Below are 70,611 nucleotides of genomic sequence, written 5' to 3' on the forward strand. Positions count from 1 at the left end.
AGGATACTTTGATTTTTATACGCATCATGATTCATGACGTCAAAACATAATTATTAATCATGGGGTAAATATAATTTTACTTGAAATCACTGAATTGTTATTGACTCAGGGCCTGTTCACATTTACTGAACTAAGATGAACTGAACTGAACCGAACTAAGCTGAAATGAATATTTTATGAGAGATGGAAATTAAGAGCTGAACTGAACTGAACTGATTGGAGCTGAACTGAACTAAACTGAACTGATATTAAGTAAATATGAACAGGCCCTCAATCCAATAATCTGAGTGTGTTCTATTTACCTGATTTTTAGTTTTCTAAACTTATCAGATCTTACTTTTTATGTTTTTTATACTTGCAACACACTTTTTATCCCGCTATTTTAGGAGGTGATTAAAGTAGGTAAACAAATGAATTAAACTATGAAATTTAAACCGTAGCAACTTATCCCTTTCTTCTTATAGGTGGTAAAATTTTGTAAATTGTTTACCCGTTTATCTAGTCTATTATCTTCCTTAAAATGTATGCCGAAAAAGTGTGTTGCAACTAAATAAAAACAAAGGAAGTATATGAATATAACATACGCTAAATATGTTTTATAAAGGACCTTACTCGAATTTTAAAGCATCCCAATTGCCACATATAAGTTGAGGGCCCGGAAGGAAATAACTCATGTGAACTTCAAGCAATAGAGAGGAAAGGGAGAATAGAGTGAATAGGGCTTGGGAGGCGTAAAAAACGCGATGTAGTTAGGTTGTGAATCTGCGAGTGAGTGGGAGGGGAGTTAAAATACAGTAAGGAGGGTGATAACTGATAAGAGTGGCCCAAAACCCTAATTCATCTTCTCCTTCCTCTCACAACAAACAATACAATAATACCCAGTTTCTTAGAATGCCTTGTAGATTTTCATTGCCCTTTTCGGATCTATAATCTTTGGGTTTACTCAGATACAATCATTGTATATAGATATATCAAAAACAAACATAAATTTTGAAGAGATAGAAGAGCAAGTGCAGGAGTGAGACGAAGACGATAAGGCGCACGGGGCCTCGATCTTGACGACGGAGGGCGTGTGATTGATTGATTGATTGGTTGATTGATTTGATTTGATTGAGGGATGGAGAATAACTCAGGAGGAGGTGGCGGTGGCGGTGGCGGTGGCGGGAATGACGTAGAGCTCCTGTGCAAGACGCTGCAGGTGGAGCACAAGCTATTCTACTTCGATCTAAAGGAGAATCCAAGAGGTCGATACCTTAAGATTTCTGAGAAAACCTCTGCTACTAGGTCTACCATCATCGTCCCTTCTAATGGAATTTCCTGGTTTTTGGATCTCTTTAATTACTATGTTAATTCTGAGGAGCAGGATATTTTTAGCAAGGAGTTGCAGCTTGATGCTAAGGTACTTTCTTGTCTTCCTCCATGACCTCGAACCTCAACACCCTCTACCTTTACCTCCCTATCATTCTAATTCTTATTCTATTTTCCTGCAGGTCTTTTACTTCGATGTTGGCGAAAACCGAAGGGGCCGCTTTTTGAAGGTATTTTTACCTTTCTACTTCTCTCTTCTCATCTTGCTCCTTTCTGCCAACTTATGTTTACTACTCCATTGTTAATTACTTGCTCCTCCACAAGTATACTGTCGTTTTTCATGATATACTCATTTTTAGACTAAAATGCAATCCACTGTCGATTTCATATTATAAACATTTTATCCTTATTACAACCATCAAACTCATCACTACATTTACCCCAATTCCTATCCTATTAAACATAAAATACCACCTCTGCACTGACTGCCCTTTCATCTCCTCCTTTTAAAACTGATTACATCATTTCCACCCACTTTCGGCCTCATCACCATGCCTGGTTATTCTCTATTGTTGTTGGTGCATCGCTTATACTTTCTTAGAGGTTCCATTTCTTGCTGTCTTGAACCTTGAAAACAACACCTCTGCAATTGAGGTTGTTTCAGATGCTGACCCTGACAACACCTCCCTATGGACTGCCAGAGCACTGTGGCTCCCCATAAATGATCATTTCTGCCACTATTTATTTCAAGCCCGGCTAAGAGCATTTTCCACGCAGAGAATCGGAATCCCTTATAAAACAGGGCAATATATTGGGTTAAAAAAATAAGCTTTCCATTCTCATATTCTGTTTTTTTTTTTTTTTATTTATTTATTTTTTTATTTTTTTATTTTTATTTTTTTTAAAAAAATTCTTTTATTACAATTTTTATTGTTTGAAAAAAGTCCGCGCTAAATCAAACAATGGAAATTGAGAAATCTGTTTTTCTGACATCTTACATCCAACCAAGCAAAGCCTTAATCATACTCCCTTCGGTTCTCAATACATGCAATTTTTTTTTTTTTACTTTTTTACACTTTATATACTAACTTTGACTGCATATAATTACTAATATACTTCGTTTAACAATTGTCATTACTTGGTTGTTATTGAGTTATTCTCAATGTATACAAAATAATCAGCCTATAATAAATTTTCTTGTACAGTATGTAGTTATAAATATTCATGTTCAAGTGTGTGTTGCCAATCGTTAAAGTCAAAATGATTCATGTACTAAAAATGGAGGAAGTAGTTAACTTTACCGTTTACATTTACTTAGAATTTTCAGCATTTTTTGTTCCATTTTTAGTGTGGTTATGTCTAATTTATTAGCAAATTTGTAGGGCATGCCTATGGCGTTGTTTCCACTCAGCATATTTGCTTGGCACCTAATGGAATATATAAGCCATATCAGCATGGGTCATGTGTATTTTGATTAGTCACCTTTTGGTTTGACTTAAAATAATTTTTAATGAAAAAAATTATGAATGGAAAAGGACAATTGTAGTTAGTTTTTCTTCATCTAGTTCTTTGCAAGAAATGTAAAAGAGAAGAAAAATGAAGTTGGAAGGGGGAGTATAAGTTGAGAGTGGAAAAGAGGAAGGTATGGAGGATAATTGCTGTCCTTTCCTTAGTTGAAAAAGGAAATTATTTTCCACCTTTTGGAAAAGTGAAAAACAAATTGCCTTCTTTGTTTTCCACCCTTTACAACCCAAACAAAAGAAATGAAACGTCACTTTTCTTGTAAACTAAAGTTATTTTTGTTTTCCCAACCAAACACTCTTAAGGTCTCATTTACATCTCCACTTTTGTATTATGTGTAATCTAATGGTGTCCAAGATGAAAACTTGTTATGTTTTAGGGAAATTCTACATGTGGCCTTCTAGAGTAGGAATTTCTATTTGGTGGAAACGTGTTTAGGCTATTATTTCTAGTGACCCTCTACATTTGATAAACTCTATGTAGTGAGAAAACTATCATTAAAATGGCTAACCCATTGGTTTATGCGTTAATTTATTTACCTTAATCAATTTAATTACTATCCTACCCTTAGTTAACACCATACCACACCACCACTTAGCTACCACCATTTTTGACCCTATAGTACAACCCCCTGGCCGCCCCAACCACCATGAGAACGACCCAGCTAGTAACACCACCCAAAGATCCATCTACTAGCCAAAAATCCAGCCAACTCCACCAATCAAATCCTCATATTTCACCCAAATCCACCCTTTCTCTAGAAACCAAGCCCACTACCCCAAAAAAGCCACCACAAGTCCACAACCACCTAAACCGTCGTACCCCTTCCCCCAAAATGACCCAAAAACCTACCCCACCACTCGAAATCCATCCTTTTCGCCCGAAAGCCATTCAATTACAGTATTGCCTGCCGTTAAACCACCTCTGCCATTTGAAAACCACCCACACCAAATCAAAAACCACTTTGTGGAGATATTTTAGAAAAAGGTTATGAGGAGAGACCGAGAGAGAATAGGGCAATGGCGAGGGAGGTTAGAGAAAAAAGGGCAATGAGAGGGTAGGAGAGAGAGAAAGCTGTCGGTGGTTTTTAAGGAGGGAGGAGAGAGAAAGACTAGGATGGTGGCTTGAGGGAGGAGAAAGAGGGATTCGTTAAGGGCAGATTAGTCTTTTTAATCATTAAGGTTAGAAAATGAGCCATTGAAGCATTGGTTAGCCTTTTTAATGAGAATTTGCACACTATTTAGAATTTTTCAAATGTATAGGGTCACTAGAAACTATGGCAAAAAAAAGTTTCCACCAAATAGAATTTACCAATCTAGGTGGCCACCATGTAGAATTATTCTATGTTTTATGCACCAAAATTTTAAACAGTGTGTTAGTATTTGATTGGATTCTTTCTTCAAGTTGGTTTATTACAGCTTGGATTGGTAATGAAAGGAAAAGACAGGAAGGAAAATAAAAGAAGAAAGCAGAAACAAAAGTCTGGGGAGTAGAGTTCTGAGGGCTTTCAATTCTTATTGCTTATGAACTGTTTTTGCATATATCGGAGACAGTATGGGGAATTGGGGGTGATTGGGAAAAGTAGGAGCATGGAAAAAAAACTCGGTTGCGGTCGCGTTTGCGGTAACGGTCGCGTTGTCGCGGAAACAGCTTGTAACGGTTAAATAGAAAGGATCGCGGATTTCGCGGTGTGAATTTTTTTAAAAAAAACACCAGTAGAATTTTAGCTTTGTTTACTAATTATTTATACCATATTATGCTAAAGCTATGACAATTACACGTAGTATTAATTTTTTTTTTGAAGAACTTATTTATTTGGTTTTGATTTCTTACTAATTTGGGTTTTTTTTTTAAAAAAAAAGAAAAAGGGTAAAGATGACTACTTAATAAGTAAGTTAGTAACTTACCAGTTACCACAAAGGATAAGTAAAAGGGGTAAAAAAGTGATGGGACACAACTGTTACTATAAAAAGGATTTAAAAAAAAGAACCAGTAAAAGGGGGAAAAGGGAGACAACTATAAAGCATCATGTGACTTTTATTACTTTCAGTTTCTTTTTGTACTTCCTTCTTCAACCTCCCGTCAAAAAAAAAATTCTGACTTCTCCATAGCCATGGCAACACTGGTTCACAGAGATGATTCCGAGCATCTCAGCATGCCCAAAACAATTACTCGCGAATGTAACGGATACAGAACGGCGTTCTACCGTTACGTAACGGCCAACTCGGCGATTTGGGTGTGAATTTCAATTCGGCGTTATATAACGGCCTTTTTCGGATCGGCAACTTAGAAACCCGTTACAAAGCGGCTGTTATACAACGGAACGGCCGAGTTTTTTTTTCCATGAGTAGGAGGGTGTTTTGGGAAATTTCTATTCTACTGTTTAAATATTTTATTTTTCAAATCTGATATAAATCTGGACTTACTCGTATTCCCCGTTGCTTGGATTATTGGTAGGTCTCCTTTGTTTTAATTAGCCAATTATAGAGGAACTAGAAGTCATCAAAATCCAGCTACTTTGGTCTTTGGGAGAGAAGGAAAGTAAAATTTTTTAAGTCTTTTCTGTCGTTCCTTTCCTACCTTGACGGCTAATTATTGAAACATAGCTGTTTATCTGTTTCTTTTCTTTTTACATCCAATTTGTATACCAAACAAACTGAAAGTGTTTGGTTTGTAAAATTAAGTATTATTATTGTTGCAGGTTTCTGAAGCTTCTATGAGCAGAAACCGTAGTACTATCATCATTCCTGCTGGAAGCACCAGAGATGAAGGCTGGGCTGCATTTCGTAACATCTTGGCTGAGATTAATGAAGCTCTTAGGCTATTCGTCATGTCTAATCAGGTTTTTTTTCTACTTAAATTAATATCTTCTATTCTCTTGAGTATTTTATTCTCTCGTGCTAATTTATTTGTCCGACTACAGCAAAATTCTGAAGCTTCTGAACGTCTTGTTGGGCTCTCTGATGATGTTGGTGCTGGCTTTATTGCGGGCCACAGCACTCAATCTACACCTGCAACAGAAATAGCAGTGGACAGGTCTGCTGACCTGCCTGTTCAGGACGAAATTAGCGGCAACCTGGGAGCTTCTAAAGTTATCAGAGTTGACCAGAAGAGGTTTTTCTTTGACCTTGGTAGCAACAACAGGGGACACTTTTTGAGGATATCTGAGGTAATGTAAAGCTTAGTTTCTGTCTTAATCACGTGTCATGTATCATCCTGAAGTCTGAACCCTTTGAATTGGTAATTTAATGCAGGTAGCTGGTCCTGACCGTTCATCAATCATTCTTCCTTTGTCTGGACTAAAACAGTTTTATGAAATGGTGGCACATTTTATGGAGATCAGTAAAGACAGAATTGAAGGAATGGCAAGTGCTAACGTCCGGACGGTAGATCCTCCTCAAAGATAATTGCTCGTCTCAAGTGTGTTTATTTGATTGGGTCTCAGATTGTCAATGCTCCTTAGCACTCTCGATTGCAATAAGTGATCAAGTAGTGGTGACTTTATATTCAGATGTTCTGTTACGTTTTAATCTTTGTTTTCACTGCTGTATTTGTTCAACTGCTGGCATCTCCTGCACTAAGTGAAGAAAGTTGTTTTTATTGGCAAGGTAAATTTATACTCGTATTCGGAACAATAAACATGCGTGTACTTCATGTATGTGAGCGCCTGTAATTTACATTTGCAAGTATGGAACTTTCCAATAAAGCTCTATTTGACTTCTGTTGTGTGTACTGTGTTGTCTGTATAGTGAATTAGTGATAATTTGAAGTATAGGTGTTGGCTGTGAGTTAAGAATTTTAGACCTTTGGGCTTTGGTCTCATGTCTGTAGATTGTTTGCAAGGGAGTTGACTGATGTGTATTTTTTCTTTTATAAATATTTCCCGATGTGGGCTAAATTTTTCCCTGAGAATGTCTTCACGATATACACACATCATTTTTGATGCTGCAAATAAACATAATTTTATTACGACTTTTTTGGAGTAGGGGGAGCTGCATTTTGTGGTCAAGGCATCGGTCTTACTTGGAAGTCTCCCTGATGAGGGTGGTTAGGTGGGGTAGTGGTGATGGGGGAAATTAGAGATTCCCCTTGCTAGGGGTGAGAATTGAATCCATCTCACAAGTGTGGAAAGAGAGCCTCAACTCACTAGGTCCAATGTGATTCTTGTTGTGGTGGTAGCTATAGGTTAAGTTACGGTATAATCTGTAATTACACTAATGGCTTTTTTTTTTTGTTAAAAAAAAAGTAAAGCTTAGTTAGGCTACCAATTTATTACTCCCTCGTCACTTATATAAACATTCCATGTTAATATGGCATATTCGTATGTTAATTTACCATTTTATATTCCCAACTTCTTAATTCCCCTTTCCAACTTCATCTGCTCAACTTCAACTTCCCCCATCCTTCATTTGCAAATTAAACATCCCCATATCAGTTTATCACTCCTTCATCACTTATAAAATTGAAACCTTCAATGGTCAGCTACAATGGAGATATCGAAGATGAGGCAAATCCCTACCCTTTGGGGTTAAACATACCCTTTGTTTCACCCTTTATTCTTAGGATTTTTGTTAACGGAAATATGGTGGTGGTGGATATGATTGAGCAATTGCAATGGAGGACGAAAGCTTAAGCATCTTTAATGGAGGATGAAAGCTTGTGAAGATGAAAGCTGAGTTTTTGATTCCCAAATTTCAGACCAAACGTGATTGTGACACCTTGTAAAAATAAAAAGCATTATAATTATACAAACTCCCTCTCATATTTACGAAAATGCCACCATATTAACCGGGACTCACTCTTAAAATACCCACCATTTTATAACAATCTTTGTGCAAAATGAGATTTTCCCGTATAAATTTTGTTTTACCATGTATTTTTACTCTCTTTCTACTTTTTATTGCAAACCCCACGTAAATTAACCTTTTCAATGTACTTTTACTATTAACTTATTTGACTTTCTTAATACCCGTGAGAATTGCCCATAAGGGGGTCAAAATTTTGGAGACGAAGAGAGTATTAAATTTCAGCCACTCCTTTCATACATCAACAGCCAGTTTCAAATATACTGTTATAGAGGTTAGTGCCTGCAAGGATTTCCTGTACTACACTCTTGCACAGCTTAACTTAGCAAGGGGTATTATTCGCAAATATCAGACTTTTCAGTTCACAAAATAGATGCCAGTTTTTCCCTCTCTCTCTCTCTCTCTCGATATATATACTGCATGTACTACATACATAGTACATAATTTTTTTCTTTATCTTTTTCTTTTTTTAAATGAGAAAGACGCCGATTATTCAATTAATCTTAGATGATAAAGTACATTGTACATGACATTTGGTGTCCATATCCTCTACGAAATGTCACACAAATTGGGCAGTACTACTGCTGTTATCGATTTTGAACATATAATAACAAAATTTATAGATCTAAGAATTAAAACTCCATGTGAAGTTTAATTGGTTACATGATGCATCAAATTTGGATGAGCCCTGCAGGATGACATAATTGACATCCCAATTTAGTACTTCACTGTGGACTTGATTGCATCCAATATCTGCAACAGCCACATGACCAGCCAGTGTTAGTATTTCTTCAAATTTTCAGCACAAATACATGGAAAAAGGAGGATTAAATAGCAAATGTAAATATCTCCATTTTTCTTATGTATTCTTGCCAATCCCTCCCCTGCTTTTGAAGAATGGAGACTACTAACAAATATTAATTGGAATCTAAATCATAAAAGTAGAATCACAACTTATAGACATATAGTCCCTCCAACTTCTATAAGTGACCCAAGCAATTTTCATGAGATACATAAATTTAATAGTAGTGGAATTACTTCAAAAAGATGTCTAAAACTACATTGATATTGAGCATATGGATTGTGTAGGCCATGGGAGTGTTGGGGAAAAATGGCATTCTCAGATGACTCTTGACCCAAGTCTTTGTTTACTTTCAACCAATCAGCTGGATATGAAGCTATCTAATGTAAGTAGCGCAGCCACTTGAAAGAAGAGCATAAAACTAAAATAAGGCAGGCAATCTTAAAGGACCCCAGACGAAAACAATAACAGAACTGTAGCTTTCCTTTTAGAGATATCTACTCCATTATGTCAGGCACTGAACTAATCATCTATCATCATCACCACCACTTCTTACCAACCTCCGAACTGTATTTCCACTATAAAGTTTAATCCAGCAGGTAACAGGAAAGTTGGTAATAGAGAACTTGAGAGCATCCACAATGGCTAGCTACGTGTACATGTAGCTAAGGGTTGCCACATCATTATTTCTCAAGCTACATAATTTAAGCTTTAATCTTTACAATGGCAAGCTACTTCTTATGTAATTTTATTATCTCCCACATGATGTCATGTTATTTAAATAAATAAATAAAATATATTAAAGAAATAAATATAAAAGCCTTGAAAGGAGTGAAACTACATAGCTCTATGTAGAGCTATGTAGTTTGGTAAAGCTCCACAATGGCTAGCATGTAGCTAGCAATTATTTAGAAATTGCTAGCAAGTCCTTTTATGCAACCATTGTGGATGCTCCGAGAGGGGAACGGGGGGGAGGCTTTTGTAATATTTTCAGGGCTTCCCTGGTTATCGTACACCAGAGGGCATCAACATCAAGGGAGTATACATTACTTTCAACCTATTGGTGCTTCTTACAAACCAAGACTCACTAGGTAAGGGTAATAACAGTGTTTCTCGATATGTTATCTAAAACAAGCAAGTGTATGACGATTGACTGGGATTTGGATAATTTATTAGGAAGATCAGTGGTGCCTGGTCATTTCATAATGGAAATCTCATAACAGGGAATTTTACACTTTTACTTGCTAAAATGTAGCTAATCTGTTTAATGGGGAAGTTAGGTGTTAGAAGACACAAACCCTTTGTTGTGCGTGAGGGTTAATATAAACGAAGAGAGATTGTGGAAGATCTAATGGCTTTAGCTAAACCTGTTAACGGACCAATTGGAAGCAGCAACAAAAGTGCTGCAATCTGGGTCAGGTTTTGCTCATGAAATGGCTCTAGAAGGGTCTAGTGGGGATTGGTTGGTGCTGATAGATTTCTTTTTTAAAACTTCTGATTTCTAATAATCAGTATCAAGTTGTTAACTAAGAAAATTATAAGGGATATATATCAAATGGCTCAAGGCCTACTGTTTCCAGGAAAGGCAAGTGTTGTCAGAGGACCATCCACTAGAACATTGTAAGCAATGAAAGTTGATATCTAAATTTCATGTCACTCAGTAACAATATCAAAATTCAACACCAACCAAGACAAAAAATTTCGATGCAGTATATTTTAAGATATCTAAATCTGTTCCTTTAATCTAAGTCAGTTCTGGGTGGCCTTGACCCTCGTCAGATCTCCAAAATCTGTACGAACTTGTGCCTCTTGATGTTGGCATACAGCATCCATTCTATCATCTAATGATTGCACCACTCAAATTATCGTTGCAATACAATCCAAGAGACCCATTTCTTCTTTCACTTTTTATTTCTTTCAATTAAGTATTCCTTGATCACCTCGATTTCTCTTCAAATCTCCAATATCTTAACGACTACGTGCCTCTGGCGTGTTCTGATGTTAGCATAACACAGTCCAATCGTTCATCATATACTCAATAACTGCCACTTTAATCTTACTGCTAATCTCTTCTGCATTATATACCACATATTATGTTATAGTCACATCCACTTTAACATGTGTGTCTTCACTACATTCATTTTGCTTTTAAAAGTGACCCTCAACATTAGAAGCACATTGTGATTGCTAAAATGCTTAGTATACCAAAGGCTCAATTGCATTTGAGCCAACCAGAATTAACCACAACCAAGAAAAAAAATATTTCATTAGTTTCATCCTCTTTAATGCATTCTCCACTTGTGTCCTTTATATTACTTTACACTATGTTTGGATAGAGAGCAATGGAGGGAAAGGAGGTGAAGAGAAAAGAAAGGATGCATCATCCTTCGTTTGGATACCTAATGTAAGGAAGGAAGGGAAGGGAAGAGAATTGGGAGGATCCATTTTTCCCCTTTTAATAAACCAAATCCTTCCATTGTTAGAGGAATTTAGAAGGAAAATGGAAGGTCACCTCCTCCTTACTCAAACCTCCCTTTCCCTTCACTAGAGTTATCTAAATTTTTCTATTGACTTTGTGAACTCCAATATAGAAATCTTGTAAATTGCTGACTGAACTTCAATATAAACTATATTTGTATATTCTTTACTATTTCTATCTACTCTTTACCTTCTTTCCGAAGGTCCTCCTATCTTCAAGTTTTATTCTTACCTGATCTTTATCATTAACTCTTCATTCAATCATGTCATGGCTTTGTTTGTCAATATGTTTTGAGTATTCTTTGGTACCCCACAGTAGCACTTCATCTTTTTCATTACTTTGCAAATAATTACTGGAGCATTACTTCCTAGCCTCCATCTGTCCTCCAATTGATTCATTCCTCAGCTTCAGTCTGCATCTATCTTACATTTACTTTGATGCATACACCATTGACCTAAGTCTGTGTTGTGTATTCACAGTCTCTTCTCTTACAGTTTGTACAATAAGTCATTAAAAAGAGGAAATCTATTTGACTAGCGTTTGCTCCACTTCAAAAAGTCGCTAGATAGTTGACACAATTTTTTAGATGATAAGGATAGATCAAACAAGTCTCTGCCTCATTCCTACTTTCACAACCTCAGTTCAGATCTGTTTGACCTCAAATGCCTGTTCAGAATATCACTAACAGAGAAATTTTTTCTTTGCGAAAAACCTTGCACCATCCCACTTAACAACTCTCAAAATCGTAGAATAACAAGTTTCTCTAAGCCAACTTCAGCAGGTACTATAAACAATTATGAACTTCTTGTTGCACATAACTTTTGCTCTCAGAATTCTCTCACCCTTTTTATGCATCTAAACTACAAATCTTGATATGCATCTAAACTACAAATCTTGATGGATCATATTGGTTCCTATCCTTGAATTTTAAAAGTCCCAAGATGCAATAGCACTAGCTGTTCCTGTGCCCTTGATTTCTTGAAGACACGTGACTGTTAAGTTAGTTTACCTCTTTTTTTTTTTTTCTTTTTTTTTTCTTTTTTTTTTTTCCTTTTTTTTAAAAAAAAAAATAATTTAGCCTAATTTCTTATTTAAAAACCTAACATTCCAAGAGACTATATGCAAATTCATCCCTTTGCCACCTTCTCCTAAATTCCAAGAAGCTATCTGCAATTTCATCTCCTTTGCCATTAGTCTCACCTAGTTAAGGCTGATTTGAGGCAACCCATTAGACATAAGATAGGAATTTATCACAACGTGATAGTCTCCTTAATAATGCATTTAAGTATACTGGAATTATGGAAAAAATGGAGGGAAGAGAAGAAAAGGTGAAGTATGAAATTTATAGCTTAGAGTTTGGACAATAATTAGGTTAGGATGTGAAGAGAAAGAAACATGGATATCCATTTTCTTTTTCCTTTCCTTTCCTTTCTTTACCAAATCTTCCTGCCTACGGATATATTAAAAAGGTAAAAGCACCCCTCCTTCCTTTCCTATTCCATACATTTGGCGCTACGTACCTATATAGAAAATAGTGTTTCTTTATTCCTCTCCTCTCTTTGACTTTTGTAAGGAATACCCAAATGCAGCGTAAGCAGACTTGAGAAGAGTAAAAAAAAAACACAGATACTGGGAGAACATGTGGAATTTATCTCCCTTTTTCAATAATTTTCTTTTTCTATCTCATTTTCCTGACAGCTCTATAGTCATGTCCCAATCATCCTATAATTCACCAGACTAGACAAAGAAAAATCATATTTTCATTAATACGTAATGCTTTCTAAGTTTACATTAACTACAGAATTTAGAATCTTCTCTTAGATCCATAAGAAGAAAAAAAAAAGAGGTCAGCTCATTTTGTAGATATACAACGGTGAAAAAAAATATTAATAGGAAAAAACAACTTGCCTTGTTCTTGGTAGGAAGGTAAAATGGTTCAAATACAAGTGGAAATGGTGTGTCAAAGCCACAAATCCGAGCAATAGGAGCTTCTAACTGCAAAGTTATCAGACTAGAGTTAGTAAGATTTTACCTGTCAGAACATTACATCACTCGTGTTCTACTAACACGCAATAATCCTGTGCCAATCTTAGCCTGTATAATTACTTAAACTAATTTTACAATAATGGAATTACTTAAATAGTAACTAAAAAAAAAATATAATGGACACAAATGTTCTCCTTATAAGTATAAGAAGGGTAATGAGAAGAATGAGAAGTAATCTGATGCACTCAATGTTTCTAGCCTTTGATTTACACTCTCTTGTCACAGTATCATATCCTTCATTAGTTTAAGATCTGGAATCAAATATTTCGAAGCTCTTACGGACTTGAAGATTTTCACAAGTGCTTGGTACAGAGGTGCCTGGTACAGATACCAAGATCTTAGATTCACCATTGGAGTTCATTGTTATCAGACGGGAAATTCCTAACTCCTAACACTAATAAGTTTAATAAACTTATCAAGTGGCAAATATGAAAATAAAAAGAACTTTGTATTATAAAATAATAAAAACACAAAAAATGCAAAGTTAGTATTGTTACCCACCGTAACCCTCAGCTAACAAAGTGTAGAATTTTCGTCCATATCGTTTGCTAGCTGTTAAGGGAGCAAGGTAGGTGTTACTATGGCAATTACAAATTTACCCCTTGCTAAGTTTTATAAACTTATCAAGGTTAGGAGTTGGGCAGCCCTCTTATAAGACTTTTTGCCACCCATCTTCCACTAAGCTATCACTAGACGAGCTTGTTTGGCTCTCATCATGTTATTGGTTTGGTTTCTTTTTTAGCTCTATACTCATCTTGTTGGTATTTTTGTACTGCCTCTGTCCCACAAATGTTTATACACTTTCCTAGTTAGCTCGTCCCAATTAGTTTACAGCTTTACACACACTTTTAATTAGAAATGTGATCACATCTACCTTTTTTTTCTCCCTCTTCAATATAAATATACCCACGATATCCCATACAATCTACTTTTCCCTCTTTGGCCAACAGAGTTTACTCACTATATCCAATCGAATCATTTTTTTTCTTGATAAAAAGTTCCCACTATTTCCTACCCCTAATTTACAATGATTAAAGGAAATCATGTCAGAAACAACCTTTAATATCACTTTTATAAAAAATGACTTGGCACAAACCAACCTTTTATCAAAATTTGGTCAAGTACCTTTCCCCAAGTTCTAGGCATGGGCATTGACTTCTTCATTTTTTTCTTCCATTTCCATTTCTGACTAACTTACTATATTTTCTTTTTTCTGCTGCATGCAGGTGATCAAGAGAGAATTGAATAGTCATAAAGCTATTCACATGTTAATTGATGACTTTTTTTCGGAAATAAGTTGTTAAAAACTTGTAGAGAAATGAATTTAAGTTAGTTCTTTACTAAATGCTTTAAAATTTTGTTATTAATTTATACTTCTTCCGTTTTTTTAATAGTTGCAACACACACTTCTTCATGGTATTTAGGGTTCACATGATTTAATACACTTTAAAATGGGGTGAGAGGTTGTTAGGAGTATAACTTAGTGGGTCATGTGCTTTGAATATGGGAAATCGTACAACTTTTCTCCAAAATAACTTTCCAATTATTGTGTGTTGCAAATATTGTGACATTTAGATTTTAGGGAAGTGTTGCAAGTATTAAAAAATGAAGGAAGAATTATTTATATTGACATTATACGTATGTCCATTTCCCAAACAAAAATTACAGTGGTGTCCTTGTATCCAAAAAAATTTACCTACACTCTTCTCCACCAAACTGCCTTCTAACCCTCTCTATTGCTCTTCCCAGACTTGCCTCATGTAAAACAAAACATAGACTTTCTTTACACTTGAATAAGACAACAGCTTCGAACAAACTAGATGATCAACAGTAGGTCTTCCTAGCCTAATTTCAGACTAATTGCTATAAAACCAAAAAAAAAAAAAAAAAAAGAAGATTACTTACCCTTAAGAAGCAACGCTCAACAACAGATGCAGCAATTTCAGCGCCAAAACCTCCTGTTACTGGAGCTTCATGACTAATCTGTAAATTTTACACCAATCAAAAATTAGATATTGACTAGTGTAACCAAAAAAATTATCATTAAGAAGAGAATTAACTCACAAGTAATCTCCCAGTCTTTCTGACAGAAGCTTCTACAGTGTCCTTATCCCAAGGTATCAGAGTTCTCAAGTCAATAAGCTCACATGAAATTCCATCCTGCAACATGAGCGTATAACATTCACTAAAGAGGTGTCTCATTATTTGGCTACAACAATGCATATCGGTTCAATTATCAGCACAATAGCATTTATCAGATGAGAAGTACACAAGATATTAAAGCTAGAAATTCCTCAGTCCCTGTCAACTGAGAGTAACTGATCCAAATCTCTATAGCATATGCTAGCCCTAAATGGGTTCTTCAGACTTAGGAGGTAGTACACAGGCAAAAAATCATCAATATATAAAATTTACAATTAATTTCTTTCTGTTAGCTTTTCAAAATAGTAGCTGAACTTTCATAATATGCACACTCATGTCCTCTTTAAGTAGAAGCATATCATGTCATGTAACAGCAGTTTCAGCCCAGGATATGATGAAGAATACACGACACTTGTATTGAAAGAGCAACTAGGCAACAGAATTCCTACTATCTCAGCTAAATATAAGTGATCAAATCATCTGCTAAAGAGAAAATTCTCCCCTTACAACAAAAATGTAATAACTAGTTTTAGAGAAATAAAATAACCAAATGATTAAAAATTAGAGAACAATAACACAATTCTGTTGACATGATAAGCATATACCTTTTCCGCCTCAATACAGGCTTCCTCCATGACAGCCAGTTGAGCTCCCCAACCCACAAGTGTAATGTCATTTCCTTCTCTCATAACCTATAAATCAGATGAAAAATATTTTCATTTTTCTTTGTCATTAACAAATTTCTGAGGCAAACAACAGAAGAGTAAAATTATACCTCAGCATGTGACAAAGGCAACATGTAATCACACTCAGGAACCTTCTCCACAGCAACACGGTAAAGAGACTGAAACTCCAAAACAGCATGACTGTTAATTGATCTCTATCAGGCAAACTATGAAAGCTATTGATACAAAACGGACGTGCCATGCCTTAGGTTCAAAGAAGACAACAGGGTTTGGATCACGTATGCATGACAGGAGCAACCCCTTAGCTTGCTGTGGGCTTCGAGGCACGACCACCTATTAGAGAAACTGTTGACATCAGCATAATTTTATTGCACAACACACATACAAAAATACATAAATGTATACATACACCAAACATGAGCACAAATTTATCAAGACCTAATGGAAGTACAATACCCTATGAGTTAGGTTTGTAAGCATACAAAAGGCACAATGAAAGCCTCAAGGCACAGTTCATATAGGATATTTCGATAACCATTAGTCAAATCACTCAAATGTTTCAAACAGCGTCATCTATTTGCAAATATAAGGCTCTTTTCAACTCATTTTTATACCAGTGAACTGAATTTATGCATGCTCAACTAAATTGAGCTTATCTGAGACAAATTTTAGTTTCCTAAGTCTACACAGTACCCAACCTATGAGGTCCTTGTCCTTTGCACTGCATTTGCATTAGTTAATATACCAATGAGAAAAAGATTGTTACCCAACATTCCAACCTACTAGTCCCACATTACTACGTTGCTTCAGGAAAGCAGTCAACAAAGACTACAGATGAGGGGATTGTAATGTCTAAAATAACACATTCTATCAGCTCTATTGCTGCTAAGTAACACGAGCATGCCAAAAAAAAATGGAAGATTTTTACAGCAAGTGAATTGATAAGTTATTCTATTTATTGTAGATTGGAAAATGGATACAGGGTTTAATTCAGCTTGCAAGTCACTTAAAATACACAAATAAAAGAGTGTTAACCATTCAAAAATTTGAATTTGAAAAAATGAGCTAAAGACAACACATTAACTGAGCATCCATTGCCTTCTATTTTTGGGCATCAAAACTTTACTAAAGAAAAAAATCATTCATCAAAATTACGTCAAAGATTAAGTAACATTCGACAAGAGTCAATGGAAAACTGATTCATGAAAAAAGCAGATTTATAAGAGAGGGGTAAAAGAAATGTATATGGACAACTAGATATTAACGATCATCCAAGAGTTTCATGGCAAAGAGTTGCAGGAAAAAGACAGATACAAAGGACGCACTTTGATACCAGGAACATGGCAAAAGAAAGCTTCGGGAGATTGTGAGTGATAGTGCCCACCATGGCCAACAGCCCCATATGGAGCTCTTATTGTTAGACCTGGAACATAATACATAAGGCAAATTCAAGGATCTATAGATAGATATTTGAGTGAGCAGAAGCATAAAGAGAAAAGCATTACCTCCACAGTTAAATTGATTCCCACTTCGATACCTGAACTTAGCAGCTTCATTCACAATCTAGAAAGCATAGAGTTAGTTTAGAGACTTTGAATTCCAATCATATTAATTCATCATGGAAGAGATGCATGCCTGATCAAAAGCTGGATAAATATAATCTGCAAACTGAATTTCTGCAATAGCTCGATTACCCTTGAATAAGACCAAGAGAGTAAAGGAGAAGTATATGAGATAGAGTCTTGAGAGAGACAAAACATTATTAAAGAAGATACAGTGACAGTCACCATTGCAGCAAGACCAATGCCAAATCCAACAATGCCCTGATGATGAAAGGATGTCAGTAAAAAAAAAAAAAAAAAAAAAGAGTTGAGGATGATCGAAAGAGCAAAAGCCCTGTACCTGTTCACAAAGAGGGGTATTGAAAACCCTGTTTTTGCCAAATTGTTCGGCCAATCCAATTGTACAACGAAAAACCCCGCCAAAACTGACGTCTTCCCCGAAAACGTAAGCACTGGAGCAAAATTGAATGATCAAAGGCTTAATCCCACAAGTGGGGAGAAATAGAATGATAGGTTTAATATGAAGACAGTAGGGTTCCGCAATTGCAGAGAGACGAACCGAGGATCGGAGTCTAAGGCGATATGAAGAGCCTGATTGATGGCTGAGAACAGATTCATTGACTTCTGGTTTCCATCCAATTGGAATGGGGGTGATGGGGGTGATGATGATGATGGGGTTGCTGATGCTGCTGCTGCACCAGCTGATGATGATGGTGTTGCTGATGATGCTGCAGCCGCTGCCGCTGCCGCTGCTCTTGCTGATGATGATGGTGCCGCTGCTCCTGCTCCTGCTGCTCCAGCTCCTGCTCCTACTCCCGCTCCTGCTGAATACGCAGCCGATCCTCTCCTTGTTCCCAATCCAATGCCTCGGGCTACAACGTTTATCGTCTCTTTAGCAATTGCCATCCTTCAACTTAACACCTATCTCCGTCTCAGAGATGGTAATTCAGGTTTCTCTCTTTTGCGTTATCAAATCAATCAATCTCCCACCTATCCCATGTGTTTTATGCTTCCTTCTCAATCTTTATCCAGATCTTTTTAATTACTCAGCTCGTATTTAATTGCACCCAATGTGTTAAATATGTCAATTTCATATAATTTTATATTAGGATTATTATTTTGTTGTAACCCGAATAAATAAAAATTCCATCTCATTTATCCATATCCTTACCGACAAAGGAGTATCTAAAAGCTTACTACTGAATAATTTATTAATTTCAATTTTTAATCTTTTCTTTTTTATTAAACTAATAGGATAGGATTACATCAAACAATTGGATTGAAATTACGTATTAAAATCAAGAACAGATATATTGACTTTGACTTTATTACATATAAAATAATGTATTGAGATTAGTGAGATATATCTTAATTCAAGATGCCTCTAATTTTTAGATTTGGACACGTTATGGTGTATCTGTATTTCGATAAATATGATTTGGTATCCATCCTATGATATCCAAGATTGCGACGTGTAAGATGCCACTAAATCATAAGTTTTTTTTTTTTTTTTTTTTTTGACGAACACTAAATCATAAGTTTAGGGATTATATAAAAGTAAGATTGAAAGGGTCACCAACAGAGTTGCTATAAGAAGCAAAATTGAATACTTTGTATATAATTATATTTTGAGTAAAAAAGAAATGGAACGGTAAAGAGAAACTCTTGAATCCTGTTATGAAGCCTATATAAAAGGAGACCTAAAACTCTAGCAGCTGAAAACCCATCTCACAATCTATGATGCTCCCAGGAAGTAATCTAGCCCGTTCTTGATAATTCTGCTCATGGACTGTCTCAATATTTCACCGTGATTTATTAACATCCTTGTGGTTGAAGGATTGCGCTTTAGAAATGCACTTCAGTGTAGTTATCTATTCCAAGACAGCAAATAACCATACAGAAAATCAGGCTTCAAAATTGCAGCTAGCAGAAGCTAACAACCCTTGGCGACTCCATTCACTGCACCATTTTCAGACACCCCTAATTTGGAAATCTTCGCACATTCCAAACTTTTTGCAAGACCAGCGTCAGAGAACTTGGCCTCACCACTAGAGTGAACAGACAAGGATACCTTGCTCAGATCTAAGGCAGCTTCTACTGACTTGTTCAGTTGTTCTCCATTGCTTCCATCTTTATTCTTATCCCCCGTATTCTTCCCTTCCCATACCTGTATTACGAAGGCAGCACACCTTAAATATACACTTTTAAAATAACCTGCACAGTTAACTTACAAACGACCAGGTGAAATTGTCAAACCTGCTTATGAAACTGCTGCTGCTTAGCCTTCTTCTCTTGGATAGTCTTCTGACGCACCTCATAGAACCCAAAGTCATCCAAAATGCAAGTTTTGCAGCTGTGCTCCTTAAATATTTTAAGCATTTGAAGACCTTGCTTCAACTTGATCTACAACAACAAAAAAAGGGTCTTGTCAACAGGCAAAAATAAAATTATTACACCATAAAAAGGGAAAGGGGGAGAGAAAAAAGAGGGGGGGAATATCAGTATGCACATATGAACTAGAGTATCAGATATACCTCTTGAGTATCTCGACTGTTGGTCACAGGTTTGTTCTCATTGTTTTCAAGAATAATGTTCTTCAACAAGCTGTTAGGCACATCCTTCACCATGTGCCACTTCACTGGGAAATTACCATTCCACTTGTCTTGCTGCCAATACTCAACATTCTTTTGAAAATCAATAGGCCCCACCATTTCTGCTAGGCCAACAAACTGCCCGCTAGTATTAACCTAAACGTTGATTTTCAGAAGCATAAGTACATTGGGATTTTCCTGGGGACAGAGTAAACTGCTACAGCTTAAAAGTGAATTAACATCAAGCCATAACGGAGAGTCCAAACTCACCGAAAAAAAAAGAAACACCGGACAGCAACTAGACTTCTGTTGAGCTTCCTTGTATGCTAAGTCGAGCTTCTTGTTGCCATTTGGGGTGCTGGACCATACATTGTACTTGATACTTTTGTGGACATCATCCTCGCTGTAAGACTTGATGACAAAGAATTTAGCTTCTGTATAACCTTCATTGAACTCAGGACGATTATATTGTTCTCTATCAGGAATCATATTCAAATTTGCCTTCTCATCCTGGCTTCCACTAGACACATTACTCTGCCCTCTAACAGCCAACGCAACAGGAGCAGAGCTCCTTATGCACTTAGACCCCTTAGCTCTGGGGCCCCTGTTGAGCTCATTTAAACCATCCATGTTCACATTACCATAACCCAAGTAGCCATTGCCTCTTCCCTTGTTCTTGAACTTGCTATCAACGGCAAACCATGCACGACCATTGATACGCGCATCATACCCATCATTTCCGAAGCTCAGACCTGCTCTTGCACCATTAGTATATTGGCTGTATAATTTGTTTGGATACATCCTGTTGATATACCCATGAGTTGCCCCCATGCTAGTCATTGGCCTTGGTTGATGAAAAGTCTACAAATTTTAAGAAACTCATTAAGTTGTATTCAGATAAACCTTGACGCATTAAACTGCTTAAAGAGAAATAACCAATACTTCCATATTCATAGTAGCCACAACCAGAAGACATGAGGGAAAGTTGAGCATACATTAATTCAATCACTTCATATAGAATCTATTATAATTTGACATTTAGGAGGATGACATAACCATCAATCAATACGTCAAGGATATCTTCATCCGAAAAATTGGCCACATATACTAATTTGGGACATGCAAAATAGATGATCAGGTTTCCTGAAATTGTAAAAGATGATAATTACAATAAAAATTTCTTATAAAATACAGCGTTAGAGAGAAAGTGAACTTCCTCCGTTTTTAAAAAGTTTTTGTTTTTGTTTAGACTTTTTTCATGAGGCAATCACCATCCAAATAGAAAGAACCTTTAAAGACGAAGGGATAGGTATACTGGGTTTTAATTTAAAAATACCAAGTTGAAACCTTATATTGTCATTAAAACCTTTGTTTAAAATAATGTACTGATATAGGAATTCAAGTGCCTGTAAATGGCAATCTAAAGTTGGAAAAGGAAGTTGAATTGATTTCAGCAACAAACACAAGAAAGCAAGGAAGGCATAATGTACCATGACACCAGCATGAGGACGCAAATTCTGAGTTGCAGAAGACGGAGGAGGTCCGTTGGCATGTGACACCGATGAAGGAAATGAATTGTTAGTAAGAGGCCTTGGGTGACCATCAGCAAAAACAGGGCCATCTAACCAAGGAAGTGGAGAGCTTATTCCATCAAATGCAAATCTTGGATCTTGATAACCAGAAGCAGGAAGAGCAGCAGGTTTCCCATAAGGTGGCATGGTGTATGTAGAGTTGTGATATGCAGGCCTGACATTGGGTCCCTTGGCATTGGCATTTGAAACAGCATTAGAAGGGTCAACGGAGAGAGGAGTCTGTACAGCGGGGGCAGAGGACACCTCTGGTGGTGGTGGGTTAGTATAAGTTCCAGGAGGAAAACAAGGGGCAGAATATTGATATTGTTGATGTCCAAATAGGTGGGTATCATGTGGCATGGGTGGAACGGGCGAAGTCGCAGGAGAATAGGGAGCATAAGGAGCATAACCAAAACCATGATACATAAGAGAAATATTGTCAGCGTAGAGTGCCTGAAAAAAAAAAAAAAAAGCAAGTCAGTCAATAGAAGGCTAAGGCTGCTGCAAAGCTACGGAGTAGAAGATGAGTTGGAAATCAAACAGTTAACTCACTGGAGACATCTCAACTCCATCTTGGTTCATATATCTAGAGTAATCATCCCAGTCATTACAGCTCCCGTCGTAGCCTAAAAGCCAAAGGCAAATTGTTATAGCACAATTCAATGATATAACCAATTCAATTCAGAGATAGAACACGAATTAAAGATATAAGCAATTCAATTCAAAGATATAAGCAATTCAATTCAAAGAAATAACATAGTTCAAAAACTAGTTACCGCCATAGTAGTAAGGATAAGTGTTGGGAAGATAACACAGGGAAGGATCCATGAAATCAGGCAGCACTGGAGTCACACATCTGTCATTGGACCCACCATTTCCGTTTCCATTTCCGTTTGGAGTATCCATTTGAGAGGTAGGAGGCTGAATTGAATTGTAATACTCAGCTTATTTAATAAACTATTCGCATTTAGATAATTGAAATGAAATGAATTGAATTGAAAGGAACATTTTTGGCGGACCCGTTTCAGGTCCTCTTCCAGATCTTCCTAATGATTTAGACCCATCTTACTCTTATGACTCAAGCAAAACCCATAAGGTTGTTATAAAGTGCAATTATGCTATCATTAGTATTTTTTATCTTAAAGTTGCTGATTCTGATTTTACGAAGTTTTGCTTGTGTGGACTTTACAAGGATACTATATACCTTAAAAATTCATGATTTTTAATGAATTATTGGATAGAAGATCTACTCAATGTCTTGAGGTCAACTTTGCATAGTTAATTATAAATTTGAACTCATTATTTCTGTAATGTCCTTGTTAGATTATTCCATCTACGGTTTAGCTGTATAAATTTTCAATGTTCTTTGAATGGTAGGTGGAATTTGACTGGAAGTGCTGCCCGTCCTAATCCTCAGAGATCTTTCAGATATGGCCAAATTACTGTCACAGATGTTTATGTTCTTGTTAGCAAACCTGCAGACCTAATTGATGTGAAGTGGCATGCAACTCTCAATGGGTTATCCTACTTTATGCCTTCAACTCCTTTAAAGCTTGCACATCTATATAATGTACCAGGAGTGTACAAGCTTGATTTCCCAAAACCAATGAACAGACTTCAAGGCTTGAGACTTCATTAATAAATGCAACTTACAGAGGCTTCGTGGAGATTATACTTCAAACTAGCGGTACAACTGTTCAGACTTATCATTTAGATGGATATGCCTTCTTTGTTGTTGGGTAAGCTCAGAGCACTAAATGTAGATATTTTATTACTCTCTACCCTTTGGAAGTTAAGGCGCAGCTTATGAAGTTCCCCTTTGATTTGTTGGCATGGATTATGGGACGTGGACAGAGAATAGCAGGTCCATCTACAACAAAGATGATGCAGTGGCTCGTTGCACTACTCAGGTACTCATTCTATTTGGGTTGTGTTATATAATGTTGTGTACTGGTATGCTATTGAACCTGGATAGTGCTTCTTGTAAATGCTTGGTGTAACTTTCACTTGCTAAATAAAAGATGCTTGATTTGCTTTCATTATCCAAGTACTAGGTTCAGCTTCCTGAGCTTCTTTGGGAATAGAAAAGGTAATAGTGCTGGATAAAATATTTTCTGTGTTCCCGAGCACAAGTTGATGCCCCTTTTGGTAGTTTAATTATCATTTCTTGATTAAAACTGTTTAAAAATATTTCTCTTGTTTTTCTAAATGATAATGATCAGTGATTTATAATTTAAAGTCTCTAAACTAGCTCATATTACTTTGCTCATTCTTCTATGTGAAAACAAAATCAGCTATTGTGTCAATAGGGCATGCTAAGTAACTATTTGAATTATGGGCATTGTGTTCTTGGTTTCTCTTAGATCGTCATGCAAGTATGCAAGTGTGCAGCTATTTGCTTTGCCTGTTATTTGAAGAAGAGTGGGTTTTGATGTGATGACTTGAAGTTCTTATCTTTGGTCATTTAGTTTGGGAGAAGGATAATGACTCATGAGGTTGAGGCAAAGTCAACTAAATCAAATGGCTTGGTTCATCGAGTTGGTTGTTCAAAGGCTTAAGAATTAAGATGATGTTGCAATTTGAGTGATTGTGTCTTTGAACGAATGCTTTAGAGCTTTTAAATAAAAGGTACTTTATTTCTATGTGTTGGTGCAAATCGTTATAATTTGAACAAACTAATAGCCAAAGGCCCAAAGCTATCAGAGCAACCAAGATAGGCCAAAAAGGAAATTTATTATGTGAAGTATTTATTGGACAGTTGATCACTAGACAATGTTGCCTGCAATTTTAGCAGTATTTTCAAAATTATACTTGATACAGTATTTTCATAGCTACAAGACTCATATCTTGTTTTTTGACTTATATCCCACATTCAAGGATTGCCATTATGGTTTCACTTGACAACTATGGCATTTGTAATCTTCGTGCTGAGAACTTAAACTCCTGGTATTTGGGACAGGAAGGTTTATCTCAATTTCGTAAATTATGAAAAGGGTAGTTCAGAGGTTCCTTTGCCCAGATAACACAATATATTGTGGCTTATTACCCTGTGAACTCCATTTAGTATGTTCTCTGAAGATAAAACCATTTCTGCATTTTGTTGCTACAGACTACAGTGACTATAATTGATCTCCAAAATGATGGTGTACTAGTTTCTATTTCTTACCACTATCTACAAAACTGCAGGGATCAATAATTGAAATGAAATGAATTGAATTGAATTGAATTGAATAGAAAGGAACCTTTTTGGTGGCCTCGTCCAAATTGGATTGAGCCTGGGAATCCAAAGACAAGTTGTGCAGCAATCCAGCGGCTTCTAAATTAGAGTAAAGGAAATCAACAGTTACAAATTCAAAACAAAAAAAAATAGCAGACAGATCTAAAAAAATAGGATACGATCAGCGGAAGGTGCAACAGCTGCCATGGCCAGATCTCGGAGACGCTTAAACCCTAAAATAAAATCTGGGGTTTATGAGTTTGGTAAGGAAGAGAAGATAGAAAAAGAGTGACAAGAAAAACAACAATTACTCCTTCCGGCTAAATCTCAACGGCCAGACAGAGAAAGAGATAGAAAGAGCGGCTAAACCCAGGAAAGGGTTTTCAGTTTTCTTCTTCAAATTGCTGTGATTCAAATACCTCCACGGGGTTACGTGCCCCCACCAAATCAACCAATTACTTGTATTCCTTACTTTCTCCATTAAAATTAGATGACACTTTTATTTATTTTTTATTTTTTTTATTACATGTTTTGATTTATGAAACTCTTTTTCTTTTAATATTGAGGGATAGTTAGAGCTTTTTTGTCAGTTTTAGAAGATTCTAGAATCGATTCTCATCACCTGCATATGTGGCTATCTATGTTCAATATAAAAACGCCATCACTATTAACGGTTGAACTAGCAAAGAATAAAATAAAATGTAGCTATAAACTAAGCTTTAATGGACGTTATGCACAGAATTACCTTTTAAACTTATTTTTTTTTTTTTGACAGAATTACCTTTTAAACTAAACACACATAAAGAATGAAGAACTAGTTTTTCTTTTAGCATTATTTGAGGAAATCACTCAATCAATATTTTCACAAACAATATATAATTCAATACTAATGCTATCAAACACATTTTGTCCAACAGATCCCTTCTATTTCACTAAAGAGTAATACATACAAAATTTTGTGATTTAATGGCCAATTTTGTTATTGAACTTGACAATTTCTATTTTTTTTTTCTTTTTTGGACAAAAACAATTTCTATATTTAAAGAGAGAGAGATCCAAAATTTTCCTCAAATTACAAAATTTCATTCCCGTGACAAATAAATAAATTTTTCTCAAAACACAAAACTCAGGTAAGCCAGAAGCAGCTACCCATGAATAAGCAATTGATGTTCAGACGGGTAATCCTTAATACGACACGACAGACACCTTGGATTCCAGCTCCAGTTCATATTCAAATCTCACTTCTTTCTTAATTCTGAACCTTGAGGACAGGGAAAGCAATAACATCCCGAATGCTGGCAGAGTTTGTTAATAGCATCACCAGCCTGTCAATTCCTAATCCCTGTCACAGTAAACTCCTCTCTGTTAGTTCACACAATACATAGGTAGGTAAAAAAAAATAGTCATACTGCAAACTGTTACTACTTTGTACTCGTTTACAGGTATTATTTAATAGCACTTCTTTTTTCCCTTTTTTAAAACAGGGAGGAGGGCTAGCCTGATTCTGAAAGTATAAATAAATCAATTGATACTACAAGCTTTTATTGCGAATTATAAAAATATTTTAGCTAATTCAATTATCCTGCTGATGCAAATATATAGTGTCTGACCGACAAATCAATCGTATCAATAAATATTTTTGTTACATTTGAAATTCATGAAAAGCAACTCAACTAACTAGATCTTGGCTCCGTTGAAAATCAAAGAAGCCTTCATGCCAAAGGATAATACACTGAACCAAGTAGATAAACCTGAATAGGAGGCACACATGAAAATGTATCATGGCATATCTGAATTTTGAATTGAATGCATGTTACCCTTACAAGAGACTTGGTGGTGCTTTCAAAAGAATTATTCAGACAGCTTATAGCTTTGCAAAACCCATCACAAGTTTGACCAAATCAAACTTCTACTATGAGTGACTTTGAGTAGCTTCACATTAGGTTTATGTGGTGTTTGGGGGGGGGGTGGAGGTGAATGTTTGTTCCACATAAAGGCTAATACCACCTACTTTCAGGTAGTAAGTGACACATGGCCAATAATTTTCAAATGCCTTTACAAATCTTTTTTTTTTTCCCCAAAAATGCCTTAACAAATCAATTACGCTCAATTCTTAATAAAAAGTAATGCTCAGAGGGTTGATAGCAGGACGCAAAAAGAAATAGAAAAACAAAAACGAACCATCCCAGAAGCTGGAGGCATTCCATATTCTAGCGCCGTCAGAAAATCCTCATCAAGGGCCACCTCATAGGAGTTATCTTCACTTTTATCATCCTTGGGAGCTGCCTCCAATTGCTTCTTCTTATTGTGCTGCCTCACTTGCTCTTCTAGGCGTAACCTCTGTCTCAAGAAAAAAAAATATACATATAATTAAATAAAAAATAGAACTATTCAGTAGACTACAAAGGGAATACAAGTACATGTGAGAGAGATCCCAACATATTTCCGGTAACAAGCCACATCTTAATCCACATGTATCTCAAGAATGGCAATATATTTCTTCTAACTGTATTAAAAAACACATTTGTGACAAGAATTTCATTAATCATACAATGATAATCTCCATGCGGCCATTATTAATTACGATTGTACTTGCATTCCATTATTCTTTTCCAAATTGTATATTTGTATTAGCATAAATTCACTACAGTGGAGAGTTGGAGACCACTATATCTCTGCCTATGCTACCCCAACACAACACCCTACCCTAAGACTCTTTGGCTCAAATTTTTGGAATGGGGACTTAGGTCCTGGCTTTTGACCACAAAATTTTTTGTCCACTTTACATCTGTTTTCATACTTTTCTCCAACTATAGATACAAGATAAAGAAATGTATAAACATTTGAATTGGTACCTGATCTATAGGATCTGTTAATTCAGAGAATGCATTTGCTAGCTCCCGGCCACAGATGAACAGTTCAAATCTCTCAGTCAGACCTGCAGAGCTGCATCAAATAAAAAGTGTATAAGACAAGTATATAAATAGATACATCATACCGATATTACAAACGCCAATTAGTTCAACTGTATATGTCAGTAAATGAAGCAAGATTAAAAATCCTTGAAGAGGATGATAATCAGGCTCCAAGGAAAAAGGTTACTACACAATTAATTTGGTAATTTTCCAATGGGGAAAAAACCCTGTGTGAAGGATAATAAAAATTGCCAATCATTCAAACAACATAATAAACAATCAAAAATATAAAAAGTGAACGAACGTGTGGATGAAGCAACTTAAAAGTGACCAATTTATGGCCCTGTGATGCGGATTGAGCATCAAGAATTCAAGAGTCTAGATTTAGTTTCCTTAGGATTTACTTTTCCGTATTCCTATGATTTATTAGGATAAAGATTAGGAAAAATTATCTTTTTATACGTTGTTTTTCTTCTTGTTTTAGTCAAAAAGATCAAATCTTTATTGAATTAGGTTTACCCTAATTGCTAGTATTCCTTTTTGAGGTTTAATCCACATCAAATTGGTATCAGAGCCAAGTTTTTTTATGAACTTTTTCAGTTCATCAATATCTTGGTAGTCCTTTATTTTCGTCAGCTTTGAACCGTTTTGAGGGTCTGATTCAACTGGCTACATCTCCTTCATTACAAAAGCTTTTTCAACGATTCATTTTTTGAATCTGAGTGTTTTTTTGTCTAGTTTTCACATACAAAATTTCACAATTTTTGGTGAACGTCTCCTATTAAACTGGAAGCTTTTTTTCAGACGGGTCAGTTTTGAGTCTATTATGTGATTGCTTGCTATTGGACGTATCCTTGGCTACTGCAATTTGTTGTTCAATATGGGTGACCAAATTATAATTATGGATAGAATGTTGGAGATGAATCAACAATTGCAACAAGCAACACAAAAATGCCTACAAATTTTGATTGAGATGCAAGAGTATGAAAGAATAAAAACACATAAGATGGAGGTGGTTGACTCTAATTCTATGAAAAAGGTTGATGATATTTCAAATCTGGTTGTACAAGATGAAGAAGTAATCGAGGTGCTAGATGGTGAATTAGATTTAGCTTTGTCTTATCCATTAATTGATGCAACCCAAACAATTAATCAAGATGAACGGAAGATCCGAGCTATACAACATATTTTCTGTGCGAAAATTAGACTTGGTTGTTAATGATATATCTCTTCCTAATTGCTTGAATTGTTTGCATATGGAAGCAATTACACTGAAAATTGGAATAACTTTTGGTGGAAACAATGATCTTCAAGAGAATATGTTTTCATGCTATGTTCGTTTAATTTGAATGATTCCTTGGTCCTCTACTATATGGAGAAAATTTCGGACAAGTTTTTTTCAAGAGGGGGAGAATGATGCGGATCAAGCATCAAGAATTCAAGAGTCTAGATTTATTTTCCTTAGGATTTATTTTTCCGTATTCTTATGATTTATTTAGGATAAAGATTAGGAAAATTTATCTTTTTATAAGTGTATGCCTATAAATATTTGTTTTCATTAATGAGAAGAAAGAGATTGATTGAGTTTATGAAAATGTGAAAATTGTGAGTTAGTTCGAGTGAATCGAATTGATTTCAGACGTTGCTTTTCTTTGAAAAGATCAAAATTTATGTTGCTTTTCTTCTTGTTTTAGTCGAAAAGATCAAAGCTTTATTGAATTAGGTTTACCCTAATTGCTAGTATCCCTTATTGTGGTTTAATCCACATCACCCTGTTACGTAACTAGTGGGTAGCTTATTGCATTGATTGATATGATTACCTTGTAGCATTGCATGTTTTGACTAGCTGATTCCATTAACCGAATAACCGATTGAATAAAAACGTTTCGTATTTAAGCTAATAAGTTGTAGTTGTTTTGTTACTTGAAAATATGCAACGACAAATAGGACATTGTTATTTGGGTGGGTTGGGATGTAAATTATAATAACTTTAGGACAAAATTGTCGTTTGGCTATAAGTTCACAACCAACTGATAAAAAAAGTGGATGCTATTTACGAATTGCTGATTTTAGCTCAATGAACTCATTGAAAATATGTACAAGGATAACATTCCAAACTTCTAGGCACCAAATACAACAAATAAGAAAATCAATATGCATACTTTGGATGCCTATTTAATGGTGTTATTTAAATGTAAAAGGAGTTGGATGGTAATAGATGGTTCAGACTTTTGGATGCTTTCTACAATTGTGCAAATTCAAAATAAAAATCATGAATCCGCCTCTAACAACCAACATACTAGCCCACGACTATGCCGATACCCTATTTCTCCTAGTACGACGTGAATTCTGAGGATTTAAATTCAAGGTTTACATGATTCTCTAAAAACGCAAGTATTCATCAATTCCGACCTACAACTAAAAGTCAATTACCTTGCAAGCTCCTCAGTCCTAACGCTTTCTACTTTCATCTGAACCTTAAGCGGTTAAATTATGTTTTTTTTCCCTAGTTTGGCAGACTTTCTTACACAAACAGCGCTGCTGATAACATCTCTTATTTTTTTAACATAAACCACTTATCTCTGCTACTCTGTCTAACACATCCCTAAACTTTCTACACTCTTGCCTGCTCTCATGGGTATCTATTGCTACAAACCATCATTTAGAAACAAAGGTAGTATCTACAGGCAAACGTTTTAAATCAGAATACGTACAGATTACTTGATTATGGAAAATATTCTTTTTTAGTGAAAAAAGACTGGTGAGTTAAATTTAAGAGCAAATCGGTTTCTAGCAAATAGCTATAAGCAAGTCAAAATTCGAATTTTCCCATGAACTTGGTAATACCTATGTGTGATAAGATACACTATATACTTTGGTTACCTTCTGTGTGGTTTAGCTAAAGGAGATACTTCAATGGGATAATCTAGAACAAATGTAGGTTGGAGGAGATTTGGTTCCACAACTATCTCAAAGACCTGGAGAGTGAACACAAAAGTAATGTTAGCAAATAAAGTATTAGTTCATTTACTATGGAAAAGGTCCGCAGACAGAGAACCAATTTAGAGATATTCTACGCAAAAATAAAACTAATATTATGACGTTACTTTGCTACCAATTCACAGAAACTGCCTAATGGAAGTTCGGAGGTAAAGATGAAAAGCTAACCTCATTAAGAACATGACCAACTGACGGGCACTTATCTATAGCAAATTTGTCCTTTTCCTCAAGGTTGCTTCCGAGTGTTTTCATAGTAACTTCCTTAGCAGCTTCAAGTTCATCACCAAACATGTTAAAGTCAATTCCAGAGGCTTCTTTAACAAGATTGTGCATGGTCTCCCTCCTCCAAGGCCGCTCTAGAGATATAGTTGTTCCCTAAAAGCAAGGCCACTGCTTTCAATCACATTTATAATATTATGTTCAAAATAATCAATTGTATCTAACAAATATGAAAAACAAACGGAAAAAAATCGATCAATAAATCCAGGTTTTAAAGTTTTTTTACAAAGAAAAAAATCTTATGTTAGAAAAACAATGGGGGTACCAACTCCCAAGCTGTGTCACCCACATACAAAAGAGAGAGAAGTAATTCCAGATGAAGGGTTTAGCTTAGTACAATCAGAGCAAAAAATTAATACATGATTTTTTTGAGCAAAACATTGGTATAGCAGGATTTTAAGCAGCTACTATGACAAAATTAGAAGTTCAAACCATTTGTTACAGCATCTTTTTACCCAAAAATGATTTAAACTTGGTGCTTTAAACAAAATATATAAACCTTCCATGGCATCAATCAAATGCGACTCTCCTATTTAATTTGGATTGTCCTAAAGCATTGACCATTTAAATTATTAAATGCAAACTCATCAAAATCAGCTTTATATATTTCTACAACTCCCTCTACTTCAATTTGTTTTCTACCCACTTTTCATTTTGTTTTTGGGTCTGCACGCTTCAATTTAAAAATGGAGTATAATAATCAGACAGTTGAAACAAAATAACAATTGTTGCAAGATATTAAGACAAAAAGTTGATATCTAAAGCAAAATTAAGTTTCCACAATCACGTTGTTTCGTTATTTCCCATAACAAATTCTAGATATATGGAGTATCTAATATGGTTTCATTATAATTCTATAGTTTGCATAATCTGACTATTATTTGAAAAGGGAAAAGAAAGAGGACATCTAGCAATAGCATCATGTGAACAAATACCAAGTGTTAACACCTGCATATAGAATTTGTGTGCACACATGCATGCATTTTTTTACCTGATACTCTATTGTAAGCTTTCCTTGGGCTACAAGAGCACATCGGGTAACGATTTCTTCTACCATGACCATCATGCTATCATAGTCTGAATATGCTTCATACAACTGAAAATTAAGCAAGTAAATTCATTATTAAGATATGACCATTTCTTACAAAGTATCAACTATATTCTGCTCAGGGCTTAATGGAAAAGGCAAAGCAGGACAAGATGGAGGGAAACATAAAAGTTTGACTTAAGTTTACAACCTCTATAGTGGTGAACTCAGGATTGTGACGCGTTGAAAGACCTTCATTTCTGAATATTCTTCCAATCTCATACACCTTTTCAAAGCCCCCAACCTGCTCATCAAAGCCAAAGGCTATTTCAGAAGATTGTAACCACAAATATGAATGAGATGGTGTCAACAGGGCTGCTTGTAGCAAGAGTTCGTAAAAGTAAGTATCATTAAGAGCATCAACCTAAGCCTCCTATTGGGTCACTTATTCTAGAAGGAACTCAAGGGATAATATAGAGAATGTGTAGCTGATATGATAAGGTAGGAGAGAGTACGATAGAAAATTTTTAAAAAATTAACTTAATAATCGGGATTGGTGGAAAGCAAGTAACAAGTGCAGCTGATATAATAAATAGAGAAAAGCCAGTAATGAAGATCTTTTTCTTGTTTCCTGTTTTTGGTTTTTGTTTTCAAAAAAACAGATTACAAAAAACAATGCCAAACAAGCCCTAAACAATCCCTAGATTCATCTATTCTTCATAACATAAAACAGTTTAAAATGCTGAGAAACTTACTTGACTTTTAGCACATTGACTAAGATTGAAATTGCAGTAATTATAAGGCATAGATTACTTTAGCACAGACAAGAGAATAAAGTAACTGGCACTTTGTTTAGTTAGATACCCAGAAGCCATATGAAAAGGCAAGGTATGTCTCACCAACATCCTCTTCAAGTGAAGCTCGGTAGCTATTCTCAGATATAAATCCCTTTCCAGTGAATTATGGAATGTAACAAACGGTCTCGCCTCTGCTCCACCAGCTGCTCCCTAGTTGATAAATCAGTGGATATCAATATATATATTTGGTATGGTCTGAAATTTCAAATCTAGTCTGGTGCTTTGGTGTGTGATTTTTTTTTTTTTTCTTTTCATCTGGCCATAGTTATTATCTTATCATCTAGCCTGGTTTGAATCTGTATGGTTTAGACGGATTTTAACAAGAATCAAAAATAACTTTGATAAGCATTAAGAATAAGGTGAAGAGAGCAAAAAGGCTGGGTGACACTTGTGCATTTATAGTACCTTCATTCAAAAAGGATCTTCACTACTGCAAATATCCCAATTTAGCATATTATATAAAGAACATAAGCTATGACAGCAACATCATTAGAGCGGTTCCTGAGATGGTAGCTACTGAGCTATAATCAAATTGAGATAGAAATTAAAGTACAAGTTGTAACTATCGAGATAGGAGTTGAAATACTAATATCAGAGACGAAAACTGAGAGCTCCATCTAATATCCACTTAACACTTGATTGTATTTAGTTGCACCATACCATGCATACGAAACAAATGGTAAAACATGAAAGCTGGAATCGATTGTATGTCCCACCCATAAGGGTCACTAAGTAACTATATCAACATTCTACCTTGTTTGCAATGTTTCATGACTTTGTATTATACAATAGTAAGTTGTAACAGTAACCACAAACCTGTAGTACTGGAGTTTCAACTTCAACAAAGCCCAATGATTCCACAGTCTTCCGAATCTCTGAGATGATCTACTGAAATACAAAAATTAGCAGATAATTGATAGGCCCCAGAAATGCACTTGTAAACGTTAACCTGAATAATATTGGGGCATTAAATAGAAATGGATGAGGCAATAAGTAGTCGATCAGATGACATGCATGAATAACTGGCTAGTGACAGCAGACATTAAGAACCTTTTACTCTTGGTAAAGACGATAATAATTACCTTGAGCCCCAAATAAAAAGGGCATGAATGAAGGAGGGTTATCCCAAAATAATAGGGTGCTTAATATAAACTTTCAACTTATATTACCTATAACTCTAAGAAGAAGCACGAAGATTCACCTTTGCTCTCTTTCTAAAAACATCGGCAACTTCAGGATTTGCAATCATGTCAACATACCTGGGTAGCAAGTACAGCATCAGGATGGATATGAGGAAGAAGGCAAAAGAAAGAAGTTACATATATATATATATATATATATATATATATATATATATGGAACTTAAACTTGCCGTTGACGGTAGCGCTTATCCACATCCGTGAGGCCATGGTATTTGTCTGGCAGTGGAAGCAAAGATTTTGTAAGGATAGCAAATGAAATGACACGAACTGAGAGCTCCCCTGCAATTCAAAGAATTCCGTGGGTAAGCGAACAATAATGGCATTGAAATTGATAAAAAGGAAGGTGAGGTTTAAGACCTTTTTCAGTTCTTTTCAAGGTTCCAGTTGCACCAAGTATATCGCCAATATCAACAAGTGATTTTAAACGATCAAATTCAAGTTGAGAAAGCTTATCTTTTTCGCAGTAAAGCTGAAATAAGATGAAATGTAAGATGAGTATTTTGTTGAGAATGAGAGAATAATAATGAAAAAGAGGAAAACCTGGATGGTTCCAGAATAATAATAAAGTAAAAGAGGAAAACCTGGATAGTTCCAGAATCATCTCGCAATGTGAGAAAGGCGAGCTTCCCAAAAGCCCGGCGGCCCATAATTCTGCCGGCGACAGAGACGTTAACATGAGTATCCTCCTCGCCACTGGAAAGATGCTGATAATCAAGCTGAAGTTGGCTTGCTGAATGACTCCTATCCCATTTGTAGGCGTAAGGATCGCACCCTTTGCTCCTCAATTCATCTACCTATAATATTGATGAATCAATTCAGGAGATAAGGAACCGCTCAATTATTCATAAATCAGTAATAATAGATATATATAAGAAACCTTTTTAATGCTCAAATTATTGATAAATCAATAATAATAGATATATAAGAAACCTTTTTAATGCGGAGTGAGCGCACGGCTTCCTTGTCGGAGGTAGAAGATGGCGACTGTTTGCGGCTGGTGGTACTGGAGGCGCAGCTCACAAAACGACGTGGTTTCCACCGCGGAAACAACCACAAATTAGAATTCAAGTTCACCTGGAGAATTTGCTTCAACTGTTGCGATGATTGGCTCCATATCTTCACTCCCTCCATCATCATCGTCGTTTTCTTCCCCTCTGCCTCTCTCTCTCTCTCTCTCTCTCTCTCTCTCTCTCTCCTCTGCTACTTCCACAGATTTTATCTTCCTCTCCAAAACTACTCCACCACTATAACCCATTAGCCTTATGGGCCTGGTCCTGCCCCTTTTTAGAATATGGGCTTCCCATTTTATCTTTCTCAATTAACAAATCCACCACGCCAACCCTTCATGCCTTTTGGTTTACAAAATAAGGGGTCTTCAACAACCGGTCCGAGTATTCGTGTCTAAATTTTATACTTTTTCTGTTTCTATTTAGTTGACGCGTTTGATTTAGGCACATATATTAAGGAGAGAGAGAGTGAGAGATAATAAAAAAGCAAGTGGGGTACCTTGTAAATGCAAGGTAAAAAAGTTACCCTAAAAGGAAACGTGTCAACTAAAAAAAAAAAACTTCCTAAAAAGAAATACGTGTCAACTAAAAAGAAACAGAGGTAGTATTTTTCAATCTTCGGTCCGATCCAGTTTAAAACCCATTAAGAATCGAATTAAGATTGTGCTAGTTTAAATTTTAAAAGTATTTGGGAGCCGTTTGGTTGAGGGTATTTATCAGCTGATTCCCTTTTGTTGTTGTTTGTTAGGCAATTTTTCTCATTCCCTTTACATTCTTCATCACCCCAAATTCTTCCAAGTTGATTCCCCACCCCACCCCCCACCCCCCAAGATATTTCCATTCTCATTCCCTAACCACCATCACACCACCATACCATCACCCTCCTGCCTATCTACACCACCGGAAAAATCCAACCACTGCGCTGCAGTTCCACTCATCGTTGTTTGCCACCTCTCCCCCGCCGCGTTGTCGCCCCTCCCTCAAAAACTTCCCCCAAGCCCCGTAAAACCTAAGAAACCACTTTTCTCTCATCGTAAAATCATCGTCCGCCCATCCCCCGCCCTCGGACAGTGGATCTAGGTTTTTACGAGCCTAGGGGAAGTTTTCCGCGGGAAAGGAGAGTGTTGCGAGGGCGACAGCGCGGCGGGGGGGAGTCGGCAAGTGGTGTGGTTGGTACGGCAAATGGTGTGTGGCTGGGTGGTGGCTGAAAAAGATGGGAAGTGGAGGAGATAGGTCGGTGTTGTGGTGGTGCGACTGCCAGTTTGTTTCTCTTTGTTTTTAAAACAAGCAACATAGTAAATTTGAGGAATTCATTCCATTCCGTTTACCCCGTGCAAACCAAACGGCCCCTTATTTTGTATGGTGTAATAAGAGCCAAAAGTCTTTGTAATTCTGAGTTGCCACATTATTATCTCCCGAACTACATCATTTAAACTACCACTTTTACAACGACAAACTATTTCCTTTTGTAATTTTAGTATGTCCCACATGGTCACATGTTATTTAACTAATACATAAAAATAAATAAACAAATCAATTTATTTGCCTTGGTTAGAGTTTAAATACAGAGCATAGAGCTATGTAGTTTCACCAAAGCTACAAGCTTTGTATCTCCATAATGGCCACCTTATAGCTTCAAGTATTTAAAAATTGCAAGCAAATCCTTATACACTACTATTGTGGATGCTTTAATACGGATGGATTTGATCACCATTGAGAAAGTAAAGAGTAATACATTCAGACTTTGCAATTCTTCCACATTTCAGTATTGGGAATTTGGAGGGTTGTGGTGAAGTATTGTAAAATTGACTATTAAATTAAATTATATAATAGATATTTTATAAAAATATACTATCTAGTTGATATTTTGAAAGTTATACCCCGCATCATGATAATTTAATAAAACTTCATGTGACTACGTTGTATAAACTATAAATGTGATTAAAAAATATAAAAAATAATGTGGATAAATAAAGTACATTTATAATTTTCTGAATTTTTAATTTGTATATATATATGTCATATGAAATAAATAAATTAATATTAAATATTTTAAAGCCAACAAAAAGAAAAATAGTAAAATAAATGGTTGGCAGGTGCTTTTGTCAACCATGTGTTAATGACTTGAATTTGGCTTTTGGCAGAAAAGGATTAGTGGATTACTAATGATTTGAGATTGAACCTTTTGGTAAGTGTGTTACTGGTTATTCAGCTTATTCTTAATAGTTGAATTGACTGGATGGTCATGTAATTGACTACTTGATTTCATTAAAATTAGGGAAATTCTCCAACAAACTATTGCACATTCTCATTGGTAGCAATTTTTTTTTAAAAGTCTCTTAAATAGCATTAGTAATCTAATTATTCTCTAATGTAGCATTATTTTACTAAAACTAACATAATTAAGTTAATTAGACTAACCATGGTTACATAATTTCCCTCCAACACAATTAAAACAATTCTATACCTGCGGACAATAGAACGATTCTATACTCTCCATTTAAGTTGTAGAGGAGAAAAATTAAATTCAATCAAACATATAAACAGGCACAATCAGCTTCATCGGGATATTTAGTTTACAAGATTTTTAATGTGCAATTATATCGCATTCTAGCCTCATTAATAAGATACAAGCAAAGGAAAACTGGACTTTAAGCAATGTAAATTGCAGCTTAAGTATCACAATTGAATGAATTGGAGTAATTTTAGGCACTGCCAATTCGCCCTACAACCTGGAAAGCCATGCAAAAGCTCCATTGTCACCATCTCATATTCTCATCAATCGATTTCCCAACAGTAATTAAAAAAATAAATAAATAAAATAAAAGAGGACTAACTATCAGAAAGCCTCAGCTAATTAATAAGTACTACTTTTGTTTAAGAGAAGACCTTGTGCTAGATTGGCTTTAAAATACATAAAACAGGAATTGTTATCTGCTTATGAGGGGTTTAGAAAGTGCAAAATATGGTTGTGTTGTGTTATAAAGTACATTACCGGGTTAGTAGGCCTACAAATAAGCATAAGCCCCAGGTCAGTAATATGTAGCATCAGAAAATTATTATCTGCAGTAATATTGCTACACCTTCTAGGAGTTTAAGCTACACAATAAACTACTTTTCTTATGCATCATTTTTATTTTATTTTTTTGAAAGTTTCTTATGCATCATTTTAACACCAAGAGGTTCATGTAAAAACAGGTTGAGTTAGTTTAATTTCATTCCATTTTCTGCAAAATGATTTATGACCTTATCAATAAGACATAACTTACACTTCAGTGTTAAAAGACAATATATGGAGTAAAATAGGCTTATTTTTGTTTCTACAAATTGTTTAGGCAAATCTCAACAAGGACGTATGAGAATCTGCTAGGTTTGAGGGGTAATAACAATCATACTACCAAAAGCGCAATAAATAGCAATAAGGCACCGATAAAGCAGTAGATAAGCAATGAAACAGCAATAAACAAACAGAATGAACATTACTACGAAAAGAACAAGTTTAGAAATACAATACTGAATAAGGAATAGCCTCCCTCTTCAGTAAGGACGATGCTCCGCAGATGAATGCCGAGTAATTCTATTATATTCAGAGTATATGTGCGTATATGCCTGCTCAAAATGTCTAATTGTGCTTATTTATACCTAGGGAACTCTAGGGTTTACAAAGATATTCGAAATATATTCAAAATGGGGAAGATCTTCTTGATTTATCTCCTTCCCTGTTCTGTAGGTGTATCTTTGGCAAGTATCTTTTTGATTGATATCCTTGATGCTGCTTTCCTTGTTTATTCCAATCGAGCCGCTTTGCTTATTTTGTTGATGCATTACTTCTTGGACTGGTGCCCTAAACTTTATGGGTCGTATTACAATACGGGCCCAACAATTGCCCCTAATTTTTATTTCCAAGTATTTGGAAGTGAAAATTACTTAAAGAAAATTCTGGAAACTATTTTGAAATTCAGAAATTGCTTCAACGGTTAACAAAATAGAAAGTGGTGGCGGTTTTAAGGCAACTTCCTCGATAACTGTGAAGGACGGTTTTATTTCCGTCTTTGGTATTTATTAGGTGTGCAGGCTGTTGTCTAATCACTTCAATTGCTTTGCCCCTAATTTCAATTTCATCAGGTATTTTCTTTCTCCTCTCTGTTTGCTCTGTTTTGCTTTGTATTTTTCTTTTCTTGTTTTTGTGATGGATGATCGTGTGAGAGTGGTGTTTGCTGGGGTGGATGAGGGTGTGAAAAAGCCGAACTTGGTAGCGCAGAACGTCTTTCCTGTCAAGGATACTTATCCTTCCACTGTTACGAAGGAGGAGGTTCAGAACATTGCTACACTTGCGCGTTTTCCTGATGGGGTTGTGGTGAAAATTCCATCAGCCAGGGAGAGGGCTGACTGGATTGCTCCTGGTTGGGTGTGTTTCTTTGAGTATCCCTTTGTAATTGGGCATACGTTTCCATTTTCTGCTCTTGTTCGTCAATTTCTTTCTAGAGTTAGGGTTTCGCCTTGTCAGTTATTGCCCCAAACTTGGAGGGTATTGATAATTTTGGATTTGCTGAGTGCGAAATTGGGTATAGAACTTGATGTGAGGGATTTGTGTTACCCTTACACTATCAGGACCAGTGGTAAAGGTCGGGTTGGTCTTCGCCTGAAGGATGGCGTTGGTCCTTTGGTGACTGATCTGGAGAAGGCGTTTGACAAAAAGTGGTATCACAAATTCTTCTTTGTGAGGATCGATTCGTTGGGTGATGATTGTGATTTTTTGATTGACACCGTTGAGGCCGAAGGTATTTTGTTTCTTATTCTTTTATATTCTTCTTTCCTTCTTTGTTGATTTGGGCTTATTTGCCTGTTGATTGCAGTGAGTAAATTGAAGCAGCGCTCTCAGTCTCCATCCTTGATAGACAAGTTATACGAGTTGAGTGCGGACGAGAGGTCTTTCATCAAATTGACGCAGCCTGAGGTAGTTGTTCAAATTAAGTCTTTGGACGAATCTAATTCTGAGCAGAAAGGTGCTCCAGCCATGTCTCAAGGTTTGTTTTCTTTCTCCCTTGTGAATTTGATGCTTTATTGTGCTTATGCTTTTGTGAATACGTGGCTGGTTTGCTTTTGTGTTTTTATTTTTGAATTTGGCTGTTTCTTTGTTGAACACATTTGCGCGTATTTGTTATTCTCAGTTGTTTGTTATTGACGTTCTTGCTGTATACGTTTAATGTGATCCTTGTTGTGTACATTTGTTGTATTCCTAGTTGTATGTTTATTGACCCAACTGTATTCCCTGTAGATACAACAAGGTCACTGAGGTCTCATGATCTTCTTAGCTCATCCTCCATCTTGGGTCGTCTTAAGTCTTGTTCGTCTCCCCAGACTTCTGAGGCTGTTCCCATCAAGATGGTTGCTCCTAGGGGTGCTGCACCTCCGCCTCCGCCTCGTGCTGGTCTTAAGAGGAAATTGGAGATGCCCATTGATGTTGACGCTGCTGAGTTTTCCTTTGACTCTCTTGCTCCACATGTGGATACCTTGTTGTTTCCCTCCTTCAAGGATCGCCAGTCTTCGATGACTTTTGCTGATCTTTCCCAAGAAGCGGCTGTACAGTCCTTCCAGGTATGGTGTACTCCAAAAATTTTTCGCATAAAAATCGACCTTATTGAAATATGCTTCTTTACCTTTCGTCTTTGCTGTGTAGAGTCTCCAGTCCTGCCTTGGTGTTTTAGGCAAGGTGTCAGAATTTTCTCGGGTGTATGAAGCTATGAAGAAGGAACGTGATGCTTTGTCTGATAAGTACAAGGCTGCTACTGAAGCTTTGAAGTCTGAACGAGCTAAGCATCGGGACTGCATTTCTGAGCGGGACGGGCTGAAAAGTACCCTGAAGGAAGCTGCTAATGAGGCCATTGATGCTGCTACGTACTATTATGGGAAAGCACGTCTTGAGATGATGGAGGAGTTTCAGCAAGGAAAGCATGAGGCTTGGGATTATGATGGTGATAAGGCTTCTTTTGAGAGGACGTTTCCTGAAGGGACTGCTGCTCCTGGTACCTTACTGCTGAGCTTTGCTGATGAGGAGGTGAATTCTCCTCATAATGAAGAAGTCAAGGATGCCCCAGAGGTGATGAAGCCTGTAGCTGAAGAAGTGATCCCTGCTAACAATATGGGAGAGAATTAGTTTAGCTGGTGCTGCGTCACCTTAAAAAAATGTACAACTTTGGATGTTGTTTCTGTTTATTGCCTTAGTGCAGTTTGGATAATTTGTTCTTCTTTTGTGCTACGTGTTTGTAGCTGGATGCTTTGTTTAATTTCGTTGTAGTGTAACTTAAGTATTTCTGCCTTTTTACTGTGTGATTCTTGTTTCCGCGTAGTGTGGTGTGTTTACAATTGTATCACGAATGTGTTACAGTTGTATTACAGTTGTATTACACTTACATGTGTTTGTAAGTTCTGTGAGGGTGATATGTCTGTTCCTTTCAGGAATGCCTTGCCTTTGTTCTGTAGTGAAGGGACTTATTGTATCCTTGCTCTGTGATATCGGTCGTGTTCCTTGCGAAATAGAAGAAGGTGAGGGGTGGCCGTGGGTTTCCCCAACGGCCCTCCGATGCCAAAGTCAGTACTCGTAATGATCATAAAGTAAATTGACAAAAGATAAGGATAGATGAGTACCTTTCGTGCTGAATCTGGCTGTTGGAGATTTTTGTGTTTTTCTGTTTTCTGATTTTTTTGCATTTTTGCTTGTTTTCCTGTTGTTTGTGTTTTACAAAATAGAAATAACAATTGCGTACCTTCTTCAGAAATGATATAATTTTAAATGTGCTGCGTTCCAGCTTCGCTGCACCTCTTTCCCTTCTGCGTTCCTGAGTCTGTATGCTCCATTACCTACTACCCTGGTGATTTCATAGGGTCCTTCCCAGTTGGGTGCTAGCTTTCCTGCGTTAACTTCCTTGGTGTTTTCATATACCTTTCTGAGGACCCAGTCTCCTAGCTTGAATGCTTTGACTCTAACGTTCTTGTTGAAGGATCTTGCTACTTCCTGTTGGTATGCTGCCATTCTCATTTGTGCGTCTTCCCTTAGCTCCTCTACTGTGTCTAAATTGTGAATTAGTTCTGCTTGGTTTCTTTCTTCTGTCATCAGTCCGTACCTTGCTGTAGGCACTTCTACCTCTGTTGGTATTACTGCTTCACATCCGTACACCAGTGAGAAAGGGGTATGACCTGTAGCGCCTTTAGGGGTTGTTCTGTCTGCCCATAATATGTTGGGTAGTTCGTCTGCCCATTTCCCTTTGGCTCCCTCCAGCCTTTTCTTCATGTTGCCTATGAGGACTTTGTTACTTGATTCTGCTTGTCCATTCGCTTGTGGGTATCTTGGTGTAGATGTGATAAGGGAGATGTTCCATTCCTTACAGAACTTGGTAGTTTTGTTGCTGATGAATTGAGACCCGTTGTCTGTAATGATCTCCGCTGGTACTCCGAATCTGCTTAGAATGTTCCTCTTTATAAATGAAATGACGTGCTTATCCTTGATCTCCTTGTACGCTTCTGCTTCAATCCATTTGGAAAAGTAGTCTGTCATTGCTAAGAAGTACACTCTCTGCCCTGATGACGGTGGTAATTTTACTATATCCATTCCCCACTTCATAAATGGCCACGGTGTCAATGTTGGGTGTAACTCTTCTGACGGCTTGTGTGTCAAAGGCGCATGTTTTTGGCATGCTAAGCATTTCTTGGCGAACTCAACTGCGTCCCTTCTCATACTGGGCCAGTAGTATCCCATTCTGAGTGCCCTGTTGGCTAAATTTCTTCCTCCGGAGTGATTTCCGCATTCTCCACTGTGTAAGGATTGTAAGACTTGTTGAGCTTCTTTTCTTTCCAGGCATCTTAAGAACGGTCCCGCTGCAGACTTCTTGAAGAGTACATTGCTGATTAGGCAATACTTGGAGGCTTTCTGAGCGAATGCTTGAGCTGTTACTTTCCCTGTTGGTTTCGTGTTGCCCAGGAGGTATTCCTTCAGGGGTGTTATCCAACTGTTGTCTTCTTCTTCTGTAGGGCCTGTTTGAATTTCGTAGACACTCATGGTTGATTCCTTCTCTATGGCTGGTGAGAGTACATGTACTAGAGGGATTGCCCCAAATTCTTCTGGATTGATGTTTGATCCCAAATTTGCCAATGCATCTGCTTCGGTGTTTAGGTTCCGGGGTACTTGTTCTATCTTGAACTCCTTGAATTCTTTGATGAGCTTCTTCGTGACTTCCAGGTAGGCAATCATTCTGGTGTCTTTTGCTGCATACTGCCCGTTGATTTGGTTTACCATGAGCAAAGAATCAGAGATTACTTCTAGGTGTTGTATCTTCATATCTCTTGCAACGGTTAGTCCTGTAATGAGCGCTTCATATTCGGCTTCATTATTGGTAGCCTTGAAGTTGCACCTTATTGCCTGTGCTATCTTGTCTCCTTGGGGTGATGTCAGTACTACTCCTAAGCCCACTCCTCGTATGTTTGCTGCACCATCTGTATGGAGTGTCCATTTTTGTGCAACCTTTGGTTCCTGTAAGGCTAGTACTTCCTTTTGTGCTTCTTCTTCAAGTGTAGGGCTGAAGTCTGCTACGAAGTCTGTTAAAGCTTGAGATTTGACTGCCGTCCTAGGTTCGTACTGTATGTCGTACCTGCTTAGATGTAGGGCCCATTTTTCCATCCTTCCTGACATTTCTGGTTTTCTTATGATAGCTCTGATGGGGTAGTTGGTCCGTACTTGTATGGGATGACTCTCGAAGTATGGACGTAGCTTTACTGAAGCAGTGAACAAGGCTAAAATGATTTTCTCCAATGAGGCGTATCGTGTTTCCGCACTGAGCAGGGTCTTGCTGACATAGTAGATTGGAAATTGTTCCTTTTCTTCTTCTCTTGTGAGGACTGCGCTGACCGTCCCTTCAGACACTGCAAGGTACAGCTGGAGTGGCTCCCCTTCTTTAGGTTTGGAGAGAATCAACGGGTTGGCTAGGTATTCTTTCAGCTTCTGGAATGCTTCATCATGTTCTTGTTCCCATTTAAACTCCTTGTTCTTTTTCAGTACCTCGTAGAAGGCCCTGTTCTTTTCTGAAGACTTTGAGATGAACCTGTTCAATGCCGCGATTTTCCCTGTTAAGCTCTGTACATCTTTCTTGGATTTTGGTCGTTCTAGATCTAAGATAGCTTTGACCTGTTCTGGACTGGCTTCTATTCCTCTTTGCGTAACCATGTATCCCAAGAATTTTCCTGACTGTACTCCAAACGTGCACTTTGTAGGGTTCAGCTTCATGCCATATTGTTTCAGGATGACGAATGCTTCTCTGAGGTCTCTGACATGATCTTCTGCCTTCTTGGATTTAACTACCATATCATCTATGTAGACTTCTATCGTGTTCCCAATTTGTTTTTCAAACATCTTGTTTACCAACCTTTGGTATGTTGCTCCTGCGTTCTTCAATCCGAAAGGCATTACTTTGTAGCAATATATTCCTTGGCTGGTAATGAAGGCTGTCTTTTCTTGGTCGTCCTTGTGCATGAGGATCTGGTTGTAACCACTGTAGGCGTCCATAAAGGATAACAATTCGTGTCCTGCTGTGGCGTCTACCATAGCATCGATGTGAGGTAAAGGGAATGGGTCTTTCGGGCAAGCCTTGTTGATGTCTGTGAAATCTATGCAAATCCGCCATTTCCCATTCTTCTTTCTTACTACCACCACGTTGGCAAGCCACTCTGGGTACCTTACTTCTCTGATTTTTCCAGTCTTGAGTAGGTTTTGAATTTCTTCGTTGATGATCTTGTTCCTTTCTGGCGCGAATTTTCTTCTTTTTTGTTTCACTGGTGTATGCATTGGGTCTACATTTAGCTTGTGAGTGATAACCTCTGGGGTAATGCCTCTCATATCCTCATGGGTCCAAGCAAACACATCTTTCTCTTCTTCTAGAAAGTCGTGAATCTGTTGTCTGATTTCCGCTTTAAGTTCTGACCCTATTCTGACTTTCTGATCTGGATGTAAGGGGTTCAGCTGGACTTCAGTAGCTTCTTGCTCTTCTGATATACTCAACTTCTCTTGGCCCAGCTGATCCTCTGATTGCTATGCTGAACTCTTCTCCGCAGATGTTGCTTTCAGTGCTATCTTGTAGCATTCTTTGGCTTCCCTAGGATCTCCTCTGATTTCTTGAATTCCCCATCTAGTAGGAAACTTGATGACCTGATGGTACGTAGAAGGGATGGCTTTCATTTCGTGTATCCAAGGTCTTCCCAAAATCATATTGTATGAGGACAGGGTGTCGATTACTAAGAATTTAACCTGCAGGTTGATCCCCTTTGCATATGTTGCCAATGTAATCTCTCCACTTGTCTTCTTGGTTTCCCCACTGAATCCCACTAGCATTGTTGACTTGTTAACTATACTTTTCTCATCTATGTTCATGTGCTTCAGGGTATCCAGCATGATGATGTTTGCAGAACTTCCATTGTCAACTAGGATTCGCTTAATCATGCAATTTCCAACTGGGAGTGAGATTACTAGGCCGTCATGATGACCTTCTACCGCGTCGCTTCCTTCAAACATGATAGGGATGTCTATCTTTGATTTCTCCCTCTTGTCTGGTTGCTCTTTGTTACTTTCCTTTGCGTGCCGCTTCGCTGCTGAATATGTTAGGCCGCATACTTCTGACCCTCCTGTTATGAAACAGATGGTCTTAACAATTGGAGGTGGGGGTGGAGGACCTCCTTGCTTGGACTCTCTATCCTTCCCTGAAGCTTTAGATCTGTCTGACAAGAGTTCTTTGAGGTAGCCCTTCTTTAATAGGTATGCAACTTCCTTTCTGAGCGCGACACACTCATCAGTAGTGTGACCAATATCTGAATGGAAATCACACCATCTGGATGGATCCTTCTTTTCCCCAGGCCTATCATTCTTTCTTGGACACTGAACAGTATCCCCCATCTTGTTCAAGGTCCTTATTACTCCTACAGGATTGACATTGAAGCAATACTCGTGTAACTTTGGTGGGAGCTCAGGATCTTCTCTCCAATCAGAAAACTCTCCTTCGACAGCGTTGACTGACCCTTCATCAAAGCGGGAACGCTGATACGGCTTGAATCGATTATCTCTCCTGGGGAAGTTGTTGTTCCTTCTTGACGAGCGGTCTTCATCCTTTCTGAGCTCTAGAGTTTTTCTTGCATATGTATCCTCTTCGAATCTGACTTGAGCCATTGCCTTAGCTTGTACATCTTCAAAGGTTGCGCATGGATATTTGGTCAACTCCTTGTAGAGCTCACTGTGATCTAGCAATCCTCTTCTGAACGCTTCAATGGTTGTGGGAGCATCACACTTGTGTATTCCAATCTTTTCCCTGTTGAACCTATTAAGGTAATCTCTTAAGGATTCACCGTGTCTTTGCACAATACGATATAAATCCGATGACTGCTTTTCTATTTTCCTGCTGCTGGCAAACTGGATCTTGAATAGGTTTACCATTCCTGCAAAAGATCGAATTGTCCCATTATCTAAATTAATGAACCAAGTTAAGGCTGGACCTGATAATGTGGCTCCAAAGCCTTTGCACATGATGGCCTCTCTGATGTCTCTGGGGATTGAGCTGGTCATCATCTTCTGTTTGTAAAGGGATACATGCTCATCAAGGTCTGTTGTTCCATCGTACATGGCCATGTTGGGTGTGCTGAACCTCTTTGGCACTTCTACCATGGCGATCTCTTCTGAGAAAGGAGACTCTATATAGCCATCTGATGCTTCTTCCTCCATGGGCTTTGGCATTCCAGGGATCTTGGCGATCTTGGCTTCTATTGCCTTGAGGTACTCTTTGACCATCTTCTCTATCTTTCCCTCTTCAGATCTTTCTTGTTCATTCTGCTTAGGGGTTCCTGCATTCAAAGAGTCCAGATCTAGGGTTGTTTCCCTAGTGTTAGATCCTTTTTCCCCGTTAGGGGTATGAAAGACACCTGACATATCGAGCTGCATGGCTATACTTTCAGTGTTTTTTCTGGTATTATTGGTTTTGGAAGCGACTGACTGTATTTGGCTACGGAGGGCTTCATTTTGCTTGGTGAGACTGGTAAGTTTGGCTTCGGTTTGGACTTTTTGGGCCAACAATGTTTCGATTTGGCTTTTTTGTTGGTCTAAGGTTTGACGGAATGCGTTCATTCCCTCATTGATTTCGGCCATGGTAAAGGGTACTTAGTGCCCAGACATGGTATTTGTATTGGTTTTTGGCGAATTGGTAGGTTAATCGATTATCAGCCCCACGGTGGGCGCCAAATTGTTTAGGCAAATCTCAACAAGGACGTATGAGAATCTGCTAGGTTTGAGGGGTAATAACAATCATACTACCAAAAGCGCAATAAATAGCAATAAGGCACCAATAAAGCAGTAGATAAGCAATGAAACAGCAATAAACAAACAGAATGAATATTACTACGAAAAGAACAAGTTTAGAAATACAATACTGAATAAGGAATAGCCTCCCTCTTCAGTAAGGACGATGCTCCGCAGATGAATGCCGAGTAATTCTATTATATTCAGAGTATATGTGCGTATATGCCTGCTCAAAATGTCTAATTGTGCTTATTTATACCTAGGGAACTCTAGGGTTTACAAAGATATTCGAAATATATTCAAAATGGGGAAGATCTTCCATGAGCCAGGACAACTACTTTACGAAGCAAATAACCTAGTATCTACAAATGTCCATGATCTGTTAACATCATGGCTATTACAACCACCTCTTGAATTAGTCATCGGCTCGTTGGCCATCAATCTGCAAATACATTCAGATGCTTTATGCTGCAAAATAATACAGCAGACCCAAAACAAGGTTAGTGTGGACATGGTGAGATGACATCAAAAATTGACAAGAATTGACATTCATATATAATCAACAAACTGCCATTTTCAATCCCAAAAATGATAGAATATACAAATGATCCCAAAAACAGGTGTTGACATTCATCCATAACAAAGTTCAAATTGAAATAAACCACTTGTTCAAGCAAAAAACATATTGCTCAAAAAACAGAATATCCACCATGTTTACTCATCTAATAAGTTATTGCACTTTTCTTGGTTGTGATGCAAAGTTACAAATAGCTCCTGATTTGGCGACTATAGATGGTTGTGGTTGAGATGCAGCCAACCTTGCACTTTGTCTGGTGTTTCTAGGTGGAGAAGGATTAAGCTGAACATTAGTAGCCTGAGAAGATGCATCCTTTTTAGTGTTCTCTTTCTTTCCACCCCATTTTTGCTTTGCAGTAGCTCCTCCCTTACAAGTCTGAGCATTATGGCCATAATCTTGACACTTGTTGCACCTAACAGTCTTAGCTCTCTTTCCCTTCCTTTCCTCTGTATCATCTCTCTTTCTGTTTCTGCAAGGTTGATGTGTTCATTTTATATATATATTTACCCCCGTCCCTTGGTCGTAATTAGTAGTGTTTTTGGAACCTTCGAGCCACTTTTATTACTAATTTGTGTTTTCCAGTGTTTTTGTAGTTTTGCTTGAGTTTTGTAGGAATTTGCGTACTTGGAGCATTTTCCCGGATTTTTGAGGAGCAACTACGAGCGTTGGAAGGCCGCGACCACTTTCGATAGCCCAAGACCGATTGGAGGTAGCAAATCGGTGATTAAGGGCTCAGTTTTGGAAATACAAGGCAATTGGGCCAAGTTCGGAGGCCCAAGAAGATAGCCGTGAAGCCTAAGAGCTCCGCCCGGACTAGCAAGGCTCCGCCCGAAGGCGCGCCCGGCCGAGCGGGGCGAAGCAACACTTGAGATAGCCCGCGCCCGGCCGGGTGCGAGAAGACCTGACCTGAAAAAGGCGGGCCCGGTCGGGCGGCCCTTTGCCCGGCCGGGCGCGAGTGGCTTTTAGGGAATCTTAGTTCCAATTAATTTGTTTTAGCGGATAACTCTTGTTTAGTATTAAGGTAATTTTATTAGGCAAGATTAGATACCTCTTTTTTTCACTTCTCTTACTCTAGTTTTTAGTTCCTTCTCTCTCTACTTAGACTTTCTCTCTCTAGACTTATTTTCTCTCTTGTTCCCTAAAACTCCATTGTAATTCCGCCGTCTTGGTACGATTTCTCTCTTATTAATCTTAGTATTTTTATTCATTCAATTTCTTCATGTCTTGTTTAATTATTATATTTTGTTTAGCTTTAATTATGTCTGAGTAGTTCTCTTTCTAGGGTTTATGGGGATCCATAAATAATATGAAGGGGTAATTTATTGTTGTTAATTATCAATGCTATATTAATTTCCTATTGATTGATTTAATGCTCTGTGACTAGATTAGGCCTGATCTTTTATGCATGAGTTTGACAATATTGATTCGAGATTCGAGAGATGAGAATTGATGTTTAGGTCTAGTTTCAATAGGCAGGTTAATCTATAAATGGTTAAGTCGAGATTCGAGAGATGAGATTTAATACCGGTAGATTAATTCTGTGATTGTAATACGTAGCGAAAGCCCTTTATTATCTGGTTAATTGATGCATTGATGATTGGTTATTATGTTTTACCCTGGAATATTATTTATTGGTGAACCTATGCCCTAGGTCTGTAATTCATTGATTCCTCTTATTTTATTCTCCCTACTTATATTCTTCGTAGTATAATCTTTAAATCACAACAAATTGTTACTAATAATTTAGATTGCTATTAATTAATTAGGAATAGAAAGACTAGTTTCCCTGTGGATTCGACCCTACTTCCCTATCTACTTTAGTTAGAGGACTTAGGTAATTACTTTTGATTAGGAGATACGACTTTAGCCTGTCAAAGGTCTCCCAATTCCTCTTTTTAACTCAGGTGGCATTATCTTTGGCACATTGAACTCAGGCCACTGTTGAGCATCAGGTATGGACTTAATCCCATTTGCATAGGCTTCCTTGTACCTTTTGACAGAAAACCACTCATCCACAAATGCATGAGGGTCAAGCTTTGAATCTAATATAGCCCTCATTCCATGTCTGCATGGAATTCCAGAAATTTGCCATTGACCACAAGCACATGTTTGCTTATTCAAGCTTACAGCAAGATATGACTTACCCTCAAAGACCTCAAACTCACCGGCAGAAGACAAGTAAGAGTGGCAAGTTTTTGAGTTCTGACATAGCTTATGAACCCTTTGCACTATGTTTGGACAGATGTCAGTCCTGCTCCACTCCTCACACTTTTGCCTTCTTGTTGCCAATCTAACCATGGTATTTCTTCTAATACCTACCAAAAGTAAGTAAATTATGAAACAAAAGTAGCCATATTAATGCAAGTAAGGACATGTCTAACAAGTAATGCAAGTAATACCCAGAACTAAATTGTACCTTCTAAAAGTGTAAGGACTGGTCTACATCTGTCAATGCCAAGAGTGGCATTAAAACTCTCAACAAAGTTTGACTTATTAGAGTCACACTTTGTTGTAGTGTTGAACTTATGCTTTGTCCACCTAGATTGTTCTCCAAGCTTTGCAAGCCACAATCTACCTCATTTTCCAACCTTGTCCATTTGCTCCATTGCTTTCTTAAAGGTAAATTCTGAATAGGCACCACATGCTTTCCAAAACAGAGAGAGCATTAGTGGACCTGGAAATGCTTTCTTCCAATTGGCAGCCAAATGTTTGGTGCAGTATCTCCTATCAACATCTGGCCAGACCTTGTCAAGTGCAGCTTCAATACCCTGTTAATTTGGCAATCAATATCAGTCTAGATAATGCAAAAAAAAAAAATGCAATTTAACATAGATTTATAGCTACAGAAGTATACCTTTTTAGGGCTGGCAATCGGATCAGGTCGGGTCGGGTTCGTGTTCGGGTCAGGTAATTTCGGGTCAGATACCCCCTGACCTGAACCTGATCCATTTAACATTTCGGGTTGAAAACCTCAACCTGAACCTGATTTTTTCGGGTTCGGGTCAACCTGAAAATGACCTTATTTGACCTGATTTTTTGTTAAGATTTAAGTAAGGTTATTTTAACCTAAAATTAACCTGAATATGACCTGAAATTAACCTGAATATGACCTGAAATTAACCTGAAACTGACCTAAACAACTAAGTTTCAAACCACAAAGGCACAAACATTCAATGCTTCAAACAATCAAATCTAACAAAAAGTCCAAATAAAACCAAAAGTAGTCTAAGTAAGGCACCTAATTATCAATTACAAACCAGAAATTACAATCCAAACAAGTTCAAATATCTAAGTTCTCAAATAACATTAGAGGATTCAAAAGGGCTTTCAAGTTTTTCAAAGTCGGGTGATGTAGGTTGCGTATCATTCTTGTTCTCTATGTCAAGCTTCATAATTGATCCACAAAGCATTTCCAATTGAGGATCCATAGAGTCTACAAAACACACACAAAAAAAAAACAAAACAAGTAAGTTACCATCAATAATACATGCCAACATAAGAAATAAAATCAGATTACATTATATATAAGTTACCTTGCCCAAAGGCCCAATCCCTTAAGCAAATTATAGCCTCCACTGTATCTGGCTTCAATGAACTTCTATAACAATCAAGTACCCGACTCCCGGTACTAAAGGCTGATTCAGAAGCCACAGTTGATACGGGGACAGCAAGAACATCTTTAGCCAATTGAGATAAAACAGGGTAACGAACTGAACAAGTTCTCCAATAAGCTAAAATATCAATGTTGCTGGATCTAGGCATAAGTGGCTCTTCATAATACATTTCCATCTCTGATTTCATAGCCACAGATGTTTGCTCAACAGAAAAATCATCAAAATCCTATAAAAACCAAATCATAAATATCAGATTATATTATTATATAATCAGATTAATATCAGATTATATAATCAGATTATAATCAGATTATAATCAGATTATAATCAGATTATATAATCAGATTATAATTAGATTATTTAAAATCAGATTATAATCTGATTATATAAATCAGATTATATAATCAGATTATAATCAGATTATAATCAGATTATATAATCAGATTATAATTAGATTATTTAAAATCAGATTATAATCTGATTATATAAATCAGATAATAATCAGATTATAATCTGAATATATAAAATCAGGTTATAATCAGATTATACAAATTTGAAATCAGGTTATAAACTTATAATAAGATTATATAAATCAGATTATATAAATCAGATTTCATAATGCAACAAAACATTAAATCATATTTCATAATACAACAAAACATAAAATCAGATTTCATAATATGATAATACAACAAAACAGATAAGGGAAGAAGTGTTTACCTTCATAAAATCATCACAAGGTTCCTTCAAAACCTCAGAATCAGTAGATTTGACATTTACATTGCTTGATGAAGAATGAGATGCGGCATACGAATCGTATAGTTCCTTTATAGAATTGCTAACTTTAGAGAACTCAAGCTCATATTCAACACCATCCCCATAGATCCTCTTGTAACCCCATTGGACACATTGAATCTTATATCGTGGATCCAACACCACAGCAACAGCCATAAATGTACTAAAATCAGCCCAATACTTTCCAAATTTGTCAAGCATCTTGTTAGCCATTTTTTGCATAAAAAGATCCGAACTTATCTTTTCATTTTTTAATAACAATCTAACCTTTAAAACATTAGAAAAGTAAAGATTGGAAGTAGGATATTTGGTTCCGGAAAAGGCTAGTGTGACATCATGAAACACTTTCAAAAACTTGCATATTTTCTCTACTCTACCCCATTCTTCCGTGGAAGGACAATGAGCATAGTTGGCATCAACTTTTTGAAAGTGAATTAACGCTTTTTTGAAATACAAAGCACTATCAAGCATCATGTAAGTAGAGTTCCATCTAGTGGGAACATCTTGTTGTAAAGATCGAGTTGATTGAAGTTCAACATGTGCTACACAACTTATAAATCTTTGTTTTCTAGATTGAGAACTCTTACAATATTTAACACTCTCCCTAATCTTACACACAGCCCCATCAATCTCTTTTAAACCATCTTGAACAACTAGATTAAGAATGTGAGCACAACACCTTACATGAAAAAATTCCCCACCACAAATCAAATCAAGTTCCCCTTTAAGATTTTCAGCAAAAACATCATTTGAAGAAGCATTATCTAATGTAATTGAAAAAATGTTTTTTTGAATACCCCATTCCTTTAACAACCCATACACATGATCACATAAATGAATACCGGTATGAGGGGGAGCAATGTAAGAGAAGTTCAGAATCTTTTTTTGCAAACACCAATATTTATCAACATAATGAGCAGTTAATGAAATGTATCCATCAGTGGTTATGGAAGTCCAACAATCAGAGGTCAATGAAATTCTACCAGAAGAAGAGGCCAACACATTTTTCAATTGCTCCTTTTCTTTTTTTTGCATCTTAAGCACATCAGATTTTATGGTGTTTCTTGTGACAGGTTTGAAACTAGGATTCAGATAAGAAAATAACCTCCTAACACCCTTATATTCCACAAATTGAAAAGGCAGATCATGCTCAACAATAGCAAGACACAACAATTCACGAAAATAGGAAGCATCAAATTCAGGCAATCTATTCCCTAAACCAGAAGATGTTTTCTCTAAAATCATTTGACGAACATCCCTAAATGACCTTTGTTTACAATTTTTAAGATGACGATGAAGATTTCCTGTTCCATTCGTACTATTACCATTAAAACTTACACCACACTTTTTACATTTGCAAATCAAATTACCATTTGCATCAGGCTCATCCAGAAACTCAAAGTGCACCCAAACATCAGAAGTAAGGCGACGTTGGCGTTTCTTACCAGTAACAAGCACACGAGGTTTACCAGGGGAAGCTTTCTGGCTTTTGCTCTTCCTCTTAACATCCATTGTTGAATTAATTTCTTCCTCCTCTCCGGAAGAAAGTTCTTGAACATTGTTGGACATAATTATTTCCTGCCAAATTACATTAACTAGATTTACTTCCTTTATCGTCCAAAAAATTCATATAATCCATAACAAAATCAATAAATCAATTTGTATAATTAGCATAATGCTTATATCATTTTGTATAATTACATAAAATCAATAGATAGCATGAAAATAACAAAGTTAATTCGAATAATCAATAAATAACTTCGTATAATTACATAAACTAGAATAAATACGCATAAATCCAGAAATCAATTCATATAAGTACATAAACAAGCATAAATTCGCATAAATTTGCATAAATCAGTTCGTGTAATTATATAAACTCGCATGCATTCGCATAAATCCATAAATCAATTCATATAATTACATAAACAAGCATAAATTTGCATAAATTCGTATAAATCAGTCGTGTAAATGTGTAATTACATAATCTAGCATAAATTCGCATAAATCAATTCATATAGTTACATAAACTAGCATGAATTCGCATAAATCCGTAAATTAATTCGTATAATTACATAACCCAGCATAAATTCGCATAAATTAATTTGTATATACTTGTAAAATAACAAAATCGATTCGTATAAACTCACAAATTAAGAACAATAAGCAAGAAACGTACCTTATAAGAGTGAGAAGATAAGAATTGTAGTCGAATTCAACAATGGTGAAGTGATTTTAGGGTTTTTGAAATTTTGAGTGTGCCGTTTTTGAGGAGAGAGAAAATTAAAGAGAGAGAACAGAGAAGTGGGTAAGGAGTAAGGACGGCTGATCTAAAATGTGGTAGAAAATGAAAAATTAGGGTTTTCATTTTATATGTAGAAGTAGAACCCTCTTAAGAAATTGGGCTGGGCTGCCTAATTTACAATGTTTACGATTTTTTTTTTTTTTACTTAAAATTGTTCGGGTTCTCAGGTCGGGTTCGGGTTGACCCGACCTGATTTTGACCTGAAATTTATTTCGGGTTAAGTGGGTCGTTTTCGGGTTGAGATTTTCAACCTTAACCTAACCCATTTAATTTCGGGTTCGGGTTCGTGTCAACCCATTTAAGTTTTCGGGTCGAAAATCTCAACCCTAACCCGCTTTTTTCGGGTCGGGTTCGGGTCGGGTTTTCGGGTCGGGTCAGTTTTTGCCAGCCCTATACCTTTTGCCTATCTGAGATGATGCACCAGTTATCTCCTCTTCTAGTTGCTCTTAGTAGATCTCTCAAATGATGAACAAAAAAGCTCCATGTATCTGAATCTTCAGTAGACACAATTCCCCATGCAAATGGAAACAACTCATTGTTCCCATCTAATGCAATAGCAGAAAGTAGAACCCCCCCATAATTCCCTTTCAAGTGAGTTCCATCAACTCCCACAAAACCCCTAACTCCATCCCTTAGCCCAACCAAACAAGGCTTAAAAGAAATGAAGATTGTGACAAAAGCCAATGGTCTGTCAACATGAGTTGCTGGATTCCATACACAAGTAGCATCTGAACCAAGGTTAGTTCTCCTAATCATCTCACAATAACTAGGCAAAAATGCATAAGATTCATCAAAGCCACCATGTATCTCTATTAAAGCTCTTGCTCTGACGCGATACAATGTACTAGTAGCCATTTGCACATTGTATCTATTCCATAACAAAGCATTCAAAGCCTTACTAGATATATCATTATTAGCTCTAATGTCTTCTAACAGAACTCTGCAGTTACCATAGGGTTTTTTTATCTCCAAACCCAAGCATGTGTGATCAGGATTTTTAATAGACTTGATAGCCCAAGTGAACCCATCTGTCAGTTTGGAAGCATGGAGCCTCCACTCACAACCTTCTGCAGAATAGTACACTGTGTAGATGGAATTATTTGCCCTATCAACAACAACAGAAAACCCACATTGTATGCAATAATCTCTAACAACATCTCTTAAATGTTGTTTGTCATAAAAAAGTTGCCATGGTCTTAGTTCTATTCTCCCATATTCTTCTCTATCAAACATTTCTCCATTTTTATAAAGCTTTGCAAAGTAATTCCCATCCCCATCATCTTCTATATCATCATCTACCCAAACATCATCTTCATAGGGATCATAGTTATCACATACCACCATATCATCAACATCACTTAGTTGCATATCCTCTTCATCATCTAAAGTTTCAGCATCACTAGAAGAGTTATTGACTTGTCCAAAATGGGTGAATGGTGGATCTTCTTCTTGGTCAGAGTCCATATCCAAATCTTCAAGTGAAACTATGTCATGTGTTCCACCATTAGATTTAGACATTGAACTACTAGCAGCTAACAACCCTTTTCTCCTAGCTGTTGTATTTGGCACTTTCTTTCTTAACACTAGTGTTTTAGAGGATAAGGATGAAACAGGTTCAAGTTGCAATGGTAGTGGAGGGTAATCAGATTGTTTATGTTTCCTTGGACTTATTCTAACCACTCTAACACCTATGTCTGCTTCAATCTCAGGCCCATTCTCAGGTTCACTAGCACCTATGTCAGTTGCAATCCCTGATTCAACTCCTTCTGTGTCCCCGGTTTCAAGCCCCAACCAGTACTCAAATCCCCTTCCCCTCCCTCCAGTACCCCTTCCTCTCCCACCCCCTCTCCCTCTACCCCTTCCCCTCCCTCTATCTTGGCCCCTTCCTCTCCCCTTCCTTTCCCAACCCCTCTCCCTCTATTACCAACTAACTGAACATCTGCATTCAAATTATCCTCATCCTCAATTGGTTGATCCCCTAACTCCACCACACCTCTATATTCACCCCTACCCCTACACCTCCCACCTCTAGTTTTGACAGTATCTCTTTTTTGAGTCAAATCACCCATTTCATCCAAGTTAACAGAGAGTGAAATACCAGCAGATTCTGCAACACCTTTCATTTGTTCCTTAATCCGTCTTGCATTCCTAGTTGTCCTTAAAGCCTTAGCATCTTTAAAAATTTGACTTGGACTATTAGCATCATACACCCATATGTGTATCTCATTCTTTCCAGCAAAGTCATAGAACATCTTCATTAAGTCCTGATCACTATTAAGATAGTGGTAATTTTTGTTATGCACATATCTAAATGTAGGGAATTTGGGCATTTCAATACGTCGTTTAACGGCATAATCCCAATAATCTATGATCACATCGATAAGGTTTGTCTTATCGATGTCCTGGACAACAACATCTACATCAACACTTCTAAACTTGAATTTCAACACAATAGCATCACCCATTCTACATTTATTAAACCAAATACACATCTCAATTCAACATGCAACATTAACTCAATAAATTCGTAACATTCAACTTATTTTGGACAGAACTAACAACCCTAAAAATACACAAGAATTTCTCCATTACAACCACACGAATTGACATATAAAAACCCAAAACAAACCACACACCAATTAACAATAAAACATACCCTAAATTACCAGAAAGATTCAAAATTTTCAGCCCATAAAAACCCAGATTTCTCAAATAATCATCCATGAAAAAAACAGAGCAATTATAACAACAATACATTTCAATTCGAAAAAACAGAAAATTTAGGGTTCAGATAGGATGACATACCTTCCCAAAGTCGAAATTCAACACCTTGGAGAGATTAGGATTGAAATTGGTAGATTGATGATTGTTGTTTAGCGCTCGAAAATCATCAACGCAGCAGCAAGTAATACGTTCGAAAGTGTTCAACGGCAAAGTCTTCAATGAATGGGCCTTTATTAATTGATCAGTGGGATGCATTTACAAAATTAAAAGAGGGTATTTTAGTCCATTCCATATTATGTAACCATGGTCAGTCCAATTAACTTAATTATGTTAGTTTTAGTAAAATAATGCTACATTAGAGAATAATTAGATTACTAATGCTATTTAAGAGACTTTTAAAAAAAATTTGCTACCAATGAGAATGTGCAATAGTTTGTTGCTACCAATGAGAATTTCCCTTAAAATTAATAATAATACAAGTACCTGTTAAAAAGAATTAAATAAAAATAAGTGCTCCAAGATTTCACTCCTCTGCTAATGCAGTAGATTTGTCACACATAGGATCCTTTGAGGGCCTTGACATGCAACTATATAAGTCTGAGAAGAATATGATAATATATGGAATACTTTGAAATTTGTAATTTGCGACATTACTTTGTATGAAGTGGACTACTATAAACAATGGTAGCTTAATTTATTTTGGTTGGTAAAGGAAAAAGACTTTATAAGGTCGGAACCTCTCACAACTGTCACAAAAGAGAAGGGCATATCTCTCACAAGTGTCACTAAGGAGTAAGGAGTATGTAGTACCTTATGGCTGGAAGGGTAAGAGAATCCACACCCCCAAAGTGTCACTAGTAGGGTTAAATTCCACAAGCTCTTAGTTGTGAGATACAAATTTTGTCAAATAGGACCAAGTGAATGTCATTTATCTTGGCCCGTAAAATAGAATTATATGGGGTGGTGTGGTGAGAATTACCTAATTTTAAAATTTGTTTACATCTTTATGTCCAAGGGTGCTAATTGAGTTGAGCAACTCGCGAGCATCTCGAACTCGACTCGGTTAACAGTCGACTCGAGATGTTAACGAGCACGAGTTGAGCAAGCTGCAAGCTCTAACTCGACTTAATAATCTTGTGAGCAACTCGATATTATATTTTATTAATCGTAATATAGAACTTATAAATGTTGTTATAAATATGGTCTGTTTGGTTTCAAGCATTTCATTTGAAATGCTGGATTTGGAACAAGTTTGGGTAATGTTATAATTTGATTTTGTATTTGATTTAAATCCAGCCCTTAAAGAATTATACCCAATTTATCAAAATTTCAAATTCCATCCCAAAACCTATCATTTCAATTCTTACTTTCTTTAAAAAAAAAAAAAAAAATCTGACTTTCTCTCTCTCCTAGGGTTAGACCCGATTTCCCCTTTTGATTTTATCTCTCCTCGGCTTAGGTTCCCTCTCCTCCATTGGAGCATTTTATGGGCTCTTTACTCCATTGAAGATTAATGTGGTTTTTCGTACTCAAATTCTCCATTAAAGCAACCAGTGAGCTTTAATTTGTCTTCTCCATGAAAGTGTACTCTTAATTCTCCAAGGCACATCTAAGCTTTTCTCTCTCCTCCATTGAAGCGGCGTATGAGCTTTCTCTCTCCTCCATTGAAACGGCGTATAAGTTTTCTATCTCCTCCATTGAAACATCATGTGAGCTTGATCTCTCCTTCACTAAACTGACTATCACTCCTCTATTGAAGAAGCTCTTGAGCTTTCTCTTGGCCTCAATTGAATCAGCTTTAATTTCCTGATGATATCGATTAATTTGATAGTTTTTTGGTCGAAATTATCAATTGAATATGTTGATTTTTCACTAATTAATTTTCACTTTTTTCAATTAAATTTTTAATTACTGATTATAATTTCCTTAAAATGTTGATTACCTTATTAGGTAATTTATTTTTATTTTTTCTGCTTGTTTTATTTGATTAATTGTCTGTCATGACTCACGAGTATTGATTAAGTAGATGTAATTTTTTTTTCTAAACGAGAATCTTATTTGCTTAATTCAAAATTTCACTCATCTCCAAGCATAGAATTTGAAATTTTGAAATTGAAATTCTAATGTTTCCCAAACACCCAACAAATGGAATTGAATATCATGATTTCAAATTCTGAAATTCAATTATTCCAACATTTGAAATGAATATCATGTTTCCAAACACAACTTTATCATTTTTAAACAAATTTAATACTTAATAAAGTGTTAATATATATAATCAAAAAAGAAAGAGTAAATTTTTAATATAACAAATATATAATATAAAAGAAAACAATATTAAGTGAACAAAAATAAATAAAGGTATGTAATTTTAGAAGGGCAAAAACTTTAACGAACAGATCGATTATGAGCTACTCGACTTGACTCAAAACTTTAACGAGCACGAGTCAAGTAGGTTTTATTAGCTCAAAACTTTAGCGAGCACGAGTTGAGCACACGTAAAAAGTTTTGAGTCGAGTCGAATAGAGCACCCCTCAGCTTGTGATAAACTCGCTCGATAAGCACCCCTAGTTATGTCCATGGCTTTTAAGTCTTAAAAAAATTATTGAAATAGTAAAGATGATACAAAGTATATATATAAAAAGGAAATTTTGACAACAATTAGGGCTGTCAAAAGCTGACACGACACTAACTCAACCCAAAATAAGCGGGTCTAGATAAAAAATTCTCCACTCGTATAAGTAATTGGGTCGATATGAAATGGATTAGGTTTGGGTTGACATTTTCAACCCGAAACCAACACAGTACACATAACCCGATTATATTAATGGGTTGAATAATGTCAAGTTGTCAACTAGTTAACCCTGAATCCGACATGCTTAGTGTTTAGGGTAAAAATACCCCAGGTACGTGGCCCAATCTCATAGTGACACGTGGCCCAATAAGAAGGTGACACATGGCCCTATGAGAGAGGGACACGTGTCCACCTGACAGGGTGCCACATGTCAGGTACCTTCAATACTCAAATACAACATCAGAAAGAGAAAAAGGCCCTGATGACCTCAGGCCCAAATCCCGAGAAACCCTTGAAAGCCGTAAAACGGCGCCCCTCATGACACGTGGCGACCTCTGATTGCGCACCAATCATGTCACGAAATTCTAGGTTATAAACCCTAGAAGGGCACATGTTCCCACCCCTATAAATACCCCAATCATTTATGATGGGAGGGTGGATTTTGACATGACATAAATATAGAGCACTAAAAGCTCCAACTTCTCTCTACTTTCTCTCTCTAGCCTTTTCCGGTTTCCGATCACTAACTTGATCGTCGGAGGCGAATATTCCGGTCACCGGAATATTCGTTGTTTTTGCAGGTGTCCAAGTCTCATTGTCGGCAGAACGTGACCAGTATCCGAGGGAATCACAAAAAACCCCGAAACATTTGGCGCCGTCTGTGGGGATACTCGTCCGTTATGGCAATATATGGTCAGACACCTAATTCTGGTCCTCGTCCAGGCGAGGACGGATATGTAGAAGACATACGTACCACCATACATTCAAGCAATCCTTTGACTGCCTCATTTGAAGAGGCCGAGCAACCTCCTGTTACCCCAGCTACCCTAATGGCCGAACTGACTAAGCTCCGCAAGGAGTTGGCGGCTACCCAGCGAAAGGGGGGAGGAGGCACTTCCAAGAAAGCCAACAACAAGACCAACGCAACTGATGCTGGTAACACCCCATTCTGTCGTCCGCATGGAAGGTCTCCCCGAGTCCCAGGGACCAACCTCTCTAGTCTATTGGCGAAAACACAGTCGGCTGGGGGGAGGGGCAGATAGCCGACAAGAGTTGAGACTGAGCCGTCACAGCGTTTCAAAGACGCAAGGGATTACATTCGGCACAGGCAAAGGGAGAGGGCCGCATATTCTGACACGGCCTCTACCCCAACCATGCCGGATGAAGCCTCCAACCAATCCTTCTCTCAATACACCAACACGGCCGTCTCCAGCAGAAGTCAAGCCGCTCATACCATTACTCCCGTTCCAGTTCAGCCATCACAATATCAGCCCCCTAAAGTACTCAATGGGTTGATACAGCCAACTCCCCAAGTCTTTGGGCAATATGGGCCGTATGGTCAGATGTTCGGCCAAGCTCCCTACCTGGATGGAACGTCCGCTCAGCCTCAGCCTATCGATTGGCAAATGCGTTTGTTGAATTTGGGAGATAAACCGCCTCCGTTTTCGCAAGACATACTAGCGTCCCCTCAGCCAGCGAAAGTGAAGAGTGTATTAGTTGGTGCCTATGATGGTACGGGCAACCCAGAGGAACACATTACCTCGTACAGGAACTTGATGTACTTGCAAAGTGTAGATGATGCTACATGGTGTAGATGCTTCCCGGCCACTCTCAAAGGGGTGGCCCAGGATTGGTTTAACAGCCTTCCAGCCGGATGCATCAATTGTTTTACCACCCTCAGTTTGTTGTTTGTGGGAAACTTCTCATACAACATCCCACCAAGAAAGACAAGTCTCAACTTGGCAACAATTGTTCAAGGAAAGAATGAAGGACTACGCTCGTATGTCCAAAGATTTAACCAAGAAAAAGCCCAAATTCATAATATTCCGGACGAAATGGCATACTCAGAATTTCTCCGGGGATTAAGGCATAATGGTTTTAAGTTTGATTTGGTAAGGAAAAAGATTCGGTCATACGCAGGTGTATTGCGGGAAGCCGAAGCCTATATTGAGGCCGCGGACTTTTGTTCGCTCACCAAATCAGAACAGCCAGCCAAGGGGGCTGAGAAGAAGCAATCTTCTCAGCAAGACTCGGCCGGCCGAAAGAGAGAAGGAAACAAAAGAAAAGAAATCTGGATGGCTGATGACAAGCAACCCAAGTCAAAGAAAAGCAAGACGTATGAACCTCAGTATGAGTTCAACAAGGATGGCTACTCCATTTTGATGGAGATAAAAGACAAGTTTGAGTTTGAGAAGCCTCAGCCTTTGAGAGGCTCGACACAGTACAGAAACAAGAACAAGTATTGTCATTACCACAAGGATGTAGGTCATGACACGAACGATTGTATCAATATGAAGAGGCTGTTGGATAAGTTGGCCGACAAGGGTCTGCTGAAACCCTATGTGACCAAGTCCAAATTCACCTACAAACGGACAGACAACACGTCCGAGAAAAAGCAACAAAGCGATAAGAAAAATGACAAGGAAGATGATGGGAATAGCACTGATTCAGGTTTTGTGGCCGTGATATCAGGAGGCTTTGCTTCAGGCGGCCCTACCATGAAAGGAATCAAGCGGGATGCTCGAAATTTGTCAAATGTGATGCAAACGGACGCCGTTAAGGCCGAGCCATTTCCTGAAGTGATCATAAGTGAGGCTGACTGTGGAGAGGTCAGGGCTTTGCACAATGATCCCATGGTCTTTGTCATGATGATAGCAAATTTGAAGGTGGGGCGAATATTGATTGATACGGGCAGTTCGGCCGATATCATCAGCCTGTCTGCCCTAAGGAATTTAAGCTTCCCAGAAGATGCTCTCCAGGATATCACTCACCCCTTGGTAGGATTTGGGGGGAATGTCATTCATCCGGTCGGACGGATTGATCTTCCAATCCGCTTCGGGCAGAAGGAAGAGGGGAGAGACATGGTCGTCCGCTTCCTTGTTGTTAGAGAGTTGACCGGCTACAACGTCATCCTTGGCCGCCCCACTCTGAATGCAGCCAAGGCGGTTATAGTGCCTCACTTAATGCTGTTGAAGTTTGAAAGGTCGGACGGAAAAATTGGAACAATCCAAGGAAGTCAGAGAATGGCTAAGGAATGTAATCAGCTGGCCGTGAAGCCAACAGCGCGCGGCCTAAAACTGTCCGAGCCAAAGGAAGAAGGAACCTCACTCCCAGCATACCAGGTCGGCCAGAAGCGTAAGGCGGCCAGGGCAGAAGAAGCCTAGCAATTAATGACTGTCGGTCGGCCCGATGAGTTGAGGCCCCAGCCGGCCGGCAGCCACTAGGATATAGTGCTTGACTCCAACCACCCAGAACGGACAGTTAGTGTCGGCACTATAGCTTTAGGATTGCTTGGGGATGAGTTAGTTCAGCTTTTAAGAGAATTCAAAGATGTGTTTGCATTTGAAGTTGGTGAAATGCCAGGGATAAGTCCTGACCTGGCCGTGCACAAGTTGGCCGTGAATCCTTTGATAAAACCTGTCCGCCAGAAGAAGAGGAATCAAGGAGAAGAGAGGAATCAGGCGGCCGCAGCAGAGGTGAAAAAGCTGCTGGACGCCGGTTTCATTCGGCAATGCTTCTACCCAGATTGGGTGGCCAATGTAGTTCTTGTGAAAAAGCCGAATGGAACTTGGAGAATGTGTGTGGACTACACGGACTTGAACAAGGCGTGTCCTAAGGACAGCTTCCCTTTGCCTAAGATTAACCGTTTGGTTGACTCTACGGCCGGACACGCCCTAATGAGTTTTATGGACGCATACTCCGGATTCAACCAAATTCCTTTGTGGGAAGAAGATCAAGAGAAAACAGCGTTCGTGACCGAGCAGGGGTTGTATTGTTACAAAGTTATGCCATTAGGCCTCAAGAACGCCCCTGCTACATTTCAGAGGCTTGTTAATACAGTCTTTAGAGACCAGCTCGGCCGGAACATGGAGGCATACATTGATGACATGATTGTCAAGTCAAAAGAGCCGGCCGACCATCTCAAGGATCTACGAGAAACGTTCACCGAACTCAGGCGGCATAAGATGATGTTAAATCCAAAGATGTGTGTATTTGGTGTTGAGTCCGGCAAGTTTCTCGGATTTTTGATTGATCAACGTGGAATTGAGGCCAACCCTGAAAAAACTCAAGCCGTCCTTGACATGAAGTCTCCGAGAACAATCAAGGAAGTGCAAAGACTGACCGGCTGTTTAGCAGCCCTTGGAAGATTTTTGTCAAGGTCAGGGGATAAGTGCCGTTACTTTTTTCAAACCATTAAGAAGAAAGCCATGTTCGAGTGGACAGAGGAGGCCGAGGAAGCATTCGTACAGTTGAAGAGTCACTTGCATACATTGCCTCGCCTCGTCAGTCCGCTTAGGAATGAGAAGCTATACATCTATCTTGCCATCTCTGAACACTCTCTAAGTGTCGTCCTTCTTGCTGAGAGGGACGGCCATCAGGTCCCAGTGTATTTTATCAGCCATGTACTTCATAATGTTGAGCTTAAGTACCCCCCAATTGAAAAATTTGGCCTGGCCTTATACATGGCATCAAAGAAGCTGCGGCCGTATTTTTTGGCACATTCAATTGTGGTCTATACAGACCAACCCTTGAAGAAGTCGTTCTCAACATTAGAGGCAAGTGGCCGCATGCTCAAGTGGGCCTTGGAGCTCAGAGGTTTTGACCTTGTGTTTGAACCAAGGAAGGCAATCAAGGGGCAAGCTTTTGCGGATTTTTTGGCTGAAATGACACGGCCTGATCTTCAGCCGGCCGGGGACCAAGTCTGGAAAGTGTTTGTGGATGGTAGTGCAACAGCGACCGGATGTGGTGCTGGTATTATATGTGAATCTCCTAGGGGAGACAAGTATGAGTACGCATTGAGATTTCAGTTTCAAGCGTCAAACAATGAAGATGAGTACGAAGCATTGTTGGCCGGCCTAAGGATGTGTAAAGCGGCCGGGGTAACCAAAGTTGAAGTATGCTCGGACTCCCGGCTAATAGTTCACCAAGTCAATGGTGGCTTCGAAGCCAGGGAGCCGGCCATGATGAAGTACATGCAGCTAGTAAAGGATGAGGCCGAGGGCCTAGAACATTTCTCTCTCAAACAAGTTCCTCGTTCAGATCAAGCGGATGCGCTCTCCAAATTGGCTTCCTCGGCATCATGTGATACTCCAAGATCAGTGTTTTGGGAAGTAAAGGAGAAAAGGAGCATTGATGCCGAGCCCGTTCAGATAATAGATAGAAGTTCAACCTGGATGGATGGAATTATTTCCTACTTAAGGGATGGAATACTTCCGGACGATCCAAAAGAGAGTTGGCTAATGAAGAGGAGAGGGGCCTGGTTCGAGATGAAGGATGGGGAACTATTCAAAAGAGCCTTTGTGAACCCTTACCTTAAGTGTATAACTCCTGAAAGAGGGCATTAAGTGTTGGACGACCTTCATCAGGGACATTGTGGCTCATATATTGGAGGACGAGCCTTAGCTGAAAAAGCGACACATTTGGGTTATTACTGGCCGAGCTTGAATTCGGACGCCATGAAAATGGTGAAAAAATATGACAAGTGCCAGAGATTTTCGACCCTCATTCATCGTCCAGCAAATAGTCTATCAGCCATCAGTAGTCCGCTTCCTTTTGCTAAATGGGGCATGGACATTTTGGGGCCGTATACTCCTGCATCCGGCCAGAGACGATATGTACTAGTGGCAGCAGACTACTTTACTAAATGGGTTGAAGCTGAGGCCGTCCGGGGCATCAAATGGACGGATGTGTCAGCCTTCATTTGGAAGAGCATAATCACTCGGTACGGGGTACCTCAGTCAATGGTGTTCGACAATGGACCTCAGTTTGAGACGCGCCAACTCAAGGAATGGTTGGGGGACCAGGGCATAACTCATTGTTTTGCCTCAGTCCGCCGACCACAAGCCAATGGCCAAGTTGAGGCCTATAACAAGTTGATTTCAAATGGGATCAAGCGCAAGCTTGAAAAGGCAGGCGGCCTATGGGCAGACGAGTTGGTCAATGTGCTATGGTCCATACGGACAACAGCAAAGAGTTCTACAGGGGAGACTCCATTCTTTTTGGTCTATGGATCTGAGGCTGTACTCCCAATTGAAATGTACGAGCCCACTTTGCGGGTAATGCTTTATGATGAATCGGCCAATTGGGAGGCCATGAAGACCGCCCTAGACTTTCTTCCAGAAGCTAGGGGCAATGCGGCGCTTAGGCATGAAATTTATCGCTTAAGGATGACAAGGGCATATAACCGCCGAGTGTCTAAGCGGCCGCTCAAAATGGGGGATCTAGTGTTGAGAAAAATGGAAGCTGTTGGCCGTGCCAATGAGGACGGCAAGTTGACCCCAAATTGGGAGGGGCCGTACCGAATTAGGGAAGAAGTCCGAGACGGCACATATCGCCTTGAGGCAATTGATGGCCGTCAGATCCCACGGACATGGAACACTGACAACCTGAAGAAATATCATGTTTAAGTTTTATTTCTGTAGGTACCTAGCCAAAAAGCTGTGTATACAGCTAGGTCTACTGACCGAGCCTTGTAATTAAAGCCATACGGCCACAACAATGTACCTTTGACAAAATTAATGAAAAGTCAGGCATTGTTGAACTATTTGTTGTTTTACTTGTGTTTATTTGCATATTATTATTTGTGATTAAAGGCCGAATGAAATGATTTACTAAGTTGCTTCCAATATAGCAACACGGCTTATCATTCTTACTAAATGGCCGAAGTGAAAAGGAAGCAAGGTTGCTCCCAATATAGCAATTCGGCCACACACACAAAAAAAAAAAAAAAAAAAAAAAAAGAATTAATTCAGAGAACAATGCGTCCGCCCAATTCTAGGCGGACGATTGAGGCAAGGTATTCCGAACTTGTGTAGAAAACAAGTGTCCTTTACAAATAGGGCAAGGGCATACCTAGGCATTTAGCCCGGCCGAGCAAGGAATCTCTAAGTTGAGATAATACTTGGGATTTCTAGGGTGCGTCCGAGCGATAGATTCAACGGACTACTCGTGCAATGATAGCCGAACGGCCAATTAAATTGATTCGGTGCTTCACCTAGTCCAAGGGCAATCATTATTATGATTTGATTAACTTGCTAGTCGTCATACCCTTTAAGGTATAAAAACTACCAAGTTAATCAAACCGCTTAGAGAATGGACTAGGCGAACACCGAATAAAGGGGCATACCCCTAGGAACGTACGAAAAGGCATTATGTTGAGACGTACGAAAATCATTCAAAAAACACAAAATTGCAAAAAATGGCTAAGTATGAAACAGAGTTGAAAAACCGCTCAAAAGGCGGACAAAATTCTCATTGATTAGACCGCTCAAAAGGCGGCCAGAAATGTTTACAATACCGCTCCAACAGGCGGCTTCAAATTAAAAACAGAAAAGAAAAGTACAAGCTAAGTACAAAGAAAGCTGAACAAAGAAAAGCTTGGAAGCTGAGCAGACGGCTGCTGGAGGACCTGAGCTCTACTTAGCCGTATTGTCTTTGGCAGGCTCCTCCGCATTTTTGGCGTCCGTGACCTTGGCAGCCCCGTCGTCCGCCTCCTCCTCCTCATCTCCTTCTTCTCCCTCGTCCTCTCCGGACTCGGGCGAAGTAACTACTAGCTCGGGAGGAGGCTGGTCGGCCCTCTTTGCCTCTTCCCTGAGGCAGACATAGTTCAGCCGCTTCTTTAAGCATTCTTCATAGTAGGCGGCCTCACCATCATCCACCATCAGCTCGAAGGCATCGAAGAAGTATGCCCTAAGCCTGTCTTCGTCATTCTGCTCAATGCGAACGATTTCCTCCGCGCTGGGCGGCCGAGGAGCTTTTAGCTGCTCAGCATAGTCCGAAACGGACTTCTTCAGGGCCTCAACCTCGGCCCTCAGCGCGTCCGCTTCGTCCAAAGCAGTCTTAAGGTTGGCTTGGGCCAACTTCAGCTCACTCTTCAAGGCCTCAGATGCCTCGAAGCCCAGCCTCCACTTCTCTTTCTCCAGGACGGCCTCGTCCCTCTCAACCCGCATGGCCTCCCTGGCCAAGGACTCCTCTTCGAGTGCCTTGCCCAGTTTGACCAGGTCTTCAGTTTGTCGCGCCGCCTTGTCGGCCAGCGCGGTTATTTGGGTCTCAAAATGCACCCTTTGGACGGCGGCCGTCCCCGTCACAGCGTCCTCGGCCTTCCTGATCTCGAGCCAAGCCTGCTTCAGCCGCTCGTTCTCTTTATCCTTCCATTCAAGGAAGGCGTTCAGGCGGAGGAAGAGCTGCGGACAGAAGAAGGAAACTTAGTCAAATATAGAAAAATTTGCTAAGTGTTAGAAAGAAAAGGTATAGAGAAAAGAAGACGTGCCTCAGCAGTACAGTTGAGCATTGGGCCGAGAAAGCCCTCATTGATTCCCCGCAGCTTGTCACGCTGCGCTTGGGGAACCACGCGAACCATGGCCTCGCGCATGGCCTTCCTGTCCGCGCCAGTCAGTGACTGGCCGGGCAGCCTCATTTGCAACTCCTCTGAGATATCTGCAGACGACCGTGCGAGAAGAGTTAGCTAAAATTTACAAGTACAAATAAAAAATGTACAAAAATAAAGAAAGAAGGCTAACCAGTGGAGAAGCTTGGAGGAGAGAGATTGGTGGGAGGAGGCGGCAAAGAGGCCTCCCCCTCGTTTTCTGGACGACCAGCATCAGCATCGCTGGCCGACTGACTGGCATGTAGCCAGTCAGATTTTTTGACTCTCTCGACTCCCGGAATCGTGAAGGAGCCGGTCATTTTTTCTGGGGTTGACTTATCCCCACCGTCCGAAGGGACGGACTCATCGTGGACCTAATCAGCAACAGGTTCCACGGGCTTAGAGACCCCGCTTTGTGCCAGCCGGGGCTGTTCTCCTTGAGACTGCGTCGTAGCAGTCTGCGACTTCGCCTTGGCCGCGGATTGTGAAGGCGTCTTGGTAGCAACCGTCTTCCTCCTTTTAGATGCGTTCGCATCAGGAGTGGACGTGGCCGGCTGCTTCCTCCTTGCCTTCGGAGTAGAGGAGGACTGCAAGAAACACAATCAAAGTTAGAAAAATTTTACAAGATAAGGAATGTGTTGGCCTCCGTATGAATTGGGGAAGGAGCTCCCTTCCAGCATGCCTGGACGGACGAAGTGCGTCCGTACAAACTCGGGAAGCAGGCTCCTTCCAATATAGCAGAACGGACAATGGGAAAGAGAAACTCCAAAAATAAACTAAGTGTTTACCTCCTTGAGTTGCTCGTACATCTTAAAACGAGCTTTGTATCGAGCCAAGTCCACCTCAGACATCTCCACTTCCCCTTTTTGGGCCGAGTCCAGCATAGCGAACGCCTCCGCTGCACAAAAAAAAAAAAAAGAAAAAAAAGAAAAAAAAAGTGTTAGAATATTTTTCTAAAAACTCTACGTGCGTACAAAAAGTTTATATATCTAAGTGCCCACCTTGGGGCATGTTCTGGTACAGGCCGTACGCAGACATGAAGGTAGTGTCCCTAAGCCAGTTGGCAAGAGGAACCCAATGGCTAGGGACACGTTCAGTTTTGTTACCCCGCTTGACTCGGTTGACCTTGAAGTACTCAAGCTAGTGCTCGTGGCTCGGATGGATGGGCGGCTTGTCAGGTTTATGGTCCCCGCGTCCGAGCTGAATTGGGTCTGGACGACACTTGTTCATGCGGAGGTTGAACTCCGCATCTTGGGTTTTGATGCGATAAAATCGGTGCTTCCAGTCCCTCCATTTGCTGACACGGTCGACCACAACCATGTAATCCCTGGTCGCACTCAAGACGAGCCAACCATCCACATCCTTCTCCAGCCGAGTGAGTGAGTGCATCTCACAGAAGACTGCAAAGTCTGGCGTGAAACCCTTGCGGATGCACGTCACTAAGTACCCAAAAATATTCAACCAACTGTTTGGCGTCAGTTGGAAGAGGCCAATGTCGTATTCGTCCAGAACTGTCCGGACGAATGGATGAAGAGGGAAGCGAAGGCCTACATCCAGGGTGGCCCTGTAAACGCAAAACGCCCGTTTGCGCGGCTTCTCCTCATCCCAGGTAGCCACAGCAATGGCTTTCCTGGGGACTTGCATTTCGAATCCCTCCCCCAAATGGAGGGACTCCTTGTACTGCTCAAAGTCCTTTTTTAAGAACTTCAGGGCCGTCTCTCCAACCGTACAGGCGTACGGATCCCTGAAGTTGTCGATGTTGGCGACGTTTTCTTCGGTCGCCGCCTCACCTTCGGCCGTCTCACCCACGGCCTCTTTTTCAACTTCTTCTTCAGCTTGGTGAGAAGGGGCACTCCCAAATTTCGAGGACAGCACTCTGTCCAAATCTGCTGCCTCGGCCGAGCTTCGGCCCCTTGAGCTAGGAACGCCCATAGAAGAAGGAACGTCCTCCTCAACCATTGGACGCTTGCCCTTGTCTTTGGTAGCGTCCGCCTCATTTCCGAAGGAGGGGCATTGCGAATAGGCAGGTCGGACGATTCCCTAATAGAGATACCCGTCCTAGGTCTGTCCGCTCCGCCCAGTTGGAGCAGAGGTT

At 38.5% G+C, this 70,611-nt stretch overlaps 6 protein-coding genes across 7 annotated transcripts; 1 reads left to right on the top strand and 5 right to left on the bottom strand.

The window, feature by feature from the left end:
* The first annotated feature begins 685 nt into the window (after window positions 1-685).
* Window positions 686-6,550, top strand: LOC145605224 (transcription factor Pur-alpha 1-like). The gene is made up of 5 exons (XM_081661261.1): window positions 686-1,399; window positions 1,491-1,538; window positions 5,531-5,671; window positions 5,753-5,998; window positions 6,084-6,550. The coding sequence occupies exons 1-5, from the start codon at window positions 1,118-1,120 to the stop codon at window positions 6,234-6,236; spliced, it is 870 nt and encodes a 289-aa protein (XP_081517387.1). The 5' UTR covers window positions 686-1,117; the 3' UTR covers window positions 6,237-6,550.
* Window positions 6,551-8,123: 1,573 nt separating this feature from the next.
* LOC145603804 (2-oxoisovalerate dehydrogenase subunit beta 1, mitochondrial-like) lies at window positions 8,124-18,406 on the bottom strand. Its single transcript, XM_081659788.1, has 13 exons — window positions 17,911-18,406; window positions 17,692-17,803; window positions 17,577-17,612; window positions 17,425-17,484; window positions 17,295-17,352; window positions 17,115-17,212; window positions 16,033-16,122; window positions 15,879-15,947; window positions 15,709-15,795; window positions 15,026-15,121; window positions 14,867-14,944; window positions 12,824-12,910; window positions 8,124-8,387 (listed from the first exon to the last, which is right to left on the bottom strand). The coding sequence occupies exons 1-13, from the start codon at window positions 18,255-18,257 to the stop codon at window positions 8,352-8,354; spliced, it is 1,254 nt and encodes a 417-aa protein (XP_081515914.1). The 5' UTR covers window positions 18,258-18,406; the 3' UTR covers window positions 8,124-8,351.
* A 473-nt stretch (window positions 18,407-18,879) lies between these two features.
* On the bottom strand, window positions 18,880-25,171 carry LOC145604843 (YTH domain-containing protein ECT4-like). Of its 2 annotated transcripts, none has more exons than XM_081660817.1 (9): window positions 24,910-25,171; window positions 24,756-24,826; window positions 22,290-22,434; window positions 22,066-22,139; window positions 21,433-21,966; window positions 20,213-20,803; window positions 19,886-20,098; window positions 19,608-19,754; window positions 18,880-19,518 (listed from the first exon to the last, which is right to left on the bottom strand). In XM_081660817.1, the coding sequence occupies exons 1-9, from the start codon at window positions 24,935-24,937 to the stop codon at window positions 19,285-19,287; spliced, it is 2,037 nt and encodes a 678-aa protein (XP_081516943.1). In that variant the 5' UTR covers window positions 24,938-25,171; the 3' UTR covers window positions 18,880-19,284. The 2 variants fall into 2 exon arrangements, with proteins under 2 accessions (XP_081516943.1, XP_081516942.1); XM_081660816.1 differs by having other exon boundaries at window positions 24,756-24,829; window positions 24,910-25,170.
* A 458-nt stretch (window positions 25,172-25,629) lies between these two features.
* LOC145604844 (lysine--tRNA ligase, chloroplastic/mitochondrial-like) lies at window positions 25,630-35,215 on the bottom strand. Its single transcript, XM_081660819.1, has 14 exons — window positions 34,941-35,215; window positions 34,592-34,804; window positions 34,368-34,479; window positions 34,181-34,289; window positions 34,010-34,067; window positions 33,625-33,693; window positions 32,851-32,958; window positions 32,163-32,255; window positions 31,916-32,020; window positions 30,814-31,020; window positions 30,529-30,623; window positions 27,586-27,676; window positions 26,912-27,070; window positions 25,630-26,072 (listed from the first exon to the last, which is right to left on the bottom strand). The coding sequence occupies exons 1-14, from the start codon at window positions 35,145-35,147 to the stop codon at window positions 25,980-25,982; spliced, it is 1,719 nt and encodes a 572-aa protein (XP_081516945.1). The 5' UTR covers window positions 35,148-35,215; the 3' UTR covers window positions 25,630-25,979.
* A 9,880-nt stretch (window positions 35,216-45,095) lies between these two features.
* On the bottom strand, window positions 45,096-46,487 carry LOC145606163 (uncharacterized). The gene has a single exon (XM_081662215.1). The coding sequence runs from the start codon at window positions 46,485-46,487 to the stop codon at window positions 45,096-45,098; it is 1,392 nt and encodes a 463-aa protein (XP_081518341.1).
* A 1,194-nt stretch (window positions 46,488-47,681) lies between these two features.
* LOC145606165 (uncharacterized) lies at window positions 47,682-50,868 on the bottom strand. Its single transcript, XM_081662216.1, has 6 exons — window positions 50,854-50,868; window positions 50,508-50,687; window positions 50,336-50,408; window positions 49,820-50,234; window positions 48,161-48,388; window positions 47,682-47,784 (listed from the first exon to the last, which is right to left on the bottom strand). The coding sequence occupies exons 1-6, from the start codon at window positions 50,866-50,868 to the stop codon at window positions 47,682-47,684; spliced, it is 1,014 nt and encodes a 337-aa protein (XP_081518342.1).
* Window positions 50,869-70,611: the final 19,743 nt, after the last annotated feature.

This window comes from Chenopodium album, chromosome 22 (assembly GCF_948465745.1).
Source record: "Chenopodium album chromosome 22, dcCheAlbu1.1, whole genome shotgun sequence".
Lineage (NCBI taxonomy): Eukaryota > Viridiplantae > Streptophyta > Magnoliopsida > Caryophyllales > Amaranthaceae > Chenopodium > Chenopodium album.

Bases quoted from the DNA above. Each gene is read 5' to 3' on its own strand.
- LOC145605224 (XM_081661261.1), top strand. From the start codon at position 1,118: ATGGAGAATAACTCAGGAGGAGGTGGCGGTGGCGGTGGCGGTGGCGGG. The intron at 1,539-5,530 runs GTATTTTTACCT...TTATTGTTGCAG, and splicing joins GAAGGGGCCGCTTTTTGAAG to GTTTCTGAAGCTTCTATGAG. The intron at 5,999-6,083 runs GTAATGTAAAGC...AATTTAATGCAG, and splicing joins ACTTTTTGAGGATATCTGAG to GTAGCTGGTCCTGACCGTTC.
- LOC145603804 (XM_081659788.1), bottom strand. From the start codon at position 18,257: ATGGCAATTGCTAAAGAGACGATAAACGTTGTAGCCCGAGGCATTGGA. The intron at 17,485-17,576 runs GTGACTGTCACT...GTCTTATTCAAG, and splicing joins GCATTGGTCTTGCTGCAATG to GGTAATCGAGCTATTGCAGA. The intron at 14,945-15,025 runs GTGAGTTAATTC...TAAAATTTACAG, and splicing joins GAAAGACTGGGAGATTACTT to ATTAGTCATGAAGCTCCAGT.
- LOC145604843 (XM_081660816.1), bottom strand. From the start codon at position 24,937: ATGGCAGCTGTTGCACCTTCCGCTGATC. The intron at 21,967-22,065 runs GTGAGTTAACTG...TTTTTTTTTCAG, and splicing joins ATGGAGTTGAGATGTCTCCA to GCACTCTACGCTGACAATAT. The intron at 19,519-19,607 runs GTTTGACAATTT...TTCGTAATACAG, and splicing joins AGCAGCAGTTTCATAAGCAG to GTATGGGAAGGGAAGAATAC.
- LOC145604844 (XM_081660819.1), bottom strand. From the start codon at position 35,147: ATGATGATGGAGGGAGTGAAGATATGGAGCCAATCATCGCAACAGTTG. The intron at 27,677-30,528 runs GTAACCAAAGTA...TATTTGATGCAG, and splicing joins TTAGCTAAACCACACAGAAG to CTCTGCAGGTCTGACTGAGA. The intron at 26,073-26,911 runs GTTCGTTTTTGT...TTACTGTGACAG, and splicing joins TGCCTCCAGCTTCTGGGATG to GGATTAGGAATTGACAGGCT.
- LOC145606163 (XM_081662215.1), bottom strand. From the start codon at position 46,487: ATGGTAAACCTATTCAAGATCCAGTTTGCCAGCAGCAGGAAAATAGAA.
- LOC145606165 (XM_081662216.1), bottom strand. The intron at 48,389-49,819 runs GTTAAAAAGAGG...TCAACCTTGCAG, and splicing joins CCAAAGATAATGCCACCTGA to AAACAGAAAGAGAGATGATA. The intron at 47,785-48,160 runs GTTGGCTGCATC...ATGTATTTGCAG, and splicing joins AACACCAGACAAAGTGCAAG to ATTGATGGCCAACGAGCCGA.